Source organism: Silene latifolia, chromosome 7, assembly GCF_048544455.1.
Source record: "Silene latifolia isolate original U9 population chromosome 7, ASM4854445v1, whole genome shotgun sequence".
NCBI lineage: Eukaryota > Viridiplantae > Streptophyta > Magnoliopsida > Caryophyllales > Caryophyllaceae > Silene > Silene latifolia.
The window spans coordinates 126048514-126112787 of NC_133532.1; the positions used below are offsets into that span (position 1 = coordinate 126048514).

At 37.4% G+C, this 64274-nt stretch overlaps 3 protein-coding genes, 1 non-coding gene and 1 pseudogene across 4 annotated transcripts in view; all 5 read left to right on the forward strand.

Moving 5' to 3' along the window:
• Window positions 1-185, forward strand: part of LOC141590753 (cysteine-rich receptor-like protein kinase 44) — a 3688-nt gene extending 3503 nt beyond the window's left edge. The window contains exon 7 of the mRNA XM_074411316.1: window positions 1-185. This exon is cut by the window's left edge and continues 157 nt beyond it. Coding sequence (XP_074267417.1) covers window positions 1-185 — 185 coding nt within the window.
• A 1219-nt stretch (window positions 186-1404) lies between these two features.
• On the forward strand, window positions 1405-12122 carry LOC141590754 (cysteine-rich receptor-like protein kinase 15; annotated as a pseudogene).
• Window positions 12123-28173: 16051 nt separating this feature from the next.
• On the forward strand, window positions 28174-28280 carry LOC141593737 (small nucleolar RNA R71). Its single transcript, XR_012521805.1, has one exon. It is a non-coding gene; the product is annotated as a small nucleolar RNA R71 (small nucleolar RNA).
• A 1896-nt stretch (window positions 28281-30176) lies between these two features.
• LOC141590755 (cysteine-rich receptor-like protein kinase 44) lies at window positions 30177-33557 on the forward strand. Its single transcript, XM_074411317.1, has 7 exons — window positions 30177-30198; window positions 31474-31589; window positions 31728-31938; window positions 32081-32318; window positions 32426-32576; window positions 32667-32951; window positions 33219-33557. The coding sequence occupies exons 1-7, from the start codon at window positions 30177-30179 to the stop codon at window positions 33555-33557; spliced, it is 1362 nt and encodes a 453-aa protein (XP_074267418.1).
• A 2143-nt stretch (window positions 33558-35700) lies between these two features.
• Window positions 35701-38745, forward strand: LOC141590757 (cysteine-rich receptor-like protein kinase 25). The gene is made up of 7 exons (XM_074411318.1): window positions 35701-36481; window positions 36562-36747; window positions 37273-37388; window positions 37496-37706; window positions 37828-38065; window positions 38169-38319; window positions 38410-38745. Exons 1-7 carry the CDS (start codon window positions 35701-35703, stop codon window positions 38743-38745), a joined length of 2019 nt encoding a protein of 672 aa, XP_074267419.1.
• Window positions 38746-64274: the final 25529 nt, after the last annotated feature.

The following is a 64274-nucleotide window of genomic DNA, read 5'->3' on the forward strand; positions in this document are numbered from 1 at the left end:
CGATGCTTGCAGGCTATGTCGATATTCCATTACCTTCAGCCCCAGAAACATCGTCCCATCAACTCGACATGGGGACTGAATCTTACAGTGATGATCAACAAAGCGACCATGATCAGGCTGCCGCTAAAACTGTAACCTGGCGGACTGAATTCGAGCAAGATTTATACCCAACAAGACCAAGATAATTGGTAGTCTACACTCTACACATTATATATTTACGCGATTGGCAATTTTTTCTTCGGTAGATATTTCCGACTTTTGCGATTTTCTTATCGAGTTGTATAGAGTTTGGATGTGAATCCAACTTCTTATTTGACAAGGTATCATAAAACTTTCAATTCCTAACTTCTCTAGATCTTCGAGCAATGGTACTCCGTGTGTAACTTCTGTTTCCAACCTTCTCTTCTCGTAATCATACAAAATTTTTGTACAAGTATCGTTTAATCGTTCATATATTGATTGTTTGATTGATTGCAATACTTGAATTTTGTTAAATTATCTCATGAATTAGGTTCGAAATTGAATTCGTTAGTCTTGAAATCAAAACTTTGCGAAGGTGTTCCGGTTGATTTTGTTACTTGATTTAACTATTTGATTCAAGCTTTCAATAGAAATAACAATTATACTCTCATCATTAAAAGGCACTTAGTTGTCATGGGGTAATCGGGGGTTGGATGTACGAGACCTTAATTTTGAATTGTAAATACATTGTATAGACACCAACATTACTCTCCATATGGTCGAATATCGATCCATCGAATATGATTATGTAAAAATACAGAGGATTTTTCGACACTTGGTGCAGAGATACCTTTCAATTAACGACAACAACATCAGAGCCTTAATCCCAAAATGATTTGGGGTCGGCTGACATGATAAATGACGACGACATGAAATAATAAAAACTATTGAAGAGAGTGAAGACTACTCCAACAATCATTTAATCAACCTATCATTACTTGCTAAAGGATGCAAATAATCCTTCAACCCAATTAAGTTCAATGATAACAACAATTAATTGGTTTATTCCAAATAGGTATTTTTATAAACCAATTTAATTCGATTTCAGTTTCGGTTTACAAAGGCTAGTTCTTCATCAGCCAGAGGGTATCACATGGAGAAGTCGAACGTGAAGCCAACATTGATTTCATCAACTAGATAGAAAATATCAAATAAATACATTGACTTTGAAGAAATTAAACAATTTCCACTAGATTCCCTTGCATATATTTGCGAGTAATAAGATTGTTAATGTTAATCGCCAAAAAAAGATCGACATATTGGCGTAATTTCCGTCAAATGGCGAAAAATGTGATTGTGTTAGCAACCATATTAGTGTGTCAATTTTGCTTAAAAATTGATGCACAATTTACATTTGCAGATAATTATTGTACAGGTACAAACATGAATTACACCTCAGGTAGCGTATACGAAAAGAACCTCAATCGCCTTTTCGGAAATCTCACATCCAAAACGACTACCCACAAGTTTTATAATTACACAACTGGTATCGGTTCCAATCAAGTTTATGGCCTCTTTCAATGTCGAAATGATATTGTCTTCGAGCTTTGTAGCAAATGTGTTCAAAATGCAACTCAGATGATAGTTGAAGTCTGTCCTTTGTATGGGGAAGCTATCCTATGGCACTATGAGTGCATGTTACGGTATGCAAATCGTTACATCTTCTCCATGTCGGAGACATTTCCCGGAACCTATCTATGGAGTAGGAGGAATGTATCAAACTTTAATGCATTTGCTCCGAAGCTAGCCAATGCAATGAACGACGTCATCCAGGATGCTTCCTCTACACCACTAAGATTCGCTTCAGCGGAAACCAATGTTACGTTGTTGGAACAAGTTTTTAGTTTTGCACAATGCACCACTGATATCGATCCTTCTAGTTGTGATAATTGTCTAAAAAGAGCTTATTCGGATATGGTTAAATTTAGTAATGCAAGCATACTTGCACTGGTATTTTACCCCAGTTGTCAATTGAGGTATGATACGACCGGTCCCTTTATTTTTAAGCAGGTGCCTCCGGCTCATTCTCCTCCTCCGTGGATTGATCGAGGTGATTGATTAGTTACATAATAGTTATTTGACATTTTCACCTATTTAAAACTATGCTAATGGTAAATCATGGTTCAATTCAGATTCACAAACAAGTAAATCATCAATTACGCCGGGAATTATTGCAGCAATAGTCGTTAGCGCATCAGTTGGATTGCTAGGTTTATCAGCTGTTTTGTGGATATGTTTGTTCCGTAAAAAGCCAAAAGAAGCGAGTAGTAGTGCGCCTTTGGCGTCAACAAGGGGACGGGTTGATGGTTTTGGTAAGTCCTCAAGCATTTACAGCTTATAATGGGTGCTTTAACATCTCTTGACGTCACCTATCGCCTTTTAAGAAGATTAAATATAGGGCAACCAATAACAATGCCGGAATTGCATTAGTCGATTACTAATTAACAATGTGAAGATCATATATCGCCAAATGTTATCTTTGGTTTAAAATCTACTTCCGCTAATTGTTGATTAAGAATTGCGAGCTGATAGTAATTTAGATGCCCATATATTTTGCATAAAATTATGCCAGCAAAACAACCCTCACAATTTAATCAATGGCATATCGAATTGTTTCTGCATTTAACCATGACGATTAACCACACACCTACTTATGTCTCTGAGAATAAAAGAAAGTTGATGAGCTCGTTTGATTGTTTCTATGGTGTCATGCTGATAATGTTGACAAAGCCTCATGGACATTCGACACATTTCATCAAAGGTTTAGTTTGATTCGACAAAATAAGCATTCAATGATACGAAGTATTTTAATACTCCCAAATGTGATAATCCCCTTATTATTTACTAAAAGAATAAGTGAACTCACAAATTTTCCCTCCAAAATGTATCTTTTTTAACTAAGAAAGCTATTCACAATTTAAGTGTATTTACTAAATAATAAAGAACTAAATAATTTAATAATTTTATTTTATTTGATTAAAATTAATCTTTTTACTAAAATTAATCTTTTCTTCAAATTAAATAATTGTCACTAACTTCTAAACTATGATATTTTAATTAAAACATAAATATTAAAAAATTATAAACTACTTAATTTTTTATTGATGCTATTATTTGAAGATGATATGGACTCATACTACGTATAAACAAAACTATAAATCACTTTTATTAATTTCATGGCAAAAAAAATTGGGAGAATTTATAGATTTAAATCATTAGATTTGTGATCTAAAAAAATATTTTTTTAAAAAAATACTTTTGAGCACATTACTCAATTTTATTGAATTAATTTTAGTTTCATTTTTTTTTCTCAAAACAAATACAACAACGAGAAAAATGAACAATTAATGAGATACCACCCCTAATATAAATGAGCACCTTGGCCATGACTAAATTCGTGGCGAAAAGCTAAATTTCCGTGGCTGAGGAATATCTTTCGTGGCGCAAGTGGCCGTGATAATTTCTGTAGATAAAATGAACAATTAATGAGATGCCACTCATTATTATTTAAATATCTTACAAAAATTAAGAAATAATGTATATCGGGAGTTTATTGCAAGGGTTCTAAACTAGTTTAAATGATTAATCAATTTAGTCAAGCTACGACAAATACAAATCTAAACGAAACAAATTTGATGAAATTGTAACAATTGTCGCAGAAAGCATAGAAGACAGTGAATTCATGCAATATGATCTTGCCACTATGAAATTAGCAACAGGAGACTTCTTAGCTGAAAACGCACTTGGTGAAGGAGGTTTCGGTATTGTTTACCAGGTTATAACCCATGCTCAAAATATTAAATACGAGTACCACTTTCGATTTTGATATACACCTCAAAAATTGGGTTTTATGCCCTACTGTTACACATTAATTTATTTTGTTTGATTATTAATGAATGATCTTTGCTAACGAATGCGTTATTCAAAATAGGGGACGCTTGAGAATGGACAACAGTTAGCCATAAAGCGGCTGTCGGACAACTCAGGGCAAGGTACCAAGGAATTCATGGTCGAGGCCCGGCTTCTGGCCAAACTTCAACACAAAAATCTTGTTAGGCTAATGGGAGTTTGCTCGGAAGGAGACGAGAAACTACTTGCCTATGAGTTTCTTCCTAATTCTAGCTTGGACCAGTTTTTATTTGGTAAATCTTCTTTGGAAACTTCCTTAAAAGTCCTCGGAATTGGTTTAGTCAAGCTTGGTTCGAACATGATTTAACCGATCTTGAACGAGTCGAGCATTAGAATTGTTAGAATCATATTTCCCTATGAAGTAATATGATAACGTGAGAATAACATGATTAAGGTTAGTGGATAAGATATTTTATATTAGCGTCTACAAATTTACCTAAACATAATATACTATGATACGAAGTATACGAGGATATAAATACTGAATCCATATAAAGTAAGTTATGTTTTTTTTTCTTTTATTTGACTATCGTCATGCTACTTTAGATCCAATGAAGCGCCCGCTATTAAATTGGGAAACACGCTACAAAATTATAATGGGCATTGCAAGAGATCTGCAATATCTTCATGAAGATTCTCGGCTTACTATAATACATCGGGACCTCAAGCCTAGCAACATTTTGCTAGATGAAAAAATGAACCCGAAGATAGCTGACTTTGGCATGGCAAAACTTTTGGGCATTGAACAGAAGCATGGGCACACCAGTCGCATTATGGGAACACGGTAAGCTTTCAATTGAGGATTATAGATTCTAGCGAGGATAGTCTCTCACTAATATAAGTTCATTTTTCTCGAGACCCTTTCTCTGTTTAATGTAATTATTATATATAGTGGGTACATGGCACCAGAGTTCATGACCGGGGAATAGTCAGATAAATCGGATGTCTATAGTTTCGGAATCATGCTTTTGGAGATTGTAAGCGGTCAGAAGAACAAATTATTTAACACTTCACCAGGAATTGAGGATCTCCCAACCCTTGTAAGTCCATAATATCGTCTCCACGTTAAATATCGACTACTAGTAATCTATATATGTTTGTTAAAATATTATTTTTCAACTGTAAGGCATGGAGACTATGGGATGAGGGGCGATCCTTGGACCTAACAGATCCTGCATTACTTAACAACAATTATTCAACCAACGATGTGATAAGGTGCATACATATCGGACTGCTATGTGTTCAAGAAAACGCAGAGCAAAGACCCGCAATGGCATCTGTTGTTCTAATGCTTACTGGCTCTACTGATCTTCCGTTGCCATTAGTACCATCGATTTCCTGTCATCAATTCGGGATACCTAATTCTTATAGTGGCAATCTACAGACCAACTCTGATCAGCTTTCCGTCAAGACTGTCACCTGGCAGATCGAATCTGACCAGGATTTATACCCACGACCAAGATGATTGATAGTTGACATATTATTTTGCACGATTCACTATTGTTTTGTCGGCTAGTTTTTGATCAAGTGTTTGCGCCCTAAAAAAAATCATTATTCAATGTGAACATTACTATGAGTTGTGTGTTTTGCATGTACAATGAATTAAATGTGATGATATTTTAATTGATTGATCTTGTCATATTGTTAGTGATGCGGGGTTTGTCGCGCTCTCCCGGCCAAAAAAAATTATTTCAACTAATGTAGCAGGGTATTCGAGGTCGAATCCATAGAAAGATTAAGGATCGAGTACTAATTCGTCTCAAATTACAAGCTAGCTATCCAAATTAAGAAGTAGCTTGAAATTAAGCTACGTAACTAAATTTATAATTAAATCTACTAAACAAGTAATAGAAAGAGTGGTTTACGAAATAAACAAAGGTCTAGGGTCTGATTTCTCTACCAACACGCCTTGTTTACGACCATGAATCTCGTTAACTAGTCGTTGGGTCGATGGTTTAGTGGAAATGACGCCTTTAGGTCTCCAAACACCTCCCTCTTGGCATCACGTTTGGACGGTAGCTATCTCGATCACCTCCCTCTCGGGTTCTTGGGTCAGTATCCTCAAGTCAACACCCAATTACCCAAGAATTGTGCCATTCCCGTGGTATCCGAATGTTGGTCAAAGTCATTAAACCCGCGCTAGATTCCCGGTCATCCCACTTCCTTTATCAAGGTCGATTTCAAACCTACAATTAAGGGTACCCTTAATTCCGAAGTTCTACCTCTCGGGTTCAACTCAAGTTGGCAACTAGTCTAGGCGAGGTGACTCGGCTCCCACTCTACTCAATTCTCACTGATGGTCAAGGGTCGAGAGTCAACAATATAATAATCCCAAGTTAAATAGAACATAAACAAGTCAAATCTCATTAAGCCAACTAATTACCTAACTGATTAATTATGAAATTTAATCAACTAAACTTGACATGCTAGGGATTAATTGGACCCTATTAAAGAGAATGAAGACTTGCTACTATACAAGTGTACTTCAACAATCATTTACTCAGCCTTTCATTACTTCTTAAAGGATGCAAATAATTGATAACTACTTTATCGCCCTACTATTTTGACCGAAAACCTTAACTCGGCCCTAAGTTTTATGCATTTCTATGCTAAATGCCTTTCCTCTATGATCAATTTGCATTTATGTACTTTGCTCACGGCTTTGCTAGATTCTTGTAGTACTTCACGCATTTCTAGTTGAAATAAGGAGATCGAGTAAAGGCCGGAACCAATTACAAGAAGGGAAGTGAAGAATTGAAGCCGTTTTGAAGCCTTTCTAAGCTTCGATCATGGGTATATCCATTTCAAGCAAGACGCGACTAGGACTCGTAAGGTGTATCTTTTTAGCCTGATGGGTGTATTGCGCTAAGCGTGGATGTAACGACTTTAGGCAAGGTGCAACAAGACCTCGTAGGGTGTATCTTTTTAGCCTTATGGGTGTAATTTTGGAGCATGGGTGTAACTGAGGTCCATCCGACGTAAATGGCACACGGCCGGCGTATCACCACACTGGATGGACCCGTGATTTGGGCCAAACTCAGTTTTTGACCCTTGTAATTGTGTTTCAGACCTTTTGTATAAATAGCAAAACCCTATTATTTGAGACACAACTAGAGACACTTTAATTTACATAAAAAATTAGGTAGTTGGAGGAATTTTGTAGAAGAAATTGGATCTCATCTTGTTCTTCAACTATTCAAGCAATTAATTCAATCAAGTTTATTTCTTTCATCTTAGTTGGTATATTTTCTTTTCCCCTCTTTAATTTCTTGTTTTGTTTTTTCAATTTCATTTCCTTAGTTTATGTCTGTTTTATGTCTGAATATTACATTACTTATAGTCAAAGTTACCACCTTTTAGTTTAATTTCACTTTAATTAAAGTTTAATTAGTCAATTATCATCATTCTTGTTACCAATTGCATGATTAGCTATAGAAATTAATTTAATAACATGTCAATTGTTAAAGTGTCAACTTTATCATTTGTTTGTCTTAATTAACATGATTAGTGAATAATCCTTTTACTAGAACTCGATTGACCCCAACATGAGTGGTTTATTTGATCGATTCCTATAAAAATAGTTGTTGGGGAGGATTAGTAAGGGTTGGCTAGAGGATTGACATGATGAATTGGTAAATTATGGGTAATGTTGGTTTGGGACCCTTGTCCATCAACGAAAGTTGGTTAGGTCGGGAATCGGGTACCCAAAAATTAGACCTATTACTAACCTAGGTTGAGACCGAAAGGGAGAACCAAGGGAGGGTACCTCTAGACTAGTGTTTGAATTCAATCTTCAAGAGAAGGAGTTGGATGACCGGAAAAATGATGAGGGGTTAATGGATTTAAGGTGATGCTAGAATACCTTGGAAAAGTGCACGTTTTTAGGGTAGTCGGGTTTCTACATAAGGATTCCGACCTCTGAGACCGAAAGGGAGGGGGGTTGAGAGAACTAGTGTCCTCATGCGAACCCAAGAGGGGGGTGTTAGGCGAATTAAAGCCATCTACTGCTTACGTATCACGCCAATAGCTAGTCAAAAGGAATCATGACAATAAACACGAAATGTTGGTGGGAAATCGGGTCCTAGGCCTTTTTATTCCATTGAATTACAACATTTACATTTACTTGCTCAATTTCCATATCTTGTTTAATTGCATTTTATTTTAATTAGTTTAGTTGATTAGATTAAAATCAAACTCAATTATTGTTGACTTAGCTAATCATATAGCTAGAATTCATCATTATTGCATAACAAGCTCCCCGTGAAATCGACCCTCAAGTGCTACCACGTTACCGTACACTTGCGAATTTAAAATAACACATCAATAATCCTTCAAACCTAATACAGTTCAATGATAACAACATCTAATTGATTTATTCCAAATGGGTATTTTTATTTTATAAAGTTATTTAACTCAATTTCAGTTTTGATTTTACAAAGGCTAGTTCTTCATCAACCAAAGGGTATGCTGATCTAACCTTAAACAGTAGCTCATATTTAAAACCGTCTTAAATTAAGAAAAATCTCACAACTTTCTTTCATTTTCACCTTTATATAATTCGGCTATAATAAACGTCTTAAATTAAGACGGTCTTAAATGAGAACGGGTGAAACTTAAAAGATCCATAGAGTCACAGTGAGTACAGTATGACAATATGACATGAACAAGTCCAACGTGAAGCCAACATTGATCCCATCAATGAGATAGAAACTATCAAACTATAGTCATTGACTTTGAAGAAATTAAATAATTTCCACTATATTCCCTTGCAAATATTATCAGTACTAATATTGCCTATGTTAATCGCAAAACGAATCGACATATTTGCATAATTCCCGTCATGGGGAAAATTGTGATTGTTTTCGCAACCATTTTAGTATATCAATTTTATATAATAACAGTTGATGCACAATATAAATACGTACATACCGGTTGTATGAACACAACCTTCAATTACACATCAGGTAGCGTATACGAAAACAACCTCAATCGTCTTTTCGGAAATCTCACGTCCAAAACGAGTTCTCTCAAATTTTACAATTACACAGCCGGTGTTGGTTCCAATCGAGTTTATGGCCTCTTTCAATGTCGAAATGACGTAAGCATCGACATTTGTAGCGCATGTGTTCAAAATGCGACTCAAAGGATAGTCGATGTGTGCCCTTTGTATCGGGAGGCTATTGTATGGTACTACGAGTGCATGTTACGGTATGCAAATCGTAACATATTCTCTATAGCAGAGTTAATTCCTTCTCTTTCTTTATGGTTCCCGAAGAATGTCTCAAATTTTAATGAATTTGCTCCGAAATTAGCTACTTCAATGAAGAGCGTCATCCAGGATGCTTCCTCTACCCCAGAACGATTCGCTTCAAAGGATACAAACATTAACTTGTCGGAACAAGTTTTTTGTTTTGGACAATGCACCCCTGATATTGATCCTTCGAGTTGCAAAAATTGTCTAAACAGAGCTTATGTCCAAATGATTCAATGTTGTAATGCAAGTGTAAATGTCTTGGTGCTTTTCCCTAGTTGTCAGTTGAGGTATGATACGACGGGTCCCTTTATTTTTACGCAGGTGCCTTCAGCTCGTTCTCCTCCTCCTCCTCTGGGCATTGATCAAGGTAATTAGTTAGTAGTAACATCATTCATATTTGAAATTTTTATAGATTTACCGAGTTGCTAATTGTTGAATCATGGTTCAATTCAGATTCGCAAACAAGTATCAAGAAATGGTCAATTTCACCAGGAATCATAGCAGCAATAGCCGTTAGCGCAGCAGTTGGATTGCTAGGTCTATCAGCTGTTTTGTGGATATGTTTGTTCCGTAAAAAGCCAAAAGAAGCAAGCAACGGTGTACCTTCCGCATCAACAAGGGGACGGCTTGATGGTTCTGGTAAGTCTTCAAGAATTTACAACATATAATGTGTGCTTTAACATCACTCGACTTCAGCTATGGCCTTTTAAGACGATTAAATATAGGGTAATCATTAAAAATTACCGAATTGCATTAGCCGAATGGTAATTTATCAATTTCATCATATTCCACCAAATGTATTATGTGGTTTAAAATCTGCTTTTGCTAATTGTCAAATAAGAGTATGAATTGTGAGCTCATGGTAAATTTTAATCAATGGCATTTCGTATGATTCCAACATTTTACCATAATTAACTACACGACTTTCGACTACTATGTCTTCCAAAATGAAAGATTGTTGATTAACTTGTTTGATTATTTCTATGCTGTCATGCTGATCAAGACATAGTCTCAATGACATTATTAGTTAAGACTTTCAATGTCCAAATTCTGAGAACTATCCGAAGCAGAGATATGTACAATTAAATGTTTATTAGATTCGAAAAAATAAACATTTGAATGATTTTTAGTACTTCAAGTGTGTTCATGTTACAAAACAAGTAATTTAATTGATCAGGCAATTTAATCAAAATTCACTTTTACAGTCGAATTTAGGGCATAAACAAGTCCGGCGAATAGTAGTCTAAATGAAATAATTTTCATGAAACTGTAACAATTGACACAGAAAGCATCGGAGACAGCGAATTCATACAATATGATCTCGCCACTATGAAATTAGCAACAAGGGACTTCTCAGCTGAAAATGCACTTGGTGAAGGAGGTTTCGGTATTGTTTACAAGGTTATAATCCATGCTCAAACTATTAAATACTACGGTCGATTTTGATATCTATCCCGAAATTGGCTTTCACAACCTACTGCCGCACATTAATTTTGTTATAAATGCGGCCATATGATCTTTGCTAACTATCCGTTCACATATATATCGACAGGGAACACTTAATGGGCAGCAATTAGCCATAAAGCGGCTCTCCGACACCTCAGGGCAAGGTACCCAGGAATTCCTGGCTGAGGCCAAACTTCTGGCCAAACTTCAACATAAAAATCTTGTTAGGCTAATGGGAGTTTGCTCGGAAGGAGACGAGAAACTACTTGTCTATGAGTTTCTATCTAATTCTAGCCTCGATCAATTTCTATTTGGTAAATCTTTTCGACAATTGCTTAAAAGTTCTACCTAGGGTATTATCTCTAAATTACCTAAGCCCGCTCGACGAATGCTCTGAATTTACCTAAACGTACTATACTATTATACAAATATTGATCCATATAAAGTGAGTTGTGTGCTTATTTATTTTCTCTGTTATTTGACTATCTTCACTCATGCTACTAAAGATCCGATGAAGCGGTCGCTATTGGATTGGGAAACACGCTACAAAATTATAATGGGCATTGCGAGAGGTTTGCAGTATCTCCATGAAGATTCTCGGCTAACTATAATACATCGCGATCTTAAGCCTAGCAACATTTTGTTAGATGAAAAAATGAACCCAAAGATAGCTGACTTTGGCATGGCAAAACTTTTTGGCGTTGAACAGAAGCATGGCCACACCAGTCGCATTATGGGAACACGGTAAGCTTTCAATCAAGGATTACAAATTCTTGCGAGGATGGTTTCTCACTAAGATAAGTTTAATTTTCTCTAGACCCTTTCTCTGTTAATTCTCACTATTGTATACAGTGGGTACATGGCACCAGAGTTCATGACCGGGGAATACTCAGACAAGTCCGATGTCTATAGTTTCGGAATCATGCTTTTGGAGATTGTAAGCGGCCAGAAAAACAGATTATACAGCACTTCAACACGAAACGAGGATCTCCCGATCCTTGTAAGTCCAGAATCTCGTCTCCACGTTAAATGTCAACTACTAGTGATTCATATATATGTCAGTTATAAAATTATGTTTTTAACCATAGGCATGGAGACTATGGGATGAGGGGCGATCCATCGACATAACGGATCCCGCATTACTTTACAACAATAGTTCGAACAACGACGTTATAAGGTGCATTCAGATTGGACTGCTATGTGTGCAAGCAATTCCAGAGCAAAGACCTGCAATGACTTCTATTGTTCTAATGCTTACTGGGTCTATCGATCTTCCATTGCCATTAGCACCATCGACGTCCTTTCATCAATTCGGGATTGCTAATTCTCATAGTAGTAACCCACAGACCGACTCTGATCAGCTTTCCGTCAAGACTGTCACCTGGCAGACCGAACCCAATCAGGATTTATACCCTCAACCACGATGATTGATCATCTACGTATTATTTGCACGATTCACTATTGTTTTGTCATCTTAGTTTTGATCAGGTGTTTGCACACACAAAAAATCATTAATCAATGTGAACATTATTACTAAGAGTTGTGAAGTTTACAATTACGTGTAACTAAATTTGATGATATTGTACTTGATTATGTCATATTGTTAGTCGCGCTGCTAAGTAGAAAGAAACATATACAGTTCGGCACTAATTATACCATATGTTCACCGTTAGCCAGGGCGGTAAGCCATCAAATAAATTTTTAGTATCTTAATTAATCTCGTAACGATGTAAGTAAAAAAATTTAAACTGCCAAGCATAAACAAAATCTACTGAGATCAAGTCAAATATCAAGTGAAAAAGGAGGTGGATTCAATATCGGATCAGTCAAACTCGTTACTGATTGTTGGAATATGGACGGGGAGTCGGGCAGGGCACAACAATGTCGAAAAACATTGAAGTAATGAAATTAATAACACAATGAAAATTTGAGATTACAATGCTTGAATATCTTGTAGGATTATCACCTCGCTCGTATACCAGCTACGCCACCCGAGAGTGACAGGTTCGAAGTTATCTAGAAGGCATGGACTCAGGCCATATATACTCTACACGATTACTCCTCGGGAGGCATGAACCCGAGACTCCTAGGAATTTCACCCCAAAATTTAACCACCAGACTCCACACACCATGTTGTATCCTATTGACGTCTTGCTACTAGATTAGCCTTGTACCGGCTTTTAATTGTTAATATTATTATTAATCTTTATCAACATTCCATGGCGGTTACTTGTGATGGGGTAAATGGAGGTCAGATGTAGGCTCTCTCGTACCGTGTGCTGAGTTATTGAGGTTGCTAGGATTCGAACCCGTGACCTATGGTTACATAGGCGCTGATACCATATGATAGATGAACCATCTCAACTAAAACCAAGTTGATAGTTGAGGCCCAACTATTATAATTATTTCTAATAAATCAAAAATACAGAGGATTTTTCGACTCTTGGAGCAGAGATGCATTTTAGAATGACGACTTAGTGGTAGTGTACTTAAACAAGCATTTTACTTTGCCTTCTTTACTTTTGTAAGGATGCAAAGACTCCTTCAACCCAAAATACATCAATGATCACGACATTTAATTGATTTATTCCATGGTTATTTTTATATAAAAAATTTAATTCAATTGACAAAGCCTAAAATTTTTAAATCTATAGTATGACAGTATCCATGAACAAGTCTAACAGGAAGCAACATTGATTATATCAATTACATTGAATATATCAAACTATGGCTATTGACTTAGAAGCAAATATACAATTTCCACTGTGTTTCCTTACAAATTTGTTACTAATATCGCGGAAACAAATCGATATATTGGCATAATTACCTTCAAATGGAGAAAATTGTGATTGTTATAGCAACACTTTTAGTGTATCAATTTTGTAAAACAGTTGATGCACAGTATACATATGTATATGATGGTTGTGTAGGTGAAAACTTCAATTACACTTCAGGTAGTGTATATGAAAGGAACCTCAATCGTCTTTTCGGAAATCTCACCTCCAAAACAACTTCTCGCAAATTTTATAATTACACAACCGGTGTTGGTTCCAACCAAGTTTATGGCCTCTTTCAATGTCGAAATGACGTTGCATTCGACCTTTGTAGCGCATGTGTTGAGAATGCAACTCAAACGATAGTTGAAGTGTGCCCTTTGTATGGGGAAGCTATTGTATGGTACTATGAGTGCATGTTACGGTATGCAAATCGTTACATCTTCGCCATGGAAGAGACCGCTCCTTTGGCGTATCAATGGAATGATAAGAATGTATCAAACTTCAATACATTTGCTCCAAAGCTAGCTAGTACAATGAATGGTGTCATCGAGAATGCTTCCTCTACTCCCCTAAAATTCGCTTCAGCGGAAGCCAATTTTTCATTGTTCGAACAAATTTATAGTTTTGCACAATGCACCCCTGATATCGATCCTTCTCGTTGCAATAATTGTCTAAAAAAAGCTTTTTCGAGAATGATTCAATGTTGTAATGCGAGTATACGTGCAATGGTGTTTTTCCCCAGTTGTCAGTTGAGGTATGATACGACCGGTCCCTTTATTTATACGCAGCTGCCTTCGCCGCCTCCTCCTTCTGCTCCTCCTCCTCTGGTTGTTGATCAAGGTGATTAATCTTATTTTTGTTATATATGTAATTTTCGCCGAATTTCACAATTTGCTAATTGTTGAATAGTTATTCATTTCAGATTCGCAAACAAGTAATGAAAAATCAACATTAACGCCGGGAATCATAGCAGCAATAGCCGTTAGCTTATCAGTTGGATTCCTAGTTATATCAGCTCTTTTGTGGCTGTGTTTGTTCCATAAAAAGCCTAAAGAAGCGAGCAGTGATGTGCCTTTCGTATCACTAAGGGGGCTGCCTGATGGTTCTGGTAAGTCGTCAAGCATGTACAACATATAACCTATGTTACTCCGACACTTCACTTAACTACCGTGTCGCGTGTCGGACACGACACAACACTTCGACACCTAAATTTAGACCACAAAATAGGAAAGTTCACCCAAAATAGGAGAAAAAGGATTGTACATCGGATGTACTGCATCATACTTGATGATTTTTTGAGTTTTTGTGTATTTTTTTCGAGTACTATAGAGTTTATAAATTACATTTTAGTTTTATGATGTCAAAAATCAATTTTTTTTGAGCTTATATGTAATTTTTTTGAGTTATAATGTAACTTTTTGAGATTAAAATTGAAGTAAATAAACTCAAAAACTTTAAAATAAAACTCAAAATTTTTAGATTAAAACTCAAAAACTTTATCTTAATACTCAAAAACTATACCATCTGATGTACTACATCAGATGTATAATCCACTTACTGCCCAAAATAGCTGTGTCCGTCACTCCGGTACGTGTTAGACACGAGTCACACGACACCGTGTCGGAGAGTCGGAGTAACACAGCATATATCTTCTGCCTATCCAGTATCATTCTAAGAAGGTTAATTAAAGATACAATATATGACTATTATAGTATCGATCATCAGGGGATTAGTGCAAAACAGTTTCTATTAAGGTAGTGTGTGGAAACGTGAAATTAATTTACTTTCATGATTTCACTTTAGAAGTTAAAATGTTCTAATTCAGTTTAAATCAATTTCAAAAACATTATTGGAGATATGTGAAATTCAATTCTAAATTTCAATATCTCAATGACGTTTGGAAAACACGTGGAATTGGAATTGGATGGACCAGGTCAAGGCCGGAGTGGTTCATATTTGTTGACACCAGGATCATGTTGTGTTGAGTTGGGTTTTGGTTGGTAAAATCCGGACAGGTTGATGGTATCAAGCTATACCTCGCAAGTGCACGATTTTATCGTTGTACACTATTAAGGGTCGATCCCACAAGGAGTTGAAAAGATTACTAATTGTTCTAATCCGATCGTTTAGCTAAGTCGAAAATAAGAGATGATGGTTTTTATACTAATGCTACCTAAAACAAAATGAAATGCAAACTTAACAAAAGCAAGGAAAATAAGCAAGGACGAAGGATAGGTTGTAATTCAAATGATTAAACGGCCTAAGACTCGGTTCTTCCCAAACAATTCGCAATTCCACATAGTTAAACCTCTAGGCTAATCACAAGGGTAGTTAGGTGAGGAGGTGACGGCTCTAATTCGCCTAAGACCCCCCTCTCGGGTTCGAAATAGGACATTAGCACTACCCACCAACCCCCCTCTCGGGTTCGAAGGTCGGAATCCCTAACTCAATACCCCACTATCCCAAAAACATGCATTTTCCCGAGGTAGTCCGATATTTGCTAAGGTCATTAAGCCCCATCAATTCCCGGGTCATCCCACTCCCTCTCTCGAGGGTCGATTTCAAACGCTAATTTAGAGGTGTCCTACCCCGGTTCTCCCTTTCGGTCTCAACCGAGGTCAACAATAGGGTCAAATCTCGGGTATCCAAATCACAACCTAACCAACTCTCGTTGGTGGTCAAGGGTCGTAAGTCAACACTACCCAAGAGTCAACCCATAACCCAAGTCATTCCTCTAAACTACCCTCACCAATTTCCCCAAATAATTAGCCTTTATGAAATTCAATTAATGAAATTACTCATGTTGGGTCAAACCGAGCCCTAGTGGAAGACTACTCACTAATCATGGTCCTAATTGCAAAATAAACAATAAAGATGGAAACTTTGGTCATAAACATGGTGGGAAGATAAATCTTACTACTAAACATGCAACAATCCAACAATAATTATGAGGAAAAGTGATTTAATCTAATAACAAGGTTGATTAAACTAAAAGTCACAATCTTTTACTCAATCAACTCAAAGATTAAGTCTTTGAGGACAACTATCCAAGGATGAACAAAGGAAAGAGAAATAATGGAAAGATAAACAATGAAAAGAGCAACAATGGTGGAAACAACAACAATTAAACAAGAAAGATGCAAATTTAACATGAACAACAAACAAGAGAGAGAGAGAGACTTTGACTAAACTATCAACAAACAACAAGTTTGAACAACTTCCAACAAAAAGAAATCTAACAACAACAAACAACAATGGAAAACAATTGAAGAACAAGGGAGAAAAGAGAAAAAGGAAAGAAACAATACCAACTATTGAAAGGATGAACAATAAGGAAGAACAAGGTAAGAACAATAATAATAATCTTTGATTGATGAAGAATGATTGCCAAGTTACAAAGGATTTGAGTTTTCCTCTCTTAACCTTACAAATTTCTTCCCCAAACTAGGATTGGATCCCTAATTTTCTGGGAAATTAAGTATTTATATCAAGTACAAAGAGTTAGGTGAGAATACAAGAGAGAAACGAAATCTGCAGCCGAGGGGCATAATTATGCCCGGTCCGGGCGAAGTTTTACCCGGCGGGTGTAATTATGCCCGGTCCAGGCAAAGTTTTACCTGGCGGGTGTAATTATGCCCGGTCCAGGCAAAGTTTTGCCTCTCGGCCGTAATTTCTCCTAGTTACTTCCATTCTTCAAGCGAATCACCTTCCAACTTTGTTCTTCTTATATCTTGGAGCATGGTACCTACAAAAAGAGTTCATAAGTATGGGAAAAAATGCTCAAAACACGTCCTACGCGAAGAGTGAAGGGAAAGTAATCGGGTAAAGCTAATACTAACTAAATGAGTTCATAATGCTTGATTTATCACGACGAAATGGGTCCGAGACATCAAAATATAGGGGTTGAAGGGGTGTTATCAAATCTCCCCACACTTGACCCTTACTCGTCCCCGAGTAAGTCCAAAACCAAAGCACAAGAGACTACAATAATATCTATCAAGAGCGTGTGCACAATATAAGCATCACTCAGTTATTCTAAATTAATAGCCGATTGAGTATTAGCGCACTCAACGCCCCTTCAACTCACAATTTGACACTCATGAGGGTAAAGTGCCCTATTGCAAGGCAAGTTGGGTCTTGCTACAAAATTGCGATGCATCTATCATGAAAGCACGTAATCAACAAGTAGAATGCATCTAACAAAATGATCCACTTTCCTCATCTAAGTGGTCGGATTTTTCAAACAACAAAACATGGTCTCGGTCGGGAGTACCGTCTCAGGAGTGCCAATTGAGGTGCCAACCCCCTAAATGTGACAAAAGCAACCCTTGTGTGACCAATGCTCAAGAAACAAATTCAAGAGCGGGGAAAGGGAAGAGAGGCGAGTCCGCCGAGAATTACAAAACCGACACGAGATTCAACCAAAGGACCCATGACTAAGGAGACCAAGGCAACGACATCCTCACGGTTTTCACTCGTCACTCAATGAAAGAACAAGGTGATTTTTGTGACAAAAAGTAACCAAAATCACTCAACTAACTCGACTAGCGAAAACGTGCCCGCAATCTAATGTGTAACACCGTCCTATGTCCAATGAAATGCAAACAAAGGGAAAAATGCACAAAACATGAAGCAAGGGTTACAATGGGGCTAAGGAGAAGGTCGAAACGGGATTGGTGCAAGCACCGTTTGGACATGTGGGGTTCAAATCAAGAATCGTCGACACATCACATCCCATCTCTTATTGCAACACATGAGACACGTCTATGCCCTAACATAGCATTGATGACCAAAACCATGCAAAAATTGCATAAACCCAACTCAAGTAGGAAAAATTTGACAAAACTCCTTTTATTTCAACAAATGGTAACGTCTACACCGTAACAACGACTCGGTTTCCCAAGTTATGCAAAAATTGTGTAAACCCGACTCATTTTGGAAAAACATCAATTTGCCCCTTTTTATTTAGCAACGGCTTTTTCTACCCCTTTAAATGATGAGTAGGGGTGTTGCTTGCCTTTTTCTTTTTCTTGACAACAAACAAATATATACAACACAACTCATTTTTTTGATTTTTCATGACTTTTTTCACTTTTCTATTTTGTTTTTCATTTCTTTTTTCAAAACCTCTTATTTATTTACAAACCAAGTTCACATTGAAATCCGACCCAAGTGGATGTGCAAGCCATCCACCGTCACGACCCAAATCACCTCCTACAACACAACTACTAAACCGACCAATTCTTGATTAAGGAAGGGTGGTTATGGGAATGTAGCTATTTAGGTGGGTTTTGCCAAATGAAAAAGGCTAAGCTCAAAGGGGGTGAATCAAAAAGGGAAACAATGTAGGGACTAAAACAAGGCTATTTGGCTATGTGAGGTTCATATAAACTGATTTTTGCTTCAAATCATATGCACAAAAATGTAATGCAATTTCATGATCTAAGGACGATGCGACACACTTGTGCGTAGTGATGTGACACGCCTCGCGAGGAGGCCTACTCTCAAACCTAGATGAGGGCGGGGTATGGATGTACCCACCCTAGGAGGCTCTACCCTTACCTTTGAGTAGCTAAGTCGAGCCAAAGGTCTAGTCTACGGCCCTAGGTCTCACAAGGTTGGTCTAAACTCTTTGGTCAAGCCCTCCTTCCTCGGCTAACTAAGAGGCCACGGGTGCGAGTCACGAGGAGGGGAAAGGCACAATTGGGCACATTAGTTCATCATGGGGGTACTTGGTTCCCTTCCTTTGACCATGTTCTTCCTTAAAAACTTATTTACAAACTCAATGCAAAAGAAAGAAATGCAACAAGTATTTACATGTGAACAAATGCATGCGGAAATTCAAACAAACATGAAATGAAACGTGCAACAAATTGGCTAAACCTAGCAGCACATCAACACCAAAATTCCAAACGGTCTCCCAAGGAGACACCCAAAGCAACAAAATTCCCATTCTCCTTCAAAATATCAAAGATACCAAAAAGAAAGAATAGTAAAAAGGAGCAAGGGATAGGAAGGATTATACCAAGCGGTCTTCTAGCTCCTTTTTGCCTCAAGTGGTCAATGTGCCGTGCCAAAGGTTAGACAAAACATATATATACAATGCAAATTTTTTTGAATTTTTCAGAAATTTTTCAATTTTTAGGCATTTTCTCTAATTTATAAACATTTACAATTATAAACAAATATTCACAAGAGTGGATATTTCCCTCCCCACACTTGAGATGTACATTGTCCTCAATGGACAAAAGCATAGGGAGTGAGTAAGGAAAGGAAATGAACATATTTTTTGATTTTTGATTTTTCAAAGGGAAAATAACATATTTTTGTGATTTTTGGTTTTGAAAAATTAAAAAGACATATTTTTGGGTTTTTGATATGAAAACTCCCTCCCCACACTTATTTATTTACATTACTTCCAAATGGAAATAAATGTGTGGAGGGAGTACAAATTAAAAGACATATTTTTGTTTTTTTTTTTTTTTTAGGCCCTCCCCACACTTATTTATAGACATGGGAGGGCGTAATAGTGAAATAAATTAACATGTTTTTTTTGTTTTTGGTCATTTTTCAATTTTTAGTTGGTTTTTATTTTGAAAATGCAATGCATGCTCTATTCTATATGCTTTATTGAAGTGACAATGCAAATTATGCTAAGTGAATGCAAATACTAAATGTGACAATATATTACAAAATTGAAATCTAATGCAATCCTATATGATGCAACTAAATGCTTTATCAACTAAATGGATGCGAAAAATTTAAACATGAATGAGTAATTTGGATAAAAGGGAGAGATCGTACTTGTCATTTGGATTGATTTTGGGGGGCATACCGAAGGCTTTGGATTTTAAATTGGGGAGCAATATGACACACCCGACTACATCAAGGGTGTTGGTGCTAGGTGAAACGCACCGGACCAACTCTAGTCAAAAATACACTCAAAACAAGGTGAAATAATACAAGGTCAAGGGTAAGGCAATAACACAAAGGCATCAACACAACCAAAACTACCAACCGGAAAGAAAACCGACATGGAAAGACAAACATAGAACCACCCCGCATGACACTCTTTACTTCTAAAAAGTAGAAAAAAAAATCGTTAAAAAAAATGCACAAGAGTGAAAGCCGGAGTAAACAAGTCACCAAGAAACACACCACCTATTGGTAAAGGTCGGGTGGTGGTTGAGTCGGAGGGTCTTGGTTCCCTTGTTGACTCCACAAGTGGAGTGCATCTAGTTGTGCCGCCATGTCGGCTTGGACTCGAGAGATGTCACGGAGACGGTCGGTGTTCCGTCTACTATAGAGGAGGGATGTCATGGCCATATTCCTCGTATCCCTCACGTAGCCACGGCTCTCCTCAAATATTCTTTGATTTTCCATGACAAAGCGTCGGGTTTCCTCATTATAAGTTTGAGTGCTCAAACTAAGGTCCCGAGCCTCTCTCGAAAAGTCCCTAGATTCTTTCATCAAGCCAAACATTTCCTCCCATTGAGTGGAAGTAGGTCCTTGGTATGAGTATTGGCTAGGTTGAGGTTGTGTTTGGGGTTGTGATTGGTACCTAAACTCGGTCTCTTGGTGCATTGAGGCGGTGAAATCAAGATCGGAAAAGAAATCATCATTGGTAGTGGGGTTTAGTGGAGGGGAGCTAGGACGTTGGTCGGTCTCCATGGGGGTTGAAGACCCCCCAACGTCAAAGGTAGATTGGTAAACTCCCCCTCCATGTTCTTGTGTATGGACCTCCGGTTGTGGTTGGGGTGGGGGTTGGTGGCTAGGTGCCTCTACATTGTCATCAAAAACTTGGGGTTGAGGTACCACGGGAACTTGCTCTATAGGCTCCCTATCCCCCGGTCCATACAAAATGTATCCCACTTCCCAATCATACTCCTTCTTTTTCCACTTACGGTTCACACGCTCAAATTCATTGTCCCGACAAGGCATCCCCCAATTCAATGGGTTTGAAATTGTGGTGGCGGTAGGATCGGGTAAAATTATAAATCGGTCATCGGTGATAGCATAGAATAGGTGACCCTTAATATCCCGAAGCCAAGGCAAATGGTCTTCCTCTAGCCAAATTCCCCCCTCCACACTAGCATGGTTATGTTCGACCCCGAGTGAACCCGCCAATATCGAAATAAGCCCCCCACAAGAGATAATAGGACGGGGCTTACCACTTATGCCAAGGAAGTGCTTGGCGAGGGCGGTGGGGATATCAATGGACCGCTCACATTGGAGAACGGCCTCTTGTATCAAGTGGAGGGCTAAGACACTACAATTATGATGTGTCTCACCCGAGGAGAAAAGGGAGGAAGCTAAAATCCTTGCGAAATAACGAATTACCGCATTTCTAATTTTGATGGAGCTTTCCTTACCACTAGAAAACTCCACCCTCCGGGAAATACGCCTCCAAAAGGCATTTCGGTCCGCAATGTGATCAATAGTTTGACTAGGTCTATATCCACCCCCCGGACAAGACCTAAACCCGAAGTGCCCCCCAAAGTCAGACAGGGACATACGGTGGAATTTCCCCCCCAATTGGAATGAGACTGAAGATTCACTATAATCATCTTTGAATTTCGCCTCGAAGGTTGCAAGGAATTCCGCCGCAAGGGCCGGGTAAGTCAACTCTTGAGCATCGTAAATTCTATAAATTCCTATTCTATTGCAAAGCTCGGCCACCTCATCATTAATTCCCATCCTTTCTAAGGTCTCCCCACAAGCCCACCTAGTAGGCTCCCAAATTTTCGCCATCAATAAGTCAAATAACTTGAGATGCTTACTCGTTTTAAAGGTTACATTATAAGCTGAATTAGTAAATCTGGGAGGAGCACTTACCTGTGACCTTGAAGATGAGCTGCCAATATTTAGAGCCCTTTGCCTCTTTGTTGCCATACTTCTTTGCCTTGCTTGAAAAGCCCCCAAAACAGTGCTCACCCCGAAAACAGTCCCTTGAAGCTTCACAAACCCGAGAGAAACACGAAATTTTGCAACCCAAAACCCGAGGATAGGCTAAGAACGTCCCAAAGCCCAAAAAAAAGAACGAAATTTGAAGAATCGGACGGAGGGTATTTTGGGAAAAGAGGGAAACTCGAAACTCTTAAGGGGATCTAGGAGTATGGGTAGCAAGGATCACTTGGGTGAAATTAGGAGTGAAAAAGATGGAGGGAAGGTGTCGAAAATGGAGGATTAAGTTGAGTTATGGTGGAGTTTTAATGGTGGTTTAATGATTTTTGGAGAGAAGGTGTAAAAGGTAGAAGAAGGTAAGTGGGAATAATGAGAAAAAGGTGAAGGAAAAACAGCCAAAAAGGGCGAAATCAGAGTGACAGCCGAGAGGCATAATTATGCCCGGTCCGGGCAAAGTTTTACCCGGTCGGGTATAATTACGCCCGTCAGGGGCAAAGTTTTACCCGGTTGGGGCAAACTGCTTTTGGCCAATTTTTGAATTTTTTTCTGTCCTCCGAGAGGTATAATTATGCCCGTCACAGGTATAATTTTGCCCCTAGACTGCAAAATTTGCTATAATCCATCTTTAGAAGGCAAAATAGCACTCAATTCAAGCAAATTTACCCCCTCAAAAGCAATCCCGAAATCGGTGTCGCCTTTCCATTGTTCCTTCAAACTTAGTTACACCTCCTCGGGACTCGAAACTTAACTCCTTAGACAACCGACTCCCATCTATTGACTCTCCACCATTGCAAGAATATTATTGCATGGGTTGCCTCCCATGAAGCGCCTTTGTTTAACGTCGTTGGCTCGACCAAGTCAAGAAGTAACTTAAATAAACTGACAAGTCATGAAGAATAAAATGGGATTCAAGGATGGACAAGACAAGTATCAATGAAAGTTATATGCTTCAAGACGGGAGAACCGGCAATGTAGTGCTTTAGCCGTTGTCCATTTACTTTGAATGCTTGGTCTCCATCGGATACTTCAACCGACCCATAGGGAAAAACTCGGACCACGGTGAAAGGCCCCGACCACTTTGACTTTAATTTTCCCGAAAAGAGCTTGAACCTTGAGTTAAATAGGAGAACCAAGTCCCCCTCCTTGAATTCCCTCCTTATAATAGCTTTGTCATGGAACCGCTTGGTCTTTTCCTTGTACAACCTAGAGCTCTCATAAGCTTCTAGTCGGAATTCTTCAAGCTCATTGAGGTCAAGTAGCCGCTTCTCCCCGGCGCTCTTCAAATCAAAATTAAGAAGTCGGATGGCCCAATGAGCCTTGTGCTCCAACTCAACCGGCAAATGGCATGGCTTCCCGTACACCAACCAGAATGGTGAAGTTCCTATTGGTGTTTTGAAAGCGGTCCGGTAAGCCCACAATGCATCATTGAGCTTGGTAGACCAATCTTTCCTTGACCGGCTCACGGTCTTTTCAAGGATCATCTTGATTTCACGGTTAGAGATTTCGGCTTGGCCGTTAGCTTGTGGGTGATAGGCAAGGCTTCGCCTATGTTGCACCCCATGCTTCTTGAGTAAAGCATCAAGAGTCCTCTCCCGGAAATGAGTTCCACGGTCACTTATCACAATTCGTGGAACTCCAAACCGTGGGAATATGATTGTCTCCATGAGTTTGGTTACTGATTTTGCGTCACAAGTCTTTGTTGGTATTGCTTCAACCCATTTGCTCACGTAGTCCACCGCAACAAGAATATACTCATTCCCATTTGATGAGGGAAAAGGGCCTTGATAGTCAATGCCCCATACATCGAATACCTCCACCTCAAGTATGTAGTTCATTGGCATTTCATGCCTCTTTGAAATGTTACCGCTTCTTTGGCATTTGTCACACCCCTTGACATAGCTCGCCACATCATGGAATAAAGAAGGCCAATAAAAACCACATTGAAGTACCCTTGCGGCCGTTTTTCGTGAACTACCATGCCCTCCACTTGGCATGTCATGGCAATGAGAGATTATGGGTTTTACCTCTTCATTCGGGATGCATCTTCTAATTATCCCATCCGCACAAGACTTGTAAAGGCATGGTTCCTCCCAAAAATATTGCTTAAGATCGTGAAAGAATTTCTTCTTCTTATGGGAGTCATAACCATGTGGGATGACCCCGGATACCAAGTAATTTACATAGTCCGCGTACCAAGGGACATCCATCAACGCAAGTGCGAATAGTTGATCATCCGGCAAGGAGTCATCAATTGGCAATCCATCCTTACCCTTCACATGTAATAACCGAGAAAGATGATCGGCTACCACATTTTCCACACCTTTCTTGTCTCGAATTTCAATATCAAACTCTTGTAGCAAAAGAATCCACCGAATCAAGCGTGGTTTTGACTCCTTCTTGATTAGCAAGTGCCTCAACGCCGTGTGATCGGTATGCACAATTACCTTAGAGCCCACCAAATAAGAACGAAACTTGTTCATGGCATATATGACCGCCAAGAGCTCTTTTTCGGTGGTGGTGTAGTGTGATTGAGCTTCATCCAAGGTCTTGCTTGCATAATATATGGCATGGAGTTTACCATTCTTCTTTTGTCCAAGCACCGCCCCCACCGCTACATCACTAGCATCGCACATCAACTCGAAAGGTTCTCCCCAAGTGGGAGGTTGCATAATCGGAGCGGTGATGAGAGCTTCTTTCAACCTATTGAAAGCATCCAAACACTCATTAGTAAATTCAAATGGCACATCTTTTCCAAGCAACAATGTTAAAGGTCGGGCAATCAAAGAAAAATCCTTGATAAATCTCCGGTAAAAACCGGCATGCCCAAGAAAACTTCTAATTCCTTTCACATTGGTGGGAGGGGGTAAGGTTTTGATCACTTCTATCTTGGCTTGATCAACTTCCAAGCCTTTACTTGACACTACATGACCCAAAACGACCCCGGATGTCACCATGAAGTGACACTTCTCCCAATTCAAGACTAGACCACTCTCTTGACACCGTTTCAAGACCTTACCCAAATTAGCTAGACAACCATCAAATGAGGTGCCTACGACGGAGAAATCGTCCATAAACACCTCCATGATATTCTCAACATATTCAGAAAATATCGCAAGCATGCATCTTTGAAACGTAGCCGGCGCATTGCAAAGCCCAAAGGGCATGCGCCTATAGGCAAAGGTGCCAAATGGGCACGTGAAGGTGGTCTTTTCTTGGTCATTTGGGTGGATCGGGATTTGGAAAAATCCCGAAAACCCATCAAGGTAGCAAAAATGAGAATGTTGGGCAAGTCTTTCCAACATTTGGTCAAGGAAAGGGAGGGGGAAATGGTCTTTCCTAGTTGCCTTGTTAAGGCGCCTATAGTCAATACACATCCTCCACCCGGTTGTGACTCTTGTTGGGATGAGTTCGTTCTTATCATTGGTGACTACCGTGACCCCGCCCTTCTTCGGCACAACATGCACCGGGCTCACCCACGCACTATCGGAGATAGGGTATATTATGCTTGCATCATAAAGTTTCAACACCTCCTTCCTAACCACTTCTTTCATAGCGGGGTTAAGGCGGCGTTGAGGCTCTATGGAAGATGCACTCTCATCCTCCAAATGAATGCGATGGGTGCAAAAAGAAGGGCTAATCCCCTTGATATCATCAATTGAATACCCAATGACATCCTTGTATTTTCTCACAACATCAAGTAATTTTTGAAGTTCGGTGTCATTGAGTGCACTATTGACAATAATAGGGTAAGTGTCATTAGGGCCAAGGAAAGCATGTTTAAGAGTAGAAGGAAGAGGTTTCAACTCCACTTGAGGAGGCGTAGATCTCTCCTCCTTTTTACCATCTCCTCTCAAGCTTTCAAATTCTTTGTCCGGGTCTTCTTCAATTGTAGCTTCCATAGCCAAAGCATACTCCCGGTGTTCCTTGCAATCCCTTACCTTGCCCTCAAGGAACCCTTGTAAACCTTTGTCTTCATCAAACTTCTTCATATCAACCCATTCTTCTACCACATCAATCATATAACAAGACTTTTCTTCCGAAGGCTCTTTCATAGCCTTGTTCAAGGAGAATTCAACCTTTTCCTCTCCCACTTGTAGAGAAAGCTTCCCATTCTTCACATCAATCATGGCACCCCCCGTAGCAAGGCAAGGGCGCCCCAATATGATGGGAATATTTGAGTCTTCGGGGATGTCCATAACATAGAAATCACATGGAAATGCAAGTTTCCCCACCTTGAGCGGGACATCCTCCACAAGACCAATCGGGTATCTTACCGACCTATCGGCAAGTTGGAGAGAAACCCTTGTTGGTGAAAGCTCATAACCTTTCAACTTCTTGAAAATTTTGAGGGGCATAAGACTAATGCTAGCCCCCAAATCACACAAAGCCCTCTCAATGTGCACGGTCCCAATCTTACAAGGTATGGAAAAACTCCCCGGGTCTTCAAGCTTTTGAGGAGCCTCATTCATGAGAATTGCACTACACTCCTTGGATAAGTTCACCGTGGTTGTCGGGCTCAAGGAGTTTTTGTTTGAGATGAGCTCCTTCAAGAACTTTCCATAGCTTGGAATCTCCTTTACGGCATCAATGAAAGGCATAGTTATGTTGATACCCTTCATCATATCCATGAACTTCCCATACTTTTGTTCAAGTTTGGCTCTTGCCAACCTTTGTGGAAAGGGAACCGGTGGTACATAAGTTCTTACCACTTGTTGTTGAGGCTCTTCAACCGCCCTTGTTGGTTCATCAATCACTTTTGGAGTTTCCACAACAATTTCCACGAGTTCCTCTTCTCCCTCCTTTTGTTCAATCACCTTAGGAGGTTCAACCACAACTTGAGGTTCAATGACATTACCCGGTCTACTACTCTTCCTTTTCTTGACAAATTCCCGGTCTTCCAAATCTCTACCACTCCTCAAGTGGATAGCATTCATGGTTTTCGGATTTTCCTCGGTTTTACCCGGGAATTTCCCTTGGGAGGCTTGTAGTTGGCTCATTTGAGTAGCCAATTGGGAGATTTGGTTGTCCGTCATTCGTTGAGAAGCTTGCATTTGGGTTCTAAGTTGGTTGATGGATGTGGTTGTCTCTTCTTGTTTTTGGGTGGTATGGTTGATGAATTGTGTTTGATGATTCATCATTTGTTCCATCATGAGTTCCATGTTTGACTTTGGTTGGGTGGGTTGTTGGAATGGTTGGTAATTTTGTTGGAATGGTTGGGTGGTTGGTGGGTTAAGTGATTGAAATTGTTGTCTAGGTTGGAAGGTTCTTCCTTGGAAACCCGGTGGACCTTGATTGAATGTTGTGTTTTGTTTTTGAGTTTGGAAGTTTGGTTGTTGTGACTTTTGTTGGAAGGTTGGGTTTTGGACATTTTGAGAGCCATAAGAGAAGTTTGGGTGGGCTCTCAATCCGGGGTGATATTGGTTGTTGTTAAATGCTTGCTTGGCCGGACTAGACTCCCATATCCCGTTCACTTGCTCCATACAATTGCCATCTCCAACCACCAAAGGACATTCATTGGGTGGGTGTCCTTGGTCTCCACAAAGCTCACAACTATAGACTTGGTTCATCATAGAAGAGTTGCTAGATGTTTTGCTTGAGCTCATCAAGGCAACTTGTTGCTTAAGCTCTTCTATCATCTCTTTTACTTCCACATTGTTGGCCGATTCGACCGTTGACTTCCCTTTTCTCTTGTGCCTATCATTGTTCCAATGAAAGGTACGAGAAGCCATTTCTTCAATAAGCTCTTTCGCCGTCTTGTGGTCTATCTTATCCAAAGCTCCCTTCCCCGAGCCGGAATCAAGGTTCATCTTCATCTCATTGTTTAACCCTTCATAGAAATTGTTGATGAGCTCATCATCCCCAATACCGTGGTGAGGACATAGCCTTTGGAGGCCCTTGTACCTCTCCCATGCTTCATAGAGGGTCTCATCTTCTTGTTGGGTGAACCCTTGGAGTTCACTCTTGATTCTCGCGGTTCGTTGGGGTGGGAAATACTTGTTGAGAAAAGCTTTAGAGACATCGTCCCAAGTCCGAAGGGAGTCGGGTTCGCAACTTTTAAGCCATTCCTTGGCACTTCCCCTCAAAGAGTAAGGGAAAAGCCTAAGGCGTACGGCATCCTCCGTCACTCCGTTGGCCTTGAACATGTCGCAACTATCCAAGAACTCGTTGAGATGCTCGTTGGGGTTTTCGGTGGCTCCCCCTCCGAATTGATTCCCTTGGACAAGTTGAAGTAAGGTGGCTTTCACATCGAAATTGTTAGCTTGAATGGGTGGTTTGACGATACTCGGATTTACCACCTTTTTAGGAGCCAAGTTGTCTCTCATAGGAACCGCGGCCATTGTTACTTCCGTTTCCGGTGTTGCAAAAGGATTTTCGAAAGCTTCAAAGACCCGTGGTTCTTCTTGAAGGTCCTCAATTACTGGATTTTCTTGAGGAATCGGTGTTTCTATAAGCCCTCTTCTACGGAGTGAATTTAGTCTTCTCGCGGTTGCTTCGATCTCGTGGTCAATCGGTCGTATTGGTTGACCTCTTCGAGCTCCCCGGCAACGGCGCCAAAAACTTGATGGTATCAAGCTATACCTCGCAAGTGCACGATTTTATCGTTGTACACTATTAAGGGTCGATCCCACAAGGAGTTGAAAAGATTACTAATTGTTCTAATCCGATCGTTTAGCTAAGTCGAAAATAAGAGATGATGGTTTTTATACTAATGCTACCTAAAACAAAATGAAATGCAAACTTAACAAAAGCAAGGAAAATAAGCAAGGACGAAGGATAGGTTGTAATTCAAATGATTAAACGGCCTAAGACTCGGTTCTTCCCAAACAATTCGCAATTCCACATAGTTAAACCTCTAGGCTAATCACAAGGGTAGTTAGGTGAGGAGGTGACGGCTCTAATTCGCCTAAGACCCCCCTCTCGGGTTCGAAATAGGACATTAGCACTACCCACCAACCCCCCTCTCGGGTTCGAAGGTCGGAATCCCTAACTCAATACCCCACTATCCCAAAAACATGCATTTTCCCGAGGTAGTCCGATATTTGCTAAGGTCATTAAGCCCCATCAATTCCCGGGTCATCCCACTCCCTCTCTCGAGGGTCGATTTCAAACGCTAATTTAGAGGTGTCCTACCCCGGTTCTCCCTTTCGGTCTCAACCGAGGTCAACAATAGGGTCAAATCTCGGGTATCCAAATCACAACCTAACCAACTCTCGTTGGTGGTCAAGGGTCGTAAGTCAACACTACCCAAGAGTCAACCCATAACCCAAGTCATTCCTCTAAACTACCCTCACCAATTTCCCCAAATAATTAGCCTTTATGAAATTCAATTAATGAAATTACTCATGTTGGGTCAAACCGAGCCCTAGTGGAAGACTACTCACTAATCATGGTCCTAATTGCAAAATAAACAATAAAGATGGAAACTTTGGTCATAAACATGGTGGGAAGATAAATCTTACTACTAAACATGCAACAATCCAACAATAATTATGAGGAAAAGTGATTTAATCTAATAACAAGGTTGATTAAACTAAAAGTCACAATCTTTTACTCAATCAACTCAAAGATTAAGTCTTTGAGGACAACTATCCAAGGATGAACAAAGGAAAGAGAAATAATGGAAAGATAAACAATGAAAAGAGCAACAATGGTGGAAACAACAACAATTAAACAAGAAAGATGCAAATTTAACATGAACAACAAACAAGAGAGAGAGAGAGACTTTGACTAAACTATCAACAAACAACAAGTTTGAACAACTTCCAACAAAAAGAAATCTAACAACAACAAACAACAATGGAAAACAATTGAAGAACAAGGGAGAAAAGAGAAAAAGGAAAGAAACAATACCAACTATTGAAAGGATGAACAATAAGGAAGAACAAGGTAAGAACAATAATAATAATCTTTGATTGATGAAGAATGATTGCCAAGTTACAAAGGATTTGAGTTTTCCTCTCTTAACCTTACAAATTTCTTCCCCAAACTAGGATTGGATCCCTAATTTTCTGGGAAATTAAGTATTTATATCAAGTACAAAGAGTTAGGTGAGAATACAAGAGAGAAACGAAATCTGCAGCCGAGGGGCATAATTATGCCCGGTCCGGGCGAAGTTTTACCCGGCGGGTGTAATTATGCCCGGTCCAGGCAAAGTTTTACCTGGCGGGTGTAATTATGCCCGGTCCAGGCAAAGTTTTGCCTCTCGGCCGTAATTTCTCCTAGTTACTTCCATTCTTCAAGCGAATCACCTTCCAACTTCGTTCTTCTTATATCTTGGAGCATGGTACCTACAAAAAGAGTTCATAAGTATGGGAAAAAATGCTCAAAACACGTCCTACGCGAAGAGTGAAGGGAAAGTAATCGGGTAAAGCTAATACTAACTAAATGAGTTCATAATGCTTGATTTATCACGACGAAATGGGTCCGAGACATCAAAATATAGGGGTTGAAGGGGTGTTATCACAGGTCAATAATTGTACTGGGTGGATAAAAGAAAATAAATATCTAGATTTGCCAGACCTAGCTATTTGACAAGTTTACGATAGAAAATTGGATAATGATAATGGAATTGGTCATATAAGGACGGCTGTCGTGTTCGACAGTTCTAGATTAACCAGAGGTCTCAGATTTGGGAATGCAAAAGTGTTAAAACTTATGAAGAAGAGCTTTACCACCCTAGAGATTTGACCCAGCTCGAATCTTTACTACACCGGATGGTATACACAAAAAAAAAAAAAAAAATAAGTATTCCGAAATAATAGAATGTTGATTACCTCATTTGACTGGTTCCATGCTGACATGCTCATCATGTTGACATAGTCTCATTGATATTTCACAGTGTTAATGGAAAATGAGTTGGCGCTGCCTTGTGGCACCCTATCATTTTTTTTTTTTTTTTTTGATAACGAGGAGGTTGGATCCTCCCCGGCACGCGCCAATACCATGCTAACCAACACGTACAATGTAAGCTCAATCCACGGGGTTACCCCTCACTGGAAGACATGTGGCCAAGTCTCTTCCTCTAGGGAGAGCATTGAATGATATTTTAGCACTCCCAATTGTGTTCATGTTACAAAACTGGTAGTTTAAATAATTAGTCAATTTATCAAACTTCGCTATTACCGTCAAATTTTAGTGCCGAAACTATAACAATTGACGCAGGAAGCATCGGAGACATCGAATTCATGCAATATGATCTCGCCACACTTAAATCAGCAACAAGAGACTTCTCAGAGGAAAACAAACTTGGTGAAGGGGGTTTCGGTATTGTTTACAAGGTTATATATATAACCCATGCTCTCAACTATTAAATACCATGCTCAATTTCATATGCATATCGATGTTAGTTTTCACGGCCTATTATGGTTGCACATTAATTTTCCTATTAATGACTAATCCGTTCCCAATATTGACAGGGGACACTTGAGAATGGACATCAATTGGCCATAAAGCGGCTTTCTGACACCTCTCGGCAGGGTACCAAGGAATTCATGGCTGAATCTCGATTTCTAGCCAAACTTCAACACAAAAATCTGGTTAGCCTGGTGGGATTTTGCTCAGAGGGAGACGAAAAACTACTTGTCTATGAGTTTATGCCGAATTCTAGCCTCGACCGGTTTTTATTTGGTAAATATTCTTTAACAGTAAAATTAACTAGCTTATAGGATACTGATTGTCACTTCTTCCTGAGTTAAATTATCTTTATCTTCCTGAATGTAACATATGTATAATTTTTTTTTATTATTTGTCTACCTGTATGGTACTTAAGATCCAAGAAAGCGGCCCCTGTTAGATTGGGCAACACGAAACAAAATTATAATGGGGATTGCGAGAGGTCTGCAGTATCTTCATGAAGATTCCCGGCTTACAATAATACATCGTGATCTTAAACCTAGCAATGTTTTGTTGGATAAGGATATGAACCCAAATATAGCGGACTTTGGCATGGCAAAACTTTTCGAAGTTGAGCAGAAGTACGGGCAAACCAATCGCATTATTGGAACACAGTATGCTTTCAATACTTTAAATTTTACCATAATATGGGGTTTTCGAATTATTAACTTCATTCTTAACAATGACGCCAAATTCAAATACGTCTCATTTTCGTATGTAGAGGATACATGGCACCAGAATACCTAATGACAGGGGAATACTCGGACAAATCGGATGTCTATAGTTTTGGAATCATGCTTTTGGAGATTGTAAGTGGTCAGAAAAACAGATTATTAAACATGTCACCACGAAACGAGGATCTCCCATTACATGTAAGTTAAATTGTTGTTTACATGTTAAATATTTAAGGTAAAACTAGTTGTTCTTACATTTCGACTAAAAATTTATTTTTCTACTCTAAGGCATGGAAACTATGGAAAGAGGGGCGATGCTTCGATATAGCAGACCCTGCACTTTACAACATTTATTCGAGTAGCGACGTGATAAGGTGCATTCAGATTGGATTGCTATGTGTGCAAGTAAATCCAGAGCAAAGACCTGCAATGCCATATGTTGTTTTGATGCTCTCAGGCCTTATCGACCTTCCGTTACCATTAGCACCAACGTTGTCCTCACATCAATTCAGCATGACCAATTCTTATAGCGGCGACCCACAAACTGACTCCGATCAACCTTCCGGGAAGACTGTTACCTGGCGAGCCGAATTGGACCGGGACTTATACCCAAGAGCAAGATGACTTTGGAATTATTGGCAATAACTTATTGTATTATACCCTGTATATTTTAATTGTGTTTCGTACGATTTTGTTAGCCCTTGAGGTATTATTCAGCACTTCAACACGAAACGAGGATCTCCCGATCCTTGTAAGTCCAGAATGTCGTCTTCATGTTAAATGTCAACTACTAGTGATTCGTATATATATGTCAGTTATAAAATTATGTTTTAACTATAGGCAAGGAGACTATGGGATGAGGGGCGATCCATCGACCTAACGGATCCCGCATTACTTTACAACAATAGTTCGAACAACGACGTTATAAGGTGCATTCAGATTGGACTGCTATGTGTGCAAGCAATTGCAGAGCAAAGACCTGCAATGACTTCTGTTGTTCTAATGCTTACTGGGTCTATCGATCTTCCATTGCCATTAGCACCGTCGACGTCCTTTCATCAATTTGGGATTTCTAATTCTCATAGTAGTAACCCGCAGACCGACTCTGATCAGCTTTCCGTCAAGACTGTCACCTGGCAGACCGAACCCAACCAGGATTTATACCCTCAACCACGATGATTGATCATCTACGTATTATTTGCACGATTCACTATTGTTTTGTCATCTTATTTTTGATTAAGTGTTTGCACAAAAAAAATCATTAATCAATGTGAACATTACTAAGAGTGGTGAGGTTTGCAATTACAAGTAACTAAATTTGATGATATTGTACTTGATTATGTCATATTGTTAGTTGCGCTGCTAAGTAGAAAGAAACATATACAGTTCGGCACTAATTAAAACATATGTTCACCGTTAGCCAGGGCGGTCAGCCATCAAATAAATTTTTAGTATCTTTTAATTAATCTCGTAACGATGTAAGAAAAAAAATTAAAACTGCCAACCATAAACAAAATCTACTGAGATCAAGTGAAAAAGGAGCTGGATTCAATATCGGATCAGTCAAACTCGTTACTGATTGTTGGAATATGGACGGGGAGTCGGGCAGGGCACAACAATGTCGAAAAACATTGAAGTAATGAAATTAATAACACAATGAAAATTTGAGATTACAATGCTTGAATATCTTGTAGGATTATCACCTCGCTCGTATACCAGCTAAGTCATCCGAGAGTGACAGGCTCGAAGTGATCTAGTAGGCATGGACTCAGGCCATGTATACTCTACACGATTGATTACTCCTCGTGGCACCCCTTGCGGGCAATCTTCCTAGTTCCTATTATTTAGGTTAGGTCTTGCTACTAGATTAGCCTTGTACCGCCTCGTATTTCCGCTGTATTAATAGGCTTTTAGTTGTTAATGATAGATGAACCATCTCAACCAAAACCTTAAGGTGATGGTTGAGGCCCAACTATTATAAATATTCCTATTACGCTCCCTCACTCAAATGCCCATTGGGCTTGAAGAGTGGTTGGTTGTGCACCCCCGGTACCGTGTGCTGGAATTACGCTCCCTCACTCAAATTCCCATTGGGCTTGAAGACTGGTTGGTTGTGCACCGGCTCCCCCGTACCGGTCACACTGGCTCTGATACCATGATAGATGAACCATCTCAACCAAAACGTCAAGGTGATATATGGTTGAGGCCCAACTATTATAAATATTCCTATTAGTTAATATTAATATTAATCTTTATCAACATTCTATGGTAGTTACTTGTGATGGGGTAAGTGGAGGTCAGATGTACGCAGGGCCGTCTTTGGACCCGTGCGGGCCGTGCGGCTGCACAGGGCCCCCAATTTTTTGGGTCAGAAATCAAGGTAAAAGAAAGAATAAATAAATGCAGTACACTAAATATTCAATAAATGATAGTGTCTTGGTGGTTAGTAATTGAGTTTCTATACATAAGGTCTCAGGTTCAAGGCTTGGTAGCTACATTTATGGACTTTTTTTATCCTTCTTTTTTAAGATTCTATTTCTTAAAATGTTATATAGGGCCTCATATCTAGAGTTCGCACAGGGGCCCCCAAAACCCCGAGACGGCCCTGGATGTACGAGTCCTTATTTTGAATTGTAATACTCCCTCCTATTCAATATTTTCTTCCCTATTTCCTTATTCGGATTATTCGGGTTTTTCTTCCCTATTTCTTTTTCTGGGTTGATTTGTGTGGTTCAAATTCATTTGTATGTGGGGTAGTGTGTTTTGTGTGGTCCAAAATCACTTTCTTATTTCTTGTGCAAAAAGGAAAGGGGAAGAAAATGGTGAATAGGAGGGAGTATAAATACTGCATAAACACCAACATTACTCTGTATATCCAATTTCTCTAAGACTCCGTATCATTGAATATCGATCCACCAAATTTGATTCGGTAAAAAAACAGAGGATGTTTCGACTCACGGTGCAGAGATGCATTTTAGAATGACGACTTAATTAGTGCCAGTGTACTTAAACAAGCATTTACTCCTTCAACTCAAAATATACATCAATGATAACGACATTTAATCGATCTATTCCAAATGGGTATTTTTATAAATCGATTTAATTCGATTTCAGTTTCAACTCAAAATCACATATAACTATAGTATGACATTATCACACGAAAAAGTCCAAAGTTACCCATCTTTGATTACATCAATCACTGAATATATCAAACTATGGTCATTGACTTTGAAGAAATTAGACAATTTCCACCGTGTTTCCTTGCAAATATTTGTTAGAAATATCGTAAAAAAATCGATATATTGGCATAATTCCCCTTCAAATGGAGAAAATTGTGATTGTTTTGGCAATCCTTTTAGTGTATCGATTTTGTCTCACTGTTGATGCACAATATACATATGCAAACAGAGGTTGTTCAGGTGAAAACTTCAACTACACGTCCGGTAGTGTATATGAAAAGAATCTCAATCGCCTTTTTGGAAATCTCACCTCCGAAACAACTTCTCGCAAGTTCTATAATAATTCAATCGGTGGTGGTTCTAACCAAGTTTATAGCCTCTTTCAATGTCGAAATGATGTTAGCTTTGACATTTGTAGCGCATGTGTCGAGAATGCAACTCAGAGGATAATTGAAGTGTGCCCATACTATGGGGAAGCTGTTGTATGGTACTATGAGTGCATGTTACGATATGCAAATCGTTACATCTTCTCTATATCAGATACATATCCTTCAGCTTATGCATGGAATTCAAACAATGTATCAGACTTCAATACATTTGGTCCGAAGCTAGCTAGTGCAATGAATGGTGTCATCAAGAATGCATCCTCTACTCCGCTGAGATTCGCTTCAGCGGAAGCCAATTTTTCATTGTTCGAACAAGTTTATAGTTTTGCACAGTGCACCCCTGATATTGATCCTTCGAGTTGCAATAGTTGTCTAAAAAGGGCCTTTTCCGAAATGATTCAATGTTGTAATGCAAGTATATATGCAATAGTGTTTTTTCCAAGTTGTCAGCTGAGGTATGATACGACCGCTCCTTTTATTTATACGGATCTGCCTCTGGCTCCTCCTCCTCCTCCGACTCCTCCAGTCATTGATCCAGGTAATTAATCAGATAATTGTAAGAAATGATATTCACATAATTTAATAATTTCCTAATTCTTGATTCATGGTTCATTTCAGCTTCGCAAACAAGTAATACAAAATCAACACTGGCGCCGGGAATCATTGCAGCAATAGCGGTTAGTGTTTCCGTTGGATTGCTAGTTCTATCAGCTCTTTTGTGGCTGTGTTTGTTCCGCAAAAAGCCTAAAGAAGCGAGCAGTGGTGTACCATCGACATCACCAAGGGAGCTGCCTGATGGTTCTGGTAAGTCGTCAAGCATGTACAACTTGTAACTTTTTATCCATTTCATCATATTTCGCCCAATATCAATCGGGTGGGGCGGGAACTGGCGGGGTGGGTCACTTATATTGACAACGGAGCGAGTTGTATCAGGTTGGGTTTTGGTTGATCATATCAATAATTGTATTAGGTGGATTACCGAAAACACAAGCATATTTGGATCCGCCTGACCTATTTGACAAGTCTACGATAGTAGATTGGATAATATGATGGAATTGGTCATATGAGGACGGTTAAATAATTGTGCCGGTTGCATTCAAATTCAAGTATTTTACTATGCGTCAAGTCTTCCGAAATAAAAGAATGTTGATTACCACGTTTGATTGGTTCTATGCTGCATGCTGATCATGTTGACATAGTCCGATTGATATTTCACACATTTAAATTCTTAGTCAATTCATCAAATTTCGGTTCTACCGTCAAATTATAGTGCATAGACATGTTCCGACAAATACAATTCTAATGCTAAAACTGTAACAATTGACACAGGAAGCATTGGAGACATCGAATTCATGCAATATGATCTTGCCACGCTTAAATTAGCTACAAGAGACTTTTCAGCGGAAAACAAACTTGGTGAAGGAGGTTTTGGTATTGTTTACAAGGTTATATAAACCACGTTCGATTTTGATATGTATCTCGATATTAGTTTTCACGGGCCTACAGTATTCAAATGATCTTTGCTAACTAATCTGTTCAAATACATGGACAGGGGACACTTGAGAATGGGCATCAACTAGCCATAAAGCGGCTCTCTGATACCTCTCGACAAGGTACTAAGGAATTCATGGCCGAGTCTCAGTTTCTAGCCAAACTTCAACACAAAAATCTTGTTAGCCTTGTGGGATTTTGCTCCGAGGGAGACGAAAAACTACTTGTCTATGAGTTTATGCCTAATTCTAGCCTCGACCGGTTTTTGTTTGGTAAATATTCCTTAACAACTGACTAGTTTATCCCCGCTTTCTGAGTTACATATATATTTCTCTTCCTGAATGTAACTTATAAATGTATTTTTTTTATTTGTCTACCTTTACGGTACTTAAGATCCAAGAAAGCGGCCCCTGTTAGATTGGGCAACACGAAACAAAATTATAATGGGGATTGCGAGAGGTCTGCAGTATCTTCATGAAGATTCCCGGCTTACTATAATACATCGTGATCTTAAACCTAGCAATGTTTTGTTGGATAAGGATATGAACCCAAAGATAGCGGACTTTGGCATGGCAAAACTTTTCGAAGTTGAGCAGAAGTTCGGGCAAACCAATCGCATTATTGGAACACAGTATGCTTTCAATACTTTAAATTTTACCATAATATGGGGTTTTCGAATTATTAACTTCTTAACAATTACGCCAAATTCAAATACGTCTCATTTTCGTATGTAGAGGATACATGGCACCAGAATACCTAATGACAGGGGAATACTCGGATAAATCGGATGTCTATAGTTTTGGAATCATGCTTTTGGAGATCGTAAGTGGTCAGAAGAACAGATTATTAAACATGTCACCACGAAACGAGGATCTCCCATTACATGTAAGTTAAATTGTTGTTTCCATGTTAAATATTTAAGGTAAAACTAGTTGTTCTTACATATCGACTAAAAATTTATGTTTCTACTCTAAGGCATGGAAACTATGGAAAGAGGGGCGATGCTTCGATATAGCAGACCCTGCACTTTACAACATTTATTCGAGTAACGACGTGATAAGGTGCATTCAGATTGGATTGCTATGTGTGCAAGTAAATGCAGAGCAAAGACCTACAATGCCATATGTTGTTCTGATGCTCTCGGGCCTTATCGACCTTCCATTACCATTAGCACCAACGTTGTCCTCGCATCAATTCAGCATGACCAATTCTTATAGTGTCGATCCAGAAACGGACTCCGATCAACCTTCTGGGAAAACTGTCACCTGGCGAGCCGAATTGGATCAGGACTTATACCCAAGACCAAGATGACTTTTGCATTATTGGTAATAACTTATTGTATTATACCCTGTATATTTTAATTGTGTTTCGTACGATTTTGTTAGCCCTTGAGGTATTTTGTGATTTGCAAATACAAGGACCTTTGATGAGATTGCATTTACTCATATTGTTTAGCTTGGAACATCGAAAGTTCAGCATCGCATCGTCTGAGCTCAGTCGAAGTGTCGTCACTAGCCTAGTTACGAACTACATGTTCATTTTAAGTGCCTAAGGATCACCATAGCTAGAAGCGTTTATCGACATACTTTTCTTCTACCCCCACCTATACTTACTCCCTCCTATTCAGCCTAATGTTCCCCTTTCTTTTTGGCATAAAAATAAGAAAATGAATATGGACCATACAAAACACCCTACCCCACATGAAAATGAATTTGGACCACGCAAAGGTTACCAGATAAGGAAAGAGGGAACAAAACGTGATTACCATGTAAAAGGAAAGAGGGAAGTTTAGGCTGGATAGGATGGAGTATAAGTTACGGAGGTGTGACAAGTCTTCCAAATCGAGGCGGCCTAGGCTAAGCTCGAGAATTATGATACAATATTTGTGTTACAATTCCGAATTTAGCTAGTTGGCAAAGGCTTGTTCTTCTCAGGCGAAGTGCGTAAGTTGACTTAATTAAAATTATTATATCTGCATTATGATAATCATTATATATATAAAAGAATCTTGTAAAACTGCTGAGGTGGCACAATCTCCTTTGAGAATTAAGGTAATGCAGCCCTCACATTCAACCTCACAAAATCAGTTTTGTTTGAACCAATCACAGTTTTGCAATATGGCCACATCAGCACACAAAAACACAAAAATAAAATAAAAATAAAGCCCAATTAAATCTGACGTCCAATTAAATAATAAAGTACATTTCCAACATTTTACCATTTTCCAATACTGCACCACAATAACTTCTCCTCTTTTCCCAATTCACAATGCATTGACAGAGATTAGAATTTAGATACATTCATCTTTACTCCTGGCCATTAATATATTCATCTCCCTCCTCTCTCATCTCACCATTCTCCAGCCACACCACACATCACCTATCAGTTTCACCATATATTTAAATCATAGATCTCAAATATTCCAAAAAAAACTAATAGTGCCAGCGCCATCATCGAGAAATTTGGGGATGGAAATTGGTAAATGGGACGAAAAAGAAGGTCGTCAAGGAAACAATTGTTGGAGGCGGCGCGTTGGACATAGGAGTGCGCCTGATTGATTCGTTTGAGAAGGAAGTGATTGCTGATGTTAGAGATAATGGTCGACCACCACGAGAGAGATAGAAATCCAAGAGAAAATGGAGATTGAACAAGAAACATCGATTGAAACCATCAATGGAGAAACTTGGAGCTTGCTTTAAGCAAAGAAATCAAACCCCAAAGTTAGTATTGAACTATTGTTTTCCCTTGATAATTTTGTCTTCCAAATTCTGTTTTATTGCAGTTTTGTTGTATTATAGTTTTGCATTTTCTAAGTATACGGAATTTTTGCTTTTCCATTACTACTCTTTGTGATTATTAGTTTAATAGAATATGGCAGTTTACAAATGTTGGAATGAGTCATTTTTGTCAATTTTATTTGAAAATAAGGCTCTAAATGCAATAGTTGTTTATGAGTAGATTTTGTGAATTATGTGACTGACTTTGATTTGAATGTTGGAGGAAGAACACAAGACGGGATTACATAAGCTCAAAAGAGAAATAAGGAAGATTGATAAAACTTGGAGGGAGTAAGATGTTTTTTTATGCCTGAGTCATAATTTATAGTCATACATATACGAAGTATTTTTTTAACTAGGCCACATTCAAATAATGGAGAGAGAGTTTGATTCATAAACTCAAATAATGGAGAGAGAGTTCGATTCATAAATAACTAGATTTAGTGCCCGTGCGTTGCACGGTTACTAAAAATTGTTTTTTTTAAGTGAAATTGTGAAAAATGTAATTATATTGTTGTAAGTAACTAATAAAGTATTGTAATAGAAAATGAATGAAACTTATTAAAAAAGGAAAGACGAAAGATAATCAAACTTGTTTGAAAAGAGAAAGAGGGAAGATCATAAAAAATTGAAGGGGTGTTGTATCGGGTATTATTAGGAGTTGTACTAAAATTTTATCCTCGTGTACTCATATATTCGTAATAGTATTTAAACTTACGGAAATTATAGTGCTTCGTACGCAAATGAGATTGTGCATTTCATGTTTCCACACTATATTGACCCGATAAAAATAGAAAGTGAAAAATAATGAAAAGAGATATACTCCTTGAGATTGAGATTAGATATATTACTCTATATAATATTAAAAAGAGATAAATTACCTAACTAATACCCAAAACTCGCATTGTTGACTTGTTGTACACATTCTACCCATTATACTTTTCCATAAATTTCTAAAACACATTATATCCATTATACTTTTCCATAAATTTCTAAGACACATTATACCCATTATACTTTTCCACAAATTTCTAAGAGAGGCAGTTTTTCATTAATTTTTGTGAAAAACCCCTCTCATGATAGATAGTTATTATTTTTATTTTTATTTTTAATTTTTATCTTTTAATTTTTAGTTTATTTATTGGTTGTCTCTTATTATTATTTTTATTTAATTTTTATCTTTTATCTTTTTAGTTAGTTTTTAGTTTATTTATTGGTTGTCTCTTATTAATGTAGTCAGATATGGTTTATCAGGAGATTTACTGTTTTGGGTAGCAGCAACTATTGTATTTGTATTGTCTCGTGTCATTGTCTTATCCTTCTCCTACGCACATTTAATTTTCTTATTATTATTTTTTTTTCTTTCCGTTGTTCATAATTTCCTATCCTTCTACTGGACATTAATTTATTTATTAAGTTATTCAGATGTTTTTTCTATAATCAAATTCCTAGTGATTAAACCTCAACTTGATTAGTATGATTAAATATCATATAACATACGTCTTGCAATGGATTTAAAATCATTTATATAATTGCACAAATTTCTATTTTGTTTTTTGCTACAATTTATGATTCGGTAATATGCTGGCTACATATGATTTAACTGGCCCATATTTTAACTTTATTTTAACTTATAAACTAATTTTTGATGAATCAACCTTATTATACTGCAAAGTGAAATCCATAGAGTCGAAGAATGGCAAAATAGATGGGACCAGAGGGTACCAAGTCAAAGTCTCGCAAATAACACTTACCTAAAACGGATGAACCACACCAATGGTAACATTCCATATTTGGCATGAACAATAACTAAATTATCCTTACATCGCTACATATTTACAACTTTACCATCCACTCACCCACTCACCAACTACTTATTTAATCCACCTAAACTCATGTGGCCCCAAACAATATTTCCTACTTTACCTCTCACTTTTCCACATTTTCTTAAATAACCACTTTTTGCTTATGTTTACATCTGTCTGGATCGGAAGGAGTATATCCCAATAATTTTTTTTTTTTATTTTAAGAGATAAAGTTTCTATGAATGAAAAGTTATCCTTTTAGATTAATATTTACAAATTTTGTTAGTTTTTTAGATTAATATTCCCAATAATTTTTTTATTTTAAGAGATAAAGTTTCCATGAAACAAAAGTTATCTTTAAAAATAAAAACTAATTAAAAATAAAAAGATAAATATTAAATAAAAATGGTAATTAGTAAGTCTTCTATTAAGATTAATAAAAGACTGTTTCTCTTAAAATTTGTGACACTTTTAATTCAATGGTAACTATTATTTTGCATATTTGACTTCTTAAAATCTACTCGTACATTGCTTCATTAGTGTCGACAATAAAATAGAACACCATATAACTATAAGCAATAATGTATAACGAAGGAGCGTGATTTATTTCTTAAATCCAGGGAATTTTATTCGGCTTTCCCCAGGAAAAAAATTTAGTCTACTACCAATTCTTGCAAGGGTTATTTAATGAGAATACTCTGAACTATTAGAGGTCTTCTCAAATTACTCCAAACTTCAATTTAACTGGCATTATACTCAACTATTATACCCCTCATCTTTTAATAGAATTGTATTTTTGTTAACCTGAAGTAGCAGGTTAATTTCATTGTGGGTCTCAGTTTCCTCTTAATTTTGCTTCATCTTCCTCAAAGTGCCATGAATGTACCTTCAGCAACATTAAACAATGTCGTCTGAAAATTATTGCACCATTTTTTGTGTGTATTTTTTTCTCTCTGACTCTCTCTTTAATTTACCTTTTGCTCAATCTTATTAGAATATGTGTAGCGTGTAGGCCTCCTTACAAAACATGTGAGATAGGATTTACTCCATTCTACTACTTCTTCCTACTACCTCGTTCCTTTGCTTCAGTAATCATCAAACATCAATCGTTTTCTATATAATTAACTAAAAATATCATTTTTTTTTGCAGTTTGACCGTTTATTTCACTCAATTTCTTTCAGAGTCTTACTTTTTTTTCAGAAAATTCCACATCCCTCAAGTATCTGTTAGTGGTCTCACTTAGATCTAGCAATTTTTTTTTTTCTGGGTATGCTTCCATATAGTTTATTTTTATTGGATATGTTTTAAGTAAATTTTGATAATTTTTTAACTTGGGTTTGTGTCGGATGGATTATAATTATGCTATTTTATATGGATTATCAGCCCTTTCCTTTCCTAGCTAAGTTTTATATCACCCTATTTCATTATATGATTATCAATGGCGAAGCTTCGGCCTTTGCGAACATCCTCTAATGGCGACTTGAACCTGGAGTTTTAATAGAAGCCTTTAATGGCGATTTTGAGAAGTGGGGTAATTGAAAAGTGGAGGTATTTAGTATTTACAGTTTGGAATTTGAAAAGGGAGGGTTTATAAGAAGGGAAACCGACTAAACAGGTAGCCTTTTCACCTATTCTATTAAAAGATGAGGGGTGTAATAGTTGGGTGTAATGTTAGTTAAATTAAAGTTTGGGGTAATTTGAGAAAGAGCGTAATAGTTCAGAGTATTTCCATTAAATAATCCTTCTTGTAATGGAGTGAATGCGAATCAATACGGGCCTTGATCCTCCCCAAATGAAACTGGATATTATCTAACTTATTTTTAAGCAAAAGTTCATGCAGTTGGTATTCATGCGGATGGTACCATCGTCTGATTCTCCTGCACATGGGCTATAAATCCTATAATAGATGTTGATTAACCCAAAAAAATAAATTATTCATAATAGAACCCGAATAAGAATTATTCGTATTAGCAGAGATTTTTTCGAAGAATATTACCTTTGTCGGAGTCGTAGTAATAGCATTGAATCTATTATAGCCCATGGTAGTGTTTTGATCCTTTCCAAACTGAAAATAGGAGTATAGGACTCAGGGTTTGAGTATTCGGTTTGGCACTAAATATGGGTAACGCCCTCGATCTTGGCTTCTCCAACTACGATACAGGTTTGTGAATACAGACTTTTAGGTGAATACAAACTTTTAGAATACATATACATAAATCTTTAATATGCATGACATTCAATCCGCCCATCAACATTGAGGAAAATTACGCAATTTCCGTCTCAGGTTTATTATTTGCTTCTTCACTGTCATCTAACGACTCTTCCATCTCAGGTTTATTGGGTCGGAAGGAATAACGTACAATAATAAGAATTTTAGTGTTTCGTATCCGTTCTTGTACGAATATTCAGATGTATGTCCAACACCATAAATAAGATGAAATTGTTAGTCCTCGTATACCTGAAAAGAAAAGCAAACAAAATCACTCAAATTCACAAACTATACAATAATTCAATTGACGAAAAAGATTAGAAGCCAATATAAAACATGTTTACTGCAACCTAATATAATACAAATAATAAATAAGCTAATAGTGGGGAGGGGATAGCACGATAAAAAAAAAATTCATCATTAGCTAAACTGTAGGGAGGGGAAAGAATACAAAATTTCTTATCAGGTCAAATATAGTAGGGGGCACATATATATTAGAGAACGTAGGAGCAAATTTCTATCTCATTAGTTATTTATATATATATATATATTATTTTTAAGAGATAAAGTTTCTATGAAAGAAAAGTTATCCTTTTAGATTAATATTTACAAATTTTGTTATTTTTTTAGATTAATATTCCCAATAATTTTTTAATTTTAAGAGATAAAGTTTCCATGAAACAAAAGTTATCTTTTTAGAATAATATTTACGAATTTTGTTATTTTTTTAGATCAATATTATTATTATTATAATTAGAGTGTTTCAAAAAACTTGGAGTCTCTAGAATTGGCTGAAAAAAGCCTCTTTTATATATATACTAGATTTAATGCCCGGGCGATGCCCGGGCCAATTTTTAATATCCTATGATTATGATAATACTCTAACGCTCTTTTGGATTTAATTTTGTTGAACTAAATTGAAGTTCGATTGAGCTAAACTTATAGGAGTTTAACTTATAGAAAAATGGATATGAGTTGAGCTTAAATTAATGAAAAACAACTAATAAATAAACTAAAAACTAACTAAAAAGATAAAGAGAAAATTCATTTTATGAGTTTGTTTTATAAGCATCAATTCCTTGTTTTCATTCCAATACAAACTCTTGATATGAATGAGAGGCAATTAATAAATACACTATAAACTAACTAAATAGAAAAAGATAAAAATAAAATAAAAATAATAACTACATCTTATAAGAGATGTCTCTCACTAATAATGGGAGATCGTCTCTCTTAAAAATTTGTGTTTATTTTTACCATCATACAATTTATTGGTTTACCTCAAGAAAAGTACTTCGTATAAATTGCACTCCCTTAAAAACTTATATATTTACCACCTTGTATGCATGCATCATACATAGAATAAATGGAACACGGATTCATGGATCATTGATTGCCCAAGCTAACCGTAATTTAATATCTATGATGGTATTACTAAGGAATCGTTTGGTTGTAGGTAGGAATTAGTATTGTCTAAAAAATTATAAAACACATGATTTTAGAATTCATATGAATTAAAAAATATTATTTGGTTGTCAGGTAAGAGGTACAATTCATGTAGGCATTCCCACCTATTTAGGGGGGCCTATGTAAGCCAATTCCTCCATAGATGAATTAGAATTCATGGGAACTCTCAATTCATGTGAATTGGGGTAACCAAATAATAGGTCAATTTTACAATTCACATGAATTTAAATTACTGTGTTGTTTAGTGGGTAACTAAACGACCCCTAAGTAAGAGCTTGTAGTACAAATCACATTAATTTACTTTACTTCTTCTTGTGAATAAAGGGGCCATTTGTTTTTGGGACGTATTTTTTACATACGAATTTTACTCTTCTATATACGTTTTTTACCATATTATCCTTATCATTTCTTTCTATTAGTCAACCAATTGATTTTTTTCTCCCTTCACCCATCTCCCTTCACCACCAAGTGACTAACACCAATTCACCGCCTACTCTGTTCAGTCGTAGTTTTATTTGAATTGGTGTATACTACGTACGTATAATGTCGTAGTTGCATTAGAATTGTTGTTGGCTTTCACTAATCTTAAGCCATTATATTATTATTTGTTAAGACTTAAGAGTTTAGGTAAACATTGCTACAGTTATAACGAAACGTTTGCATGGTGTAAGGATGAGTATAACAATACTTAATTTTGGATTAATAATCTTTTATATTATCTTTTGAGTATATTTTTTCTTTGAGTATAAAGAAACTAATTAATTGGTAAAGATTCATACGATATGAGATCATATACTCCCTCCCATCCATCCTTTTTTTCCCCTTTGAAGTGGGCACGGAGATTAAGGGTGGAGAGTATAATATTGATAAATATATGAGCGGGGTTTGGTAATTGGAGAGAGGTATGAATAATTATGATTAAATATTAATAAAGAAGATGGGTGGGGTTTGGTTATTGGAGAGAGGTAGGAATAATTAGAATTAAATATTAATAAAGTATATAGTGGGGTTTGATGAGTGTAAAGAGGTAAGAGTATAATATTAATAAAAACTTTCTCAAAAAGGAAAGGGGAAGAAAACCTGAATAATCCGTTTTAGGAAATAGGGAAGAAAAGAGTGGATAGGAGGGAGTATTATTTAAGAACAAATAAATAACTTCACAAAAAAAAAAAGTTGAAGAGTGATAAATTAATTCGTATGCCCTCTTTTTTTGACTTAATTTCACCATATTTCAGTTCAGTTATCTCTTCACAAATTAAGACTTTCTAACTTTAATCTTCTTTTAATATAATGGGGATGAGAATAATACCAATTTTTGGTCTGTATCTCTAGGCTCTAGCTCCACAAATATTCTTTTTGGATATAACAAAATTATTTATTACTGTGGAGTCCATTGATCGAATACGAAAGAGGGGGGGCGGGGGTGAATTGAGTATTAAAAACGATGACCGCTTTTTCGAAATATATGATATAAATTAATTACTTGATTTTATTGATTAAAATCAACTAATTAAATTATTAACAATAAATGCAAAATCGAAATAACAATAATAAAGAGAGAGAGAAAGAGAGACACACAGGATTTTGAAGTGGTTCAGTTTCACAAGTCGAAACCTACGTCCACTATTCTCGATTAATAATTTTTAGTACCTTTCTCCGGATTACAAAAATTACCAATCCACTCGTATAATCAACTATATGATTATAACTCAGATTGAGTATCGCTAAATACTCTAGGTTGCTCTTACGTTAATAAGAAAAATACAACGATAAATACTAATCTCACGTTATGCGAGTGAGTATACTATCCTTCTGTATTTAATATCCAATAACGATTTTCTTCGAGTGATTGACAAATTTGATGCGTGATTTTTGTATAAGCAAATATGAAAATAAGAATTAAAGCTCAAATGATTTTTGCTTAAAAATATTTTTCTCTCTTGAAATTTGTAGATGTGTGTGTCAACAATTAATGTTGAATGAATGAGAGTATTTATAGTAGAGAGGATTAGGGTTTGGAATGTTCTGGAATTAGGGCATAGGAATGTTCTGGAAACAAATGACTTGAAGAACAAGAAAGAAACAAGGGAAGGAGTTTGGCCTCCCTAGGGATTCGGCCACCCTAGGGTTTCGGCCTCCTAGGGGTTCGGCCCACCTAGGGTTTCGGCCTCTAGGGTTTGGCCGGCCTCTAGGCCTCCAACGGTCCATTACTTGCTTCTTTAGCCCGCAACAAATCGAGATAGAATTTAGTTAAAGCCCTAGGTTGCATGACGATATAAATATCGTATTACAAACCAATAGTTTATTCAACTTAAATTCTAATTAATTAATTCCAACCAAATAAATACTCTCTTATTTTTATAAACCATTAAAAATATATTTTCCAAAAATTAACGCATCATTTTTGTCTAGCAATGAAGTTATGTCTATTAGGTCATAACTTCACTAACCTTTAAATCAAACAAAGTAAAACCATTACCGAATGACGACCTATACTATCTAATCTTCAGTAGATCTTCAGTAAACGAATCGTCTCTTCACAAGTCTCTCATCTTGAGTCTCGTGGTTGATTTCCAATAATGATCTTGCTTGAATGCATCGATCAAATGTATTTGAAGTTGTACCTCCTTGGTCCAAACTTCAAGCTTGCGTCATTGTAATTGTTCCTTTCTAAATAAAGACTTAAGCACACAATTACACGCATATGTTTATATATTAAGTCCACATACAAATCATTACTGTCATTATCAAAACAATTAATTAGGACTAAAGGTCCAACAAATTCCCCCTTTTTGATGATGACAAGTCTCCTATGATTTGTGTCTAAGTCTAGTTCCCCCTCAACATAATACTTCCCAAATTATAGAACAGTTGAGCGCAGAAACTAAAGATCTCTTCAAAGATATAACTATAGAACGCCATGAGAGAATTAACTTGAGACGGTCGCAAATCATAAAAACAATTCCCCCTCTTGGCATCATTGAAAAGATAAGAACAAACATAAAACGACCAGAATAATATATTATGAGACAAGAAATAATCATGAAAAACATAATATATTAAACGCAATCTAGTTCTTAATTAGCATAATAATATTATAAACTGAAATCACACAAGGAATAATGCGGAATTGAAAAAGCTAATATCCATAAGAATGGATTTTTATTTTGAGCAAAGATTTAAAAGATAAGGCTAAGGTGAATGGATTAGGGCAAAGTGATCAAGGGTAGCGAGGGCTCGGTGGGTTCGACCTAGGACGGGTACGGTACTCCAAGTCCTCGAGTCGCGCATGACAATGGTCGAGAAGTGCAGCTTGAGCGGTTAATCGAGTATCAAAGTTACCGATCCTCAAGGTCATTGCTTTAACTGCTTCATATATAGTTTGCATCTCAGACCTCATCTCCTTCCCAGATTGCAAAAGATCATCACCAAATTTAACCAAACTAGCCATACCTTCCTTTATTTGAACAGACTCAGAGTGAGTTCGCACGGCGGCCTTCGAAACACCTTCGAGCCGAGTATCAAACCGTGACAACACGGTTTTGATGTGAGCGTTGCTAACTTCACTTGGTCCACTAGTATCAATTCTCCTTTGCTTTGTAATTAGGTCAAACAATTCTTCCAATTTCTTGTCTTGTTCATTAATCCGTCCAAGAATAGAAGTAAAGTTTGAATCCATCTTTGAATCCAACATATCAAAATTCACATTGCTTTTTCCTTCTTTTTCTCCTTTTGTCTCAAAACCTAATTCGTTGCCATTAATAACGAGTTTCATATAAGATAGATAAAGATCGCTCATCTCGTCATTAGTGATAACTCCATAACTCTGCTTCCCAATAACTCCTTTCTTCTCCAAAATTCGAGATATCCAATTCCCATAAGGCAAACTTAAAGTAGAAGCAAAATCCTCCATCTTAGTCGTTACACTAGCTTGTATAATTTTATGAAACACAAGCAAGGGTAGACTAACCTTTTCTCCTTCAAGCCAAGCCTTCATAATAATCATCTCATGTGCCCCGAATTTATCTCTACCTTCTTTTCGAGGAACAATGGTATTCCAAAGAAAGTTCAAAAAGAACCTTAATTTTGGCGGCAACTTTGCAGTCAAGATAGTCTCAGATGAAGTTGCATCTTGTTTGAAATACCGTTTCACTATCAACCTTTTTTCAGGTAAAAGACCTCCCCATTCTACGCTTGGATTGACCTCAGTTCCTCCTTCAGGAACTCGAGCCAAGTCGCAGAAATCACCAGGTGAGACTTTTATGGAAGTCTCATTGACCACAGCAAACAAATTTCCTTCCTTAAGATGAACAGAAGCATAAAATTGATATACCTCAATAGGAAAGATAGGACCACGTACAGCAACAATATTTTCCCATCCTTGATCTTTGAGAAAATTTCTGAAAAACCCAAGTGCTTTGTATTTCTTTAACCAATCAATCGAATATACTCGTCCTGCGTGAATGCGATATTGAGCAACTTGATTGACATCTCTTCTTTCTCCTTGAGTTAGTCTAAGATTATTTAGTCCATTGTTGGTGTAATCATCCATATGCTGTGCGTAAAGAATACGTGAAGAACCATCTTGAAGTTTATAGTTCTCAGTCTTAGAACATACCTCAATTTCCGAAACTGTCTTTCCCTTACCCTTAAACAATTTTCGTCGCTTGATGAGGTTTGAGGGTTGGTCGGCATTGGACCGTGGGGAACGGGGTGGTTCGGCCGGTGAGGTGGAGCGGGTGCGAGGTGGTGATTGGCTTACCTTCTTTCGAATAACAACATGTTTCTTTGATTGAAAACGAGTTGTAGGTTGATTAGTCATTATGAGAATTAAAGAAAGTAGTAAAAGGTAATTAGGGTTTAGAGAATTATAATTGATGAGAATTATGGTGAGATTAAAGGGGTATATATAGCATAAGGAATTTGAGTTTAGGTAAGAATAAGATTCCTTAAAAGATAGAGAATAATACCAATTTTCATATTTTAATGCCTTTCCCTTTTTTTTTTCGGCACTTTCCTCTTTTTTTTTTTTCGTGCGTTTTTTTTTTTTTTTTTTTTTTTTTTTCGCACTTCCTTTTTTTTTTTTTTTCGTGCGTTTTTCTTTTTCGCACTTCCCTTTTTTTTTTGTTTTTGGCATTATCTCTTATTTGATATAAGATTAGGAAAGAATCTTTTTGATGGAGTTTAGGCAGGATTTGTGTAGGAATATAATAAGATAGAATTATCTTTATTATATTTAGGCAATTTATTGTATATTTTGTCGATTTTTGTAAGGGAATGTGATTATGCAGAATATAAAATACTACCATACACATAAGCAAGATATAACACGTAAAATAAATATAATTTAACATAATTAAACTTGCAACAAAAATATACGGACACAATCGTACAATCTTATCTTCCTAGCCAGTCATTCAGGTTCCCAGACATAATTATGACGGATTTAATTATCACTAATTAAACCAATCTCAAGTCTCAATAACTCAAAGCGTTTTCTAGCTAATGCCTTAGTCAAGATATCAGCCCATTGCCTTTCAGTACTACAAAATTCAAGTGAAATGTTGCCTTTCTCTACATGATCCCGTAGAAAATGGTGTCGAATATCTATATGTTTGGTCCTCGAGTCTTTGGGCGGGGTTCTTAGAAATTACTATAGCACTCGTATTGTCACACATAATAGGCATACGACCTACATTAATACCATAATCACATAGTTGTTGCTTTAACCAAAGTAATTGAGAACATACCGATCCCTGAGATACATACTCGGCCAAAGATGAGACATTGCAATGAATTTTGCTTCTTTGATCCCCATGTGATAATACAAGGTCCAACAAACGTAGCATACCCAGAAGTGCTTTTCCTATCTAAAGAACATCCTGCATAATCTGCATCTGAATATCCTACTAGATCGAAATTACACTCAAGTGGATACCATAAGTATAAATTAGATGTACCAATTAAATATCTCAAGATACGTTTAACTGCAATCATATGTGACTCTTTAGGACACGATTGATATCGCGCCTGAGACACATACACTAAACATTATATCGGGGACGACTTGCGAGTTAAATATAAAAGTGAACCAATCATACCTCAATATGTAGTCTCATCGACACACTTACCATGTTCATCTATAGTCATCTTCTTTTCAGGTACCATAGGTGTATCGTATGATTTTGCATTTTCCATACCGAACTTTCGGATTAGTTCCTTGATATATTTCTGTTGGTGAATCTTTATACCATCCTTTGTTTGTTGAATTTGTAAGCCTAAAAAGTACTTCAGTTCTCCCATCATGCTCATTTCAAACTCAGAAGTCATTAGATCAGAAAAATACTTGCACAATTTTTCATTAGTAGAACCGAATATGATATCGTCTACATAAATTTGCACAACAAGTAAATTCGAACCCTCGGATTTTAGGAACAAGGTTTTATCGACAGATCCTCTTGTAAAATTATTTTGTAACAAAAACTTGGATAGTCTGTCGTACCATGCCCTTGGAGCTTGTTTCAAACCATATAAAGCTTTGTATAATTTATAAACGTGGTTTTGAAACTTGCTATCTAAAAATCCGGGAGGTTGTTCTACATAGACTTCTTCCTCCAAATAACCATTAAGAAATGCTGTCTTAACGTCCATTTGGAACAGTTTCATTCCTTTATGAGCAGCAAAGGCAATAATGAGACGTATAGCCTCAAGTCTTGCTACAGGTGCAAAGGTCTCGTCATAATCGATCCCTTCTTGTTGATTGTAGCCCTAGACAACTAGTCGTGCCTTGTTTCTTGTAATAAGTCCTGTATCGTCCAATTTATTTCTAAACACCCATCTAGTACCAATAACAGTTCGATCACTAGGTCGTGGCACCAAGTGCCATACCTTATTGCGTTCGAATTGTTGAAGCTCTTCTTGCATAGCAATTATCCAATCAGGTTCCGCAAGAGCTTCTTTAATATTGGTAGGTTCGATGGTTGATAGAAATGAAAAGAACGAGCAGAAATTATTCAAGGACCTTCTAGTTTTAATGCCTTGCTCTAGATTCCCTAGGATTTTGTCCAAAGGGTGGGAGCTTTGATGTTTCCACTTTTTGAGAACTCTAGGCTCATTATCATTTGATGGACTAGCATCATCTGCAGACGAAGAATCATGATTTGTTCCCCCTGAGTTGGACTCGGGACTCTCTTCAGAAGCATCACTAACTTCATTAGAAATATCATGATTTGGATCGGAAGTTACAACATCATTAGGTATAACTTCAAGATCTTTTTCTTTATCTAAGGAAGGGTCAATAGTATCATTAACTATGGACTCATCACTTCTCTTAGGATCGTTTGCAGAATTCTCTAGTTCATCATTGATACCTTGAATATCTTCTTCTTCATTTAAAGGCTCATTTCTTGCTAAAAAGAAATCGGGCTCATCTGGATCCTCTTCTTCCTGTTCAGCTTTATCAAGCACATTATCTTCGTCAAAGCGAACATGAACACTTTCTTCTATGCGCAAGGTTCTTTTATTGAACACTTTGTAAGCTTTACTATGATCCGAATATCCCAGAAAAACAGCTTCATCACTTCGGGGGTCAAATTTTCCTAAATTTTCTTTTCCATTATTATGAACAAAACATTTGCTCCCGAAGCAACGGAGATGTGATATATTGGGCTTTCTCCCTCTTAAAAGTTCATAGGGAGTCTTTTTCAAAACAGGTCGGATCATAGCTCTATTATGCACATAGCATGCGGTACTAACAGCTTCTGCCCAAAAGCTTCTAGGAAGGCCACTACACAAAAGCATAGTACGAGCCATATCCTCTAGGGTTCGATTCATACGTTCCACGACACCATTTTGTTGTGGGGTACGTGGTGCGGAGAAGTTATGCCCCACACCATTTTCCCGACAATATTCTATAAATGATTGATTGTCAAATTCAGTGCCGTGATCCGTCCGAATCGAAATAAGCTTATTATCATATCTATTTTGGGCAAGCTTCATTTGTACTACAAATTCATCGAAAGTTTCATCTTTAGAAGAAAGAAAGATTGGCCAGACATACCTTGAGTAATCATCGACTAGAACAAATACATACTTTGATCCACCACGGCTTCTAACTCTCATAGGTCCACATAAATCCATGTGTACCATCTCAAGTGGTCGTTTAGTGCTAACTACTCTCTTAGGTTTAAAAGAGGATCTAACATGTTTGCAGCGGGCACATGAGTCACACATTGTCTCTTGCTCGAAATTAATTGAGGGCAAGCCTTCAACTAAATCCATAGACTTAAGTTTCTTTAAAATAGTTGGACTAACGTGTGCAAACCTCTTGTGCCACAAGCAAGACTCATCAGAAGTTACTTTCATACACGCAAAGGAATTTGTATTGACGACATTTAAGTCAATCATATACACATTCCTCATACGGTGACCCTCAAGTAAAACATTACTAGTACCTTCAATTATGATACGACAAACATCGGCATGAAAAACAACTCTATTTCCTTTGTCACATAATTGAGAAATACTAAGTAAATTATGTTTAAGACCACTTACCAGATATACTTTATCAATTGAATGAGAGGCTGAAATTCCATTTTTTCCTACTCCAATAATCGTACCCTTCTTGTTATCTCCAAAGGTAACCTTGCCACCAAAGAAGGGCTCTAGTGAAAGAAAAAGATTTCTGTCTCCTGTCATGTGTCTCGAGCATCCACTGTCGAGATACCATAGATTATTTTCTTTCACTTCTACCTCTTCATCCTCTGAATCTGAATCTGAATTTCCAACAAGACACTTCTCAGCATTTGAAGCATTGCTTTCATTGTCGCTTTCGGAGAATAGGCCAAGACTGACGCTACTTAGACAAACGTTGGCAGTTTCTTCTTCTTCTTCGGATTCGCCTTCTTCAGAGTCCAAGTCTCCCCAACAATATGCCATCATAACTTGCCTGAATTCTTTCTTTGTTTTGTCTCGTTGATTCTTGTCCTTAATTTTCTTCCATGTAGGGCAATCTTTGATCATGTGATTATCATCACCACACTTGAAGCATCCACGATTAGAGAAGGATCCTTTTGACTCAAACGATTTCTTAGGGGTTTGCTTTGATTTGTTATTTGTCTTATTTTGATTTTGAAAGAAGGGCTTTTTCCTAAGACGTTTAACAAACAATACAGTTTCATCTTCAATATCTGAAGAATCATCAACTTTGCTAGACTCAGCTTGTAAGGCTATCTTTTTGCTAGTACTAACTTCCTCCTCATCCTGATTCAGAGTAATCTCGTGAGCCATTAAGGTTCCGAGTAGCTCCTGATAGGATAATGAAGTTAGGTCCTTACATTCTTCTATGACAGATACTTTATGCCTCCATCTGCGAGACATACTTCTGAGTATTTTTCTAGCAATTTCCTCGGAGTCAAAAGTTCTTCCTAAATTCTTTAGCTCATTGATGATGCTAGAAAAGCGAGAGGACATGCTATCAACTGACTCGTTTTGCTCCATGGCAAACAACTCGTATTTTCGCATTAGTAATGCCATACGTTGCTTTTTGACAACAGTGGTTCCCTCATAGGCTAATTCTAGACCATCCCATATTTCCTTGGCAGATGAACTGGTTGAGAAACGATCGAATTCAGTGGCAATCATACCGTTTTGCAATAAGCTTATTGCTTTTGAATTCTTCTCAGCCTTTTTATAATCCGCCTCAATATAGTCTTCTTCTTTCTTTTCGACGGTAGTGCCATTACTGGTTGCAAGTAAGATCTTATTCGGACCATTCTTGATAATCAACCAACACTCCCAGTCGTTTCCCTTAATGAAGTGGGTCATCATATTTTTCCATAAACCATAGTTCTTCCCATTGAATATAGGACACTTTAGGTGTTTGGAATCCATTTGATAAAAAATAAATGCAGCGGAAAAGACGATAAATAGACTACAAAAAAATGATCAACTCTAGCTGTTAGGCGATCAAGAGCACGAGGCTCTGATACCAATTGTGGAGTCTATTGATCGAATACGAAAGAGGGGGGAGGGGGTGAATTGAGTATTAAAAACGATGACCGCTTTTTCGAAATATATGATATAAATTAATTACTTGATTTTATTGATTAAAATCAACTAATTAAATTATTAACAATAAATGCAAAATCGAAATAACAATAATAAAGAGAGAGAGAAAGAGAGACACACAGGATTTTGAAGTGGTTCAGTTTCACAAGTCGAAACCTACGTCCACTATTCTCGATTAATAATTTTTAGTACCTTTCTCCGGATTACAAAAATTACCAATCCACTCGTATAATCAACTATATGATTATAACTCAGATTGAGTATCGCTAAATACTCTAGGTTGCTCTTACGTTAATAAGAAAAATACAACGATAAATACTAATCTCACGTTATGCGAGTGAGTATACTATCCTTGTGTATTTAATATCCAATAACGATTTTCTTCGAGTGATTGACAAATTTGATGCGTGATTTTTGTATAAGCAAATATGAAAATAAGAATTAAAGCTCAAATGATTTTTGCTTAAAAATATTTTTCTCTCTTGAAATTTGTAGATGTGTGTGTCAACAATTAATGTTGAATGAATGAGAGTATTTATAGTAGAGAGGATTAGGGTTTGGAATGTTCTGGAATTAGGGCATAGGAATGTTCTGGAAACAAATGACTTGAAGAACAAGAAAGAAACAAGGGAAGGAGTTTGGCCTCCCTAGGGATTCGGCCACCCTAGGGTTTCGGCCTCCTAGGGGTTCGGCCCACCTAGGGTTTCGGCCTCTAGGGTTTGGCCGGCCTCTAGGCCTCCAACGGTCCATTACTTGCTTCTTTAGCCCGCAACAAATCGAGATAGAATTTAGTTAAAGCCCTAGGTTGCATGACGATATAAATATCGTATTACAAACCAATAGTTTATTCAACTTAAATTCTAATTAATTAATTCCAACCAAATAAATACTCTCTTATTTTTATAAACCATTAAAAATATATTTTCCAAAAATTAACGCATCATTTTTGTCTAGCAATGAAGTTATGTCTATTAGGTCATAACTTCACTAACCTTTAAATCAAACAAAGTAAAACCATTACCAAATGACGACCTATACTATCTAATCTTCAGTAGATCTTCAGTAAACGAATCGTCTCTTCACAAGTCTCTCATCTTGAGTCTCGTGGTTGATTTCCAATAATGATCTTGCTTGAATGCATCGATCAAATGTATTTGAAGTTGTACCTCCTTGGTCCAAACTTCAAGCTTGCGTCATTGTAATTGTTCCTTTCTAAATAAAGACTTAAGCACACAATTACACGCATATGTTTATATATTAAGTCCACATACAAATCATTACTGTCATTATCAAAACAATTAATTAGGACTAAAGGTCCAACAATTACGTACGTTTACAATTTTTAATTTAGTAGTCTTCTATTTGAAGGGAACTACAACATACAATACTCCCTATTAGCAAACTGGGAAGAAGAAGTTGTGATGAATAGTTTACCGAGCTAAGTTGATGATAAGTTGGAGTAATAGAATACCAATAGTCATATTCACATTAAGGCTGCCAAAAAAAAATATTCACATTAAGATACTTAACAAAATCCACATATTTGTAGTCAAATTTCATCCTCATAAACTTGTAGATATAATGAACTTTTCTTGATCATGTAAATAAGACCAATATTAGCTTCCATTCCTTTGAACTATAAGATAGACTTGATAAATCCTTCTTCATTAATATCCAACTTCGGAACTTCTCATGGTAGATTGGCAGCCTTGTTTTGCCTTGTTGCCTTTTGAGTAACTGATTATACTATACTGGATTAAAAAGACATTTCAATTCAATAATTAATAAGAGGAAGCAAATTTAAGGAACCGTGGATTTAGTCTCCAAGACTTGCATCTCTTTCTCCTCCAAGAAAGACCACCCTTCAATTCCGTCATCATTTAAATCAACATAATAATCAATAAAGAAGATGTAACTCCTAAACATCGGAAGTTTTCCATTATATGTTGGGACGATCCAATTCGGTTTCCCCAACCCGAAATCTGCCTCACTAAATCCAAGCTTAGACCAACTACTAACATGGCACACACTTGCATTTGCTTGGCAAAAGGTTTGTTCCGCAATCCTTCGATCTTTAAGTATCAACGTACTTATATGCAAATATATTAATCCGTCTATAATAAAATCAATCAATGACAAGATTAAACCATGAAGCCAATACTATTTATATAGGTTAGCGGTGTTTCCATCCTAGTTAAATTCTGGTACCCTCAAAGTCAATCTCTTAGTTTAGTTTTTTCTGGCCAAGTGACAAAGTCCTACTGAGACTCTACTAATTTGCTTTGAAACGTTAGTTATAGATTTAAATGAGAGTATAACTTAATCCCATAACTATTTAATATATTAAATAGGTAGTCGGTAAAAGTTGGAGTCTCTATAATCGCTCGAAAAAAGCTTCCTTTAATAATATAGATAGATAGATATTGATTGATTATTATTATTTATTATATTTAGTATTAATATTAATATTAATATTAATATTAATATTAATATTATTTCAGTTCAATTCAGCTTAGTTCAATTCAGCTCAGCTCCATTCAGTTCAGTTCAGTTCAGCTCTATTCAGTTCAGCTCAGCTCAGTTCAGTTCAGCTCCATTCAGTTCAGCTCTAAAAAGCCAGAAAGAACAGGGCCTAAGTTATGCAATGTACGGAGTATTAGACAGTTGTATATTATACCCTCCGTCCCATTTATTTGTTTACTTTTTTTTATTGCTTGTAAGGGATATTTTAATCAAAAGTAAATACTTTCCGTCCCGGTCAATGGTGTTATCTATTTCCATTTTTGACATATTTTTGTGGGTCTCTCCGTGTGCAAGTGGGAGATGAGATATTTGTCTGCAAAAAAATTCTCACATATTTCCTTGATCTTGGTGCCAAAAACAATACTCCTTCCGCGCCGGTCATTTGTTTACCTATCTCATTTTAGGGTCTGCCAATCAATTGTTTACATATCTATTTTAGGAATGCCTTTGATGAGCAATTTGTTCATTCACATTCAATTTGGTCCACTTGTCGTCTAATAAATTCCCCCTGTTCTTTTCTTGGTCTTCGTTCCATAACAAAAGGTAAATAAATGAACGCGACAAAGGGAGTAAACGATTGAGACGAGGATGTATCATTGACAAAGGCTTTTCCATCTTCAAGGAGTGTAGAGAGTAGTCTTGTACGATGAAGTCGAACGTGAAGGAAACTAACCTTAACAACACCAATTACATTAGACTTTGCTAAAACATGGAAATTTTCAAACAATGGAGGAAAATAGACAAGTTGCATTCATACTATAATTCCAACCATAATAATTCCATTGTAAAAATATTTAATCGAAATCACATATTGGCAATACTATTTCCTCATCATGAAAAGAATAATTTTGGTTGTATTAGTATCATTTATAGTTTGCCATATAACATATGCACAAAATTTTAGATGCGACAAAGACGATTTTGTTTACAAGAAGGACGATGTATATGATAGGAACCTCAATCTCACTCTTGAAAATCTCGTTCTCGAAACCTCAAATCTCAAGTTCTATAATACCTCAACCGGTGTTGCTCCCAACCAAGTGTACGGCCTCTTCCAATGTCGGGAGGACATTCCGGAATTTGATTGCTGGATATGCCTCAGAGAATCGACTAGGTTATTAGTACAAAGCTGCCCTTTCAAAGGTGAAGCTATATTATGGGACTATGATAACTGTATGGTACGCTATTCAAATCGCAATTTCATTTCTTTGTCCGAGACATCACCTAAATACATTCGAAGAAACGGAGACTTTGCATCACGCACCAGTGACTTTATACCAATATTTGAAAGCACAATGAAAAGGTTGATCGAGGAAGCGTCATTTGCCTCACCGCATTTTGCATCAGCAGCTAAGACGGATACGACATCGGCAAATCAATTCTATAGCTACGTACAGTGCACCTCCGATATTGATTCTTTTGGGTGCACTAGCTGTCTCAACACAATTTTACCCGAAATTATTAGGTGGTATACTGCTTTTGCCGGGGCGGTTTAGTACTTTCCCAGCTGTAAGATAAGGTTTGGCTCGGAGTATTTTTTGACTGGTCGACTATCTCCGCCTCCTCCCTTGTCCATTGCTCCGCCTCCTCCCCTGCCAATCAATCAAGGTAAATAATTTAATTAATATGGCTTTTTAAAGAAAGTAGTACACTAGTAAAATTATTAGGATCACGATATGCTGCTTATGTATCGGTTGGATTATTGGTTGTTCAGGAACAAGCAAGAAATCATCAACAAAGGTGGCAATCATTGCCGTGATAGCTGCTTGTGTATCGGTTGGATTATTGGTTGTTGTGTGGATATGTCTATGCCGTAAAAAGCCTAAAGAAGAGAGCCGTGGTGTACCTCCAACATCACCAAGTGGGGTTCGCGATGGTATCGGTAAGCCAAAAACCCGACTTCATGAAATTATATCATTAATCATTAATTAATATGAAACTAGAGATAATGCCTCGACTGACCGAAAATAAATAGATCAATGCACTTAATTACATTCTTGTAACAATGACAATAAAGTATTTTCTACGGTAGCACCATGAGTAGCGCATATATAGCAGAGCGGCGCCCAATACACCAGCAACCCCCATCATATGAAAAGGGTTCAGCGTCCAATTATGAAACCCTTGAAAAAAGAGGATGAATCGGAATATGACTGCTACACCAAAACTAGGCGCAAAGAACCAACCAGACTAGCCTAGTGGATAAATTAGGAATACAGAAACAAAAACAGCAATTGGGCCAGAGAATGCGATTGCATTATAAGGGCGCAATTGAACAGATCGAGCAAGTTCGAATTGGCGTAACATAAAACCTATTAGTTCGAAAGCGCCATGAAGAGCAACAAAAGTCCACAGGCCGCCTAATTGACACCAACGAGTAAAATCTCCTAATTATGCGAACGTTTCCTACAAGCTACCGGGACAAAGGCAAGATATCGAAGCAAAAAACTTCGCTCTTTAGTTAAAAAATAAAAAAATTGAAATCGCAAAAATCAACAAATAGCAAAATTCAATAAATTAAAGCTATATAATGTCTCATAATTTTCAAAATAAATAAAAAACTCATCAATATTGGGATTTTATACGTCAACATCATTTTTTTTTGGTTTTGCTTTGTTTTGTAACTTGGTAATTCATCAAAATATCCAACAATTACTCCTATCACTTAGTAATTCACATTACTGTTTGTGAAACTCGGTACCATCCTCTTACATTGATAAGCGGGTAGAGGTCGTCGTACCCGATCAAACAATTTAACTCAACTAGCAAGGGTAGTCGAGGTCGAACCACAAGGAGATCAAGGTTTGAGTATTAGTTTTGTCTCAAATTATAAGTTAGCTACGTGAACAATAACAAGGTAATTATAAAATTCTAACAACTAAGCTAGCAAAATGGAATGCAAATAAACAAGAGAAGTAAAGACAAGCTAAAATAGATTAAGAGTTAATCAAATAATTAAAAGGCCAAGAACTCGGTACTCCCACAACAATTCGTAATTCTACATATTGATTCCCTAGGCTAATCGTTTAGGTAAACGGGCAAGGAGGAGATGGCTCTAATTCGCCTAAGACCCCCCTCTCGGGTTCGAAGTAGGACACTAGCACTACCCACCAACCCCCCTCTCGGGTTCGAAGGTCGGAATCCCTAACTCAACACCCAACGACCCCAAAAACATGCACATTTCCAAGGAGGTCAAGAACTTGGTCAAGGTCACTAAGCACTCATCGTATTCCGGGTCATCCCACTCCTCCTCTCGGAGGTCGATTTCAAACGCTAGCCTAGAGGTACCCTCCCTTGGTTCTCCCTTTCGGTCTCAACCTAGGTTAGTGATAAGACCAACTTCCGGATACCCAATTTACAACCTAACCAACTCTCGTTGGTGGACAAGGGTTACAAATCGACACTACCCAAAATCAATCCATAAACCAAATCATTCCTCTAAACTACCCTTACCAATTTCCCCCAACAATTAGCCTTTATGAGAATCAATTAGCGAAATTACTCATGTCGGGTCAAACCGAGTCCTAGTAGAAGACTACTCACTAATCATATTTAATCTAACATAAGATACATTTATAATTATTCTAAACATAAAATTAAGCATAATTAATAATAAAGATTGTAACTTTAATCTAATAGAATGACTAATAAACTACACTAAACATGGTAAGATTAATAAAAACTAAAACTTTGATTAATTTAAGTGACTAAACTAACTAAAACATAATAATAATGAAAATAACAATAACAATAAGAAAGAGAGGGAAGAATTAATACCAAATTTGCATTAAATGGAAAAATGAACATAGATCTTCAAATAGGATTGCAAAAGATGGAAACTTTGAACTAATTTCTACTCTAAATTAATTATGAGATAACAATATGAGGAAATAATGGTGTTATATTCTCTAACTACTACTAGCCAAAGCTACTCGTTCTCTTCTAAAAAATGAAGGCTGCGTCCAAAATTTATGAGGGTTTTTTTTCTTTGTTTTCTGATTTCTTGCATTTTATATCCCTCAACACAAAATGTAAAAGTACGAAACTGCCCCTCACTTAAACTCAACAGAAATAGTGATTCCAAGGGCAGCTTTGTCATTTCACTTATGTCTTCTCTTCAAATATAGCAACCCGGACTCGATCAATTAAAGACCCGGCAATACGAAGCTCGTAGTCAGATGTCGGGCTGCAACTGAACTCGCCCATGGTGGTCGATTGGTGTACGGAAAACAGAGGGGAGATACATGGTGGTTCGTGATCTTGATTCCAGGTTGCTGCTGCTGTTGTTGTACGACGGAGGCGATGCTCGGCCGCTGCTATGATTGTTGGTGGCGGTGGATGCAGAGGAGCAGGTTGATGCGGGTTGATGGTGACGAAGTGCAGGGGAGCTGATGGTGATGGTTCAGGTGGCCAACGGAGGAACCATGGTGGTCCGTGGTGGCATGAAATGAGGTGGAGATGGTGGTGATTTCTGGGCTGCTGCTTGTTGTTGTTGATGTCGGATTGGGTTGGTTGATTTATGGAGGTGATGGTGATGAATGCGAATGAAGGTGACGTAAATGGTGGTGTTCGGCAATGGTGGTCTATTAATGGTGTAGAATGTAGATGTATGTTGATGATGAGTGGAGAATTGAAATACGGAGAGTAGCAGACATTGGCAAATCTAGCAATCGGTTTGATGAAGTGATTTTGGTATCCACTGTCAAGATGCATTTTTAGTGCACCCATTGAAGATGAACAAAAATGTCATGAATTTCCCGTGAATTATTTGGGAATGGTCAACCGTTGACCTCAATCTTCTTTTATTATCGTTTGACACCGTCTTATTCACCCGCTCTCACTTGTTCGGTACCTACAAATACGAAAAATATGAGAGGACTTACCATATACTTGAGATAAAACAATTATTCCCGATAAATGTAATAAAACTAATTACTCCTAATTAATTAACAAAATGAGCTTTTTAACATTTAAAGCACACAAAATCGAGTCAAACACAAGATAAAAGCATGGGTAAAATGACGCTAAATTACTACTTATCAAACCTCCCCACACTTAAACCTTACTCGTCCTCGAGTAAGCTCATTAATTAAACTAAGACCCTTAAATTAAAATGGCTAACTAAACTACTAATAGCCGATGAGAGGCAATTAACGGGCCTTCTCCGTCCCTTCAACTCACAACGAAACACAATGAGGTATGTGCTCTCTTGCAAGGCAAGTGGGGGCTTGCGGAAAATTGCGACACATCCTACATTAAGCACACAAATAAGCAATGGATGCATCTACAAAAAGTCAAACCGCTTTCCTCATCTAAGCGGCCGTTTTTCTTTCAAAAATTGAACAAAGAGAGTCATTAGTGGAGGGTGTCGTCTCCGGGTCTTACCAAGGTGTCTATCCCCTAATTCTAGCTCAAGTAGCCAACATTGACAACACGGGGTGCCAAAGAAACAAATTCTTGGCGGGAAAGGGGAAGTACTTAGCTATACTCCCAAGAATGACACGACACACACAAGATTCGACTCCATATCAAACCTTTGACCAAAAGGAGACCAAAGCCCGACTCTCACGGGTTTCACTAGTCACTCAAATGAAAGAACGGGGTGATTTTTGTGACAAAAAGTAACCAAAATCACTCTCCTAACTCGACTTGCGAAGCATGCCCGCAATCTAATATGGTACTATATCCAATATCCGCAAGAGAAATGTCAAATGATGCACATACAAGAGAGACAACCGGGCTGTAAAGGGGCTCGGGTTTGGTGAAAAGGGGTTGGTGCAAGCACCGTTTTAAGACATGTGAGGCTATCGGTTAAGTAGTCGTCACATCTAACCAATCCGCTAAACTCGACCAATGCAAATGAATTCCTCCACAAAAATTTGGCAAAGATTGCCATCTCTATCCATTCATTTCATTCTTTTCAAAACAAGATCAATTGCAAATCCATCAACCCTTTATTTGGCACAAAATATACATTCTTTTCTTTTTGT

Bases quoted from the DNA above. Each gene is read 5' to 3' on its own strand.
- LOC141590755 (XM_074411317.1), top strand. From the start codon at position 30,177: ATGAACAATAAGGAAGAACAAG. The intron at 30,199-31,473 runs GTAAGAACAATA...CAATTGACGCAG, and splicing joins GAACAATAAGGAAGAACAAG to GAAGCATCGGAGACATCGAA. The intron at 32,319-32,425 runs GTATGCTTTCAA...TTTCGTATGTAG, and splicing joins AATCGCATTATTGGAACACA to AGGATACATGGCACCAGAAT.
- LOC141590757 (XM_074411318.1), top strand. From the start codon at position 35,701: ATGGAGAAAATTGTGATTGTTTTGGCAATCCTTTTAGTGTATCGATTT. The intron at 37,707-37,827 runs GTAAATATTCCT...ACGGTACTTAAG, and splicing joins CCTCGACCGGTTTTTGTTTG to ATCCAAGAAAGCGGCCCCTG. The intron at 38,320-38,409 runs GTAAGTTAAATT...TTCTACTCTAAG, and splicing joins ACGAGGATCTCCCATTACAT to GCATGGAAACTATGGAAAGA.